Raw genomic sequence first — 72,089 nt, 5'->3', positions numbered from 1 at the left:
TAATGAAAAAGAGGAGATAAACACTTGTTAATAACAGATAAACAAAAATACAATAAATATAGCAATACATGGTCTTTGGAAAAAATAAAAGGAGATTCGTAGAGGGTTAATATTACAAGTTGAGGTGACTGGGATTGACCGGCATTTTTAAGATGCAGATGAGAACATGTTTATGGGGGAGGAATTATCTGAGCAAGGCTTGGTGGGGATAGTTTAACTGCATAAAATGACAAATTATATGCGTGAGGAACAATAGAAACTGATAATTTACATTCTCTAACATTTCTTCTTCAATCAATACATTATTGATTAGAACTGGACAGACATTAACTCAGCTGTGACGACAACAAAAGGCCTAGAAGAAGATACACTCTGACTGCTAAACAGATTAAAACCCAGCAGAAGAAACAGAAGAAATATATGAGAGAAAACAAATGGGAAGATAATTAAATAAAATCTGTGCATTTGTGTGGAGCCTATGATATCAGTGCTGGAGAGAATGGCATGATTATTCCACATGCGGTTAAAATTTTTATATATAAAATATACATAATTATCACATAATTATATATTTTAACTTATTAGATTTTACTTAAATATTTACATTAAAATTATTCCCAAGATTGGATTATGAGATATTTAATTTTAAATTCCTTGGAATCAGGTTCCTACAACATGGTTGTTGCTTCTTTTTCTTAGAATGAAGAATTTATCCTCACTTTTATTTTGCATATGAGTTTCTATAAAGCCTTTGTTTATGGGCTGAGACCCTTTATCTTCTGTGTTTCAAGAATTCTAATTGTTATTCAAAGGTCTCTTTAACATTCTGTATAATGAAGAAAAGTATTACTGTTTAATCATTGCTTGATGGATTACAATCAGCATGTCTAGACAAGTGAGTTCATGTTTTTCTCCCAAGGAAATTAGCAAGCAACAATTATGCAGCTTGTCCACTTTTTTCAAGGGATGATTCAAGAGTTTCAGTAACTCAAGTTCTTGGAAGATGACAAATCAATTGATAATAATCTTCTGTGTTTAAATGATTTCAAGGTATCCTCTGTGTGTACACAGTACTCCCGAGGAGGCTGCTACCTTAGATTTCCTTCAGTCTTTAACATTTTTCTACTGATAGAATATTCAGTGTTCAAGACTCTGAAGAAAAACCTGCTGAATGAACTGCTCCTTTAATATACTGTTGTTTTATTGTTAGCACTTAGTTTTAGTAATATGCTTCAAACAAATGAGATCATAGAGAAGGGTGGTACATGAATTTTATCTACACTGAACTTAGAAATCTCCTTGGATAGTATCTAAAAGACAAATCAGTTACTCCTTCTCATTTGTGAATATTAAATTAAGATGCATATCTTCATGCAAGGACAGTGTAAAAGGTAATTATTTGTTCTACCTAATATCTGAAGTTCTGCAAGAATGCATAATCTGAGAGAGGAAACAGCCATATAAACAACAACAACAAAAAAAATCAGAATCCATGCAGTGGAGCCTTGTCAATGCAACAGATATCTCCAACAGGAAACTTAGGAGGGACTTCATAGAAGAGATAACATTTCAACTTTGAAGAGTAAGTTGTTCATCAGGTGAAGAAGAGGGAGGAGGGTATTCCCAAGGAAGATAAAAGCACATATGAAGCCAAGAAGGGATAACAAATCTGGCATATTCAGAAAGGAACAGGGATCCAGTGCTTTATATGTCGTGATGTCTTAGTTCAGGCTGCCATAAGACAGTACAGTAGATTGGGTAGCTTAGAAACAACAGAAAGGTTTTTTTCACACATTTCTAGAAGCTGGAAATCCAAGAACATGATGCTAGCATGGTTAGGGTTTTGGCGAGTTATCTTCCAGGTTGCACATGGTGTCCTCATTGTATCCTCACATGTCTGAGAGCAGTGAAGGAAAGCAAGCGCTTTTGTGACGCTTGGTGGTTTAGTCACCAAGTCATGTCTGACTCTTGCGACCCCATGGACTGTAGCCTGCTAGGCTCTTCTGCCTATGGGATTCTCCAGGCAAGAATACTGGAGTGGGTTGCCATTTCCTTCTCCAGGGGATCTTCCCGACCTAGGATTTGAACCCAGGTCTCCTGCATTATAGGTAGATTCTTTACCAACCTAGCAATGAGGGACTAGAGCATTTATCCCTTTCATGAGAGCTCCACCCTCATGATCTCATCTAATCCTAATTACCTCCCTAAGGTCCAATACCATCCTGATACCATCACACTGGGGAGTTGGGTTTCAACATATCAATTTTGGGGAAGAATGTAAATATTCACTTGCTTTGTAATATATACATATATTAAATCATTATGTTGTACACCTTAAACTTATACTATGTCATATGTCAATTATATAACAGTAAAACTGCAAGAAAAAAATTCACCTGCTAAAGAGCTTAGAATTAACACTACAACAAGAGGGAAATCAGAAAAGGCTTTTAGAAAATAGGTATATACAGAGAGAGGTATAAACAAAGAAAGAATCAAGATAAAATGTAGATTGAACAGATAATAGTACTTATATGCATTTAGATATTTTAATTTCTTACAAGATGTTATGAACTTTTTACATCACACCTGCAACCTTAATCTTTAATAATAGTCTTTTCAGCTTGGTTCACATGATTCACAAAAGACAAATCTTGAAACAAACTAAAAGACCATTTGATTCAATAGTTTGTCATCCGTATAAGAAAACTGAATAATAAACGTTCCTAAAACTTCATAGGCTACAACAAGCATCATTTATTTAACTCACTATTCTGTGAGTTGACAGGTGTTCTGCACTGACTACTCATCTAGGCTGGGTCACTAATAACTCTAGAGTGAGCTGCCAAGATGAAGTGGGGGCTGGCTGGGCTAAGATCATTCAGCTAGCGCTGTGGCTTATCTTAGATCCACCTGGTGCCCCACCAGGGAAGCCAGGTTGGTGGCTGGGCTCCAGGGGAACAGGAGGAAATGTGCAAGGCCTCTTAAGGCTTAAACAAGTTCAAGGCTTAAAACCAGTTCAACTTTGCTTCTCCCATTCTGTTGATCAAGTGACAAGGCCAATTCAGTCTCAAGGGGTAGAGAAATGGGCTCCACCTCCCATCCCTGGATGGAAGGAGATGCAAAGAACTGCACGCTTCTTTTCTCGACTTAACTTCCAAACAGAAGTTTTACGACCAGCAGTGTTATTTCCACTTCAAAGCAATTTACATGTTAGTCTAGCCATTGCAAAAAAACAGAAATTAACCTTCTCAGTTAAATTGAGGAATATCCCTCCCTTTTCTTTAGCGCTCATCTCAGTAACACATATCGCTTTTAGCACACAATTTTTTAAATAACACATAAATTAGTAAGAATATATTAGTTTTCATGAATCATTATGCACTGCTACTAGTCATTATGCAGCTTTCACAAAGGGTTTTCAGAAAGAAATGCAACATTACTAAGCATTTTCTATGTTTCATCCAAGCCTGGACAATTAACTTGTGTCCGCCGGAAATGTTATTGCAACACAGGGGAAGAACAACCTTTCTACAGCCACCCAAATACAGCCTTCCCAATTCTAAGGGTACTCGTTTGCAAACACAAGTAAGAGCATGAAAATATGAATGTAAATGTATTCTCCTTTTTAAAAAAACAGATTTGGATCACTTTAGCATATTTTTGGAAAACTTTATTCACTTCATCTTCTTGGCATTTCATTAGACTTTACGATCACAAAGTCAACTCTCCTGCAACAAAGCGAAACATGGCTCTTTGAAATAAATGTTGTCATTAACAAGCCATGCCAGGCACGGTGACAGATTTGCAGCTGTAATGAATAACATTTCCCGCAAAGTTCTTCTGTCTGACAGAAAAGCTGTGACATTACTGCAGGCAACAGTGTTGAAAACAAAAAGATTGATTGATGCAAGTGGATAATTGAAACCTCAGTACTGTCACATGTGTGTCAGCCTAACAACCAAACTACTACTCTAAGATAATATTTTTCATAATACAGCCTCTCTATGAATAAAAAAAAACCACATGTTGAAAAACGTAGACTATATCCCATTAAATATGATTTAGAGGATGCCACTGTAGATGAGTCCATTAACAGCAATAGATTACACAGTGCTCAAACTTACTCTAAAACTCACATTGTAGGTGAAAATTCATTTCTGCAATGATATCCAGTCCAAGTAGGCATTTAACTCTCTTTTAATAGCAAAGCGAAGGCTATATTTTGTGATTCATCTATAATTAACTTTGCAGTAAACCAGTATTAAAGTAGTTGGCACTGAAAAAGTAAATAGTATAAAACCTGGCTAAAATTTTCTTTTCAAACAATATTTCTGTCTATTCACTTATACTTTTAAATATTTGTACTTCTAAATCTAAATTGAGAAAATATTGAACATATACATTCTAATAGAGAGAAATTATATAGAGAAATTTACAATATATATTTTTGCCTGTGGTAAGCTTTGCATGGGCTTCTCTGGTGGCTCAATGCAGGAGATACAAGAGACCTGGATTCAATCCCTGGGCTAGAAGATCCCCTAGAGGAGGAAATGGCACCCCACGCCAGTACTCTTGCCTGGGAAATCCCATGGACAGAGGAGCCTCGCCAGCTACAGTCCATGGGATCACAGAAGAGTTGGATGTGACTTAGCAACTAAACAATATTTTCACATTCAACAGTTTAGAGGAGAAAATAGTATTATTGTATAGAGGAAAAGATGTGAATTACCTAGTCACATGGAAAAAGACAGGAACACTCAGGCCCCAGATTTTCCAGCAAATTTGGAAATCAGTGCCATTCTTCTGGGTTTAAGTTTCCATATACATATATGCATATATGTTTCCATATATACAAATATGTTTATATGTGTATGGATTACACACATATATATGTTTATTTATATTTATATATATATATATTACAGTAGTTATTAATATTAGGGTGACAAACTTGTCCCAGTTTGCCTGGGATGTTTCCTAGTTTTAAAACTGAAAGTTCTGCATCCAGGCAAACAGAGATAGTTGGTCAGATTCTAATAATCATGGACATCTTGGGTACCCTAGATTCTTTCAAAACTGTAATGAAAAGAGTAGACCCCTTCACTTAGAATAAAGTCCATACTCACAAATATTCCATGAAATTCCAGGAGGTCATTGACCTGTTTATGAATTTCAGATTAATAATCAATCTACTAGATTATCATTCTAATTCTTTCTAAATGACACTGTGTCTGTGATTAGTGAGAGGATCTTCTGTGCTTGTTGCCAGTGTATAGTTTGTATTGCAGTGAACAAATAAGATGAGGGGAAGGGTTTTTGTCACCCAAGGCTTTATAATTCAATAACATACAGAACAAGGAAAGTGACATTTTTCCAGTGAACATAGTGGGGAAAAGGGACAAAAGAGAAAATGGCCTTCAAAATACTTTTAATCAAATTTGCCTCATAAGCTTTGTTGTACTGTTAATGTCAAACATCTTCCAAACTTTTCACTAGATTTCTCATTTCCTGTTACACTGTCTATCAAAGTCTACATTCCTTAAACCTTTTCTTTGTTCAATTATGTTATTTTTATTTGTTCCTGTTTAATTTTTCTCCAAGATGATGTTTTGTGTCTAGATATTCTTTTCTTTTTCCTAAATATTTTGCTTTTGTAGCACCATACATTTTCATTTTATTTGTATCTCTTTCCTTTTGACCTAACACTACCAGGTGATAGTCTATTTAGAATTCTGAAAGGATCTCACTATTAGCAATGATATCTGAGAGCTCAGATTAAACATACAGTTCTGTAATTTCTTAACAAATTGTGATTCTAAGTTTTTATTTAGACTCTTTCTTGAACATAATGATGTGGATATAAGTGAAATCCAAATTTCTTATCAGGCAGGCAGAGCCCTCAGAGTGCCTTTAGTTTCCCATTGCTCTTATAAGTCTTCCTGGTCAACCATCAACCCAGATTCGATGTATGTTCACTCACCTACTTCCCTGGTGGCTCAGACAGTAAAGCCACTGCCTGCAATGTGGGAGACCTGGGTTCAATCCCTGGGTCTCAAAGATTCCCTGGAGAAGGAAATGGCAACCCACTCCAGTACCCTTGCCTGGAAAATCCCATGGACGGAGGAGCCTGGTAGACTACAGTCCATGGGGTGGCAGAGAGTCAGACATGACTGAGTGACTTCACTTCACTTACCTAAACTACATCACCCACAATGTTCCTCTATATCTTTTTTTTTTTAAACTGAATATCCTTTAAGTTAGTTTGAACTCATCTGTGGATCATTCTTTCAACTGAGCACCTACTATATGCCAGGTACTACTATAGAGAAAATCACCAAAACAGAAATAAAAAGAAATCCTTAAATATAAAGCTTGTCATTCTGGGAGAAGAGATACTAAATAAATAGCAAACATGATAAATAAGTAAATTATGCAACATTTATAGAATATGACAGATATTTTTAAAAAATAGAGCAGAATAAGTCAATAATGTCAGGAAAAAATGGCAGTTTTAATTTTAAATTAAAGAAATTTAATTCAATAAATAGATAATGGAGGGGTCCATGAAGAGTCATCTTTTGAACAAGATTGAAAGGAGCCGAGTCTGTGGATGTACCTGCCCATTGATTTGCAGATTCTGGTGCCTTCCAGAGGTTAGACATTGAGGACACTTGTGCTGGGTATTTTCAGAGAGAAAGATGGTTAGTTGAGCAGCTTTTCCAGCTTGTCTAGGTTGGATGGCATCACTGACTCAATGGACATGAGTTTGAGCAAGCTTCAGGAGATGGTGAAGGACAGGGAAGCCTGGTGTGCTACAGTCCATGGGGTTGCAAAGAGTTGGGCATGACTGAGCAACTGAACAACAAACAGCAACACCTAGATTCTCACAGTTAGGCTGCAACTGTGCAGAAGCACTGACACTTCCCAGCCAGCACTGGGTCCTCACTGATCCCCCTCACTATCTTTCCAACACGAGGCCCCCTTTGCCTGATTCACTCCTGAATCGATGGACTCAGATACAATGCCACACCTACTGAAGAGCTTTGGGGACAGCCCCTCCTTCCCCGTCCTTCCCATTCCTCAGTTCTACCTCCAATACCTCCTTAGCTCCCTTTTCCTGCCTTTATGTAGAAATTAATCACACTTTTAAAAATTAAATTGTTATTTGTATGCTTTACAGAGGTAGGGATGTGTTTGTCATCTTTGCATCCCTAGCTATGATGCTTGATAAATATTTATTGAGCGAATGAAGGATGGAGGCCACCTAATATTTGTTTATGTTTACACATGTGAAAGTGAAATCCAAAAAAAGCGAAAAGATCTACCCCAGGTCAAGCAAGTAGTCAATAGCAGATCTAGAATAGACTACAAGTAAAACAAGATGGCATCAACAGTTAGAAAAAGGTGTATCTATGGTGTAGCTTTTTAATGAGTCTAGAATGGATTGTGCTAACATCAAAAATTATGTGTCCAAATAGTACAACATGTTACTAAAATAAACCAAGCACTAACAGACATCATTCTCATCAACTACTGTGATTTAAAAAACAAAACAAAACAAAAAACACCTACCACAGTGCTAGGGGAATGTGAGATCTTGAGAAAGTTAGATTTGGTTTGCTCTCTAAATTCTATCATTTATCTTTAATTTATTCCTATGAGACTGGTTATTTGCAGGCCACTTACCCAATACTTTTCTTGGAGTACTTGAGAAAATATCAGGTCAATATAAAAATAATCCTCACCTCAGATATCAGCATGCTTTGAAATGATATCTAAATTTTCAGCTGAAATGTGAAGCCTCATATTTTAGGAATAGCCTCACTTCTGTGCATATGTAACAAGTAGCCAGATATTCTACCCATCATTTCTTTGCAATCCCCTCCTGGTGTAGTCAAAGCCCAGAACATTGTCAGCCTCTATCCCTGTGTATCTGGAGTCTGTTTCTCATTTGCTTTCTGTTAACACTTTTTACCTAGAGGTTTTGCTCTGGTCCCTTGGATTTGAATCTCTAGAACAATCTTATTTTGCATTAAGTAAATCTATAACCTCCATTTTTACACAAAGCCACCATGGGGCCTGCTATTCTGAGATGCCTCTTGATTCTCAATTCTCCATGTGGACCAAATTGAATACGCTTCACCCCTGCTTTGTTTCAATCTCTGATCATTGCCCCCCATCCCAAGGGCATTAAGTCAAACAGATTAGCTCCTACTTGTGTTTAATTCAGTCTCCCTATGTTTACCGCATGTCACCCATCCAGAATGAATCACAGCTCCACATCTGTTCTTCCCTATGCTATAAACTTTACCAGCTTGTCTTAATAGAAAGTTTTTTTTTTTCTTCAAGCCCAATATCCCTTCCCAACTAGTGACATAAATTTCTTAGGTGGGCCCCCCCACCAAAAAAAAAAAAAAAAAAAAAAAAAACACCTAAGTCTAATTAATTAAAAGGGGAAAAAAAAGGAATTTATTGGATGGTGGATGATTATTCACAAAACTGAGGGAATGACAGAACAATAGCTTTCAGAATAAACAGGAACAAGGCCGCTCCTGGTATCTGACCTCTCGATCTATGGCATTATCTCTTCAAGGCACCACTATCAGGATTAATCACCTCGGTAGGCAGAATAATGTCCCCTCCCCTAAAGATTATCTCCACTCTAAGCCCTGGAACCTGTGAATGTGTAATTTTACATGACAAAGGGACATTGTAGAAGTGATTGAGGATATGAACCTCCAGATGGAGAGATTATCCCAGATATCCCTCCAGGTCCAGTGTAATCACAAAAGTCTTTAAAAGCAGAGAACATTTTCTGGCTGAGTTAGAAAGAGAGTTGTAATGATGGAAGAAGGGCTAGATGGATGTGATCTTGCTGACTCTGAACACAGAGAAGGGGAGTCAAAAGTCACTGAATGCAGGCAGCCTCCAGAAGCTAGAAAAAGTAAGGAAGCAGATTCTCCCCTGCAGCCAGAAACGAACACAGCTTTGCCAGCACCCTGGTCGTAGCCCAGTGAGACCTGTATTGGACTTCTGATCTACAGAGCTATACACTTGTGTTATTTTAAGCCACTACATTTGTGTAATGCATTACAGCACCAGTAGAAAACTAACAGGATCTGATTTAGGAGATCGTCCTCCAAATTCCAAAATAAAAGAAGAAAACATCTGTTACCTCCAACCCCTGTGGAGGGTGATGGTGGGGGGCTTGCTCATCAGAAATTTTGGAGAACCTTTAATTCATGTTTGGATGGTCTGCTATGACCCATTTACAGCATGTGGTGAAACACTGCCTGCTCATCCCTGCCTCTACCTCTGTTTTTTTTCTTAATAGAAGTACATTTTTTATATTTATTTTTTTTCCTTTGGCTGCCTCAGGTCTTAGTTGTGTCATGAGGAATCATTTTGTTGTGGTGTGTGTGCTTAGTTGATGCATGGTATGTGGGATCTTAATTCACTGACCAGGGATCAACCCACGTCCCCTGCATTGCAAGGCGAATTCTTAACCACTGGACCCCAAGGGAAGTGCCCAAAGTACAATTTTAAGTACAACATTGATTTACCATATTGTGTTAGTGTCAGGTATATGGCAACTCACTCCAGTACACTTGCCTGGAAAATTCCATGGATGGAGGAGTCTGGTAGACTCTAGTCTATGGGCTCACAAAGAGTTAGACACGACTGAGTGACTTCACTTCATACAGTCTGAGGGGCTATTCAGTGGTATATTTCTTATACTGCACCTTATGACAGAAAGTGAAGAACTAAAGAGCCTCCTGATGAAAGTGAAAGAGGAGAGTGAAAAAGTTGGCTTAAAGCTCAGCATTCAGAAAACAAAGATCATGGCATTCAGTCCCATCACTTCATGGCAAATAGATGGAGAAACAGTGGAAACAGTGACAGACTTTATTTTGGGGGGCTCCAAAATCACTGCAGATGGTGATTGCAGCCATGAAATTAAAAGACGCTTACTCCTTGGAAGGAAAGTTATGACCTACCTAGACAACATATTAAAAAGCAGAGACATTACTTTACCAACAAAGGTCTGTCTGGTCAAGGCTATGGTTTTTCCAGTAGTCATGTATGGGTGTGAGAATCAGACTATAAAAAAAGCTGAGCACCAAAGAATTGATGCTTTTGAACTGCGGTGTTGGAGAAGACTCTTGAGAGTTCCTTGGACTGCAAGGAGATCCAACCAGTCCATTCTAAAGGAAATCAGTCCTGATTATTCATTGGAAGGACTGATGTCGAAGCTGAAACTGCAATACTTTGGCCACCTGATGTGAAGAACTGACTCATTGGAAAAGACCCTGATGCTGGGAAAGATTGAAGACAGGAGGAAAAGGGGACAACAGAGGATGAGATGGTTGGATGGCATCACCGATTCAATGGACATGAGTCTGAGTAAGCTCCGGGAGTTGGTGATGGACAGCGGAGCCTGGCATGCTGCAGTCCATGGAGTTGCAGAGAGTCGGACACAACTGAGTGACTGAATTGAACTGACCCCTCCTATAGTGAGAAAGGTAGCAATTTGTCTGCTTTGGAACATACATATCCTATGATGCAAGTTGTTCTCTTGCCGTTTACACCTCTGCCAGCCCAGCATTTGAGGGCTTCCTGAACACCTAATAGATCTTCATAGTACCTTCAACATCATAACCTTTAACCAAGAAAATTACTTATAATAAAAATTAATGTGTGGAATTCCGTAGTGGTCCTGTGGTTTGGACTCTTCACTTCCACTGCAGGGCATATGGGTTTGGTCCCTGGTCAGGGAACTAAGATCCTGCATGCCGCAAAGTGCAGCCAAAAACCAAATAAATGAAAAAATTAACACAAAGAGTTCCTTCTCACAGGAGTCCCTATTATGCTTTTTTAACAATTATCATTGTTATTATCATGAATCCTTTCACCCAAAAGTATATACAGGGCCAGCAAAGAGACTCGTAGTTTAATGAAGGAACTTGTGACCTACAAACATTGCAGTGTTTCCCATAACCAGGGAGCGAGTGTAAAAGGCCCTTCTTGAGATCTAACAATGACGTCGGCAATTTTCTCTTCTTTCCATGTTTGTGACACTTAGCTCAGCTGATGTATAGAAGTCTGGATACCAAATATAAAAATGCTTTACCAGAGATTTTGTGATCACACCATTCAGAAGGAGTCTCCCAAATCCCATTTGGCCTATGGACATTTCTAATGCCACTAAAAAGGGGGTTGGGGGAAGGGGAGAGGAAGAATAGTAAACATGGTGTTTTCTAGAATGATTACTCTAATTTTAAGTAGAAAATAGGATTTCCACTGCACATAGAGTACAACATGGATGGAAATTTGGAGTCCCTTGGCATTCCTTTATGTATTAATGAAAGAGAACAAGCTTACAAGGTAAAATAATCCAGGGTCCAGAATCTTCAGCGATGGAGATATGTTTCATCAAAATATGGGTAAAATAACTTACAGACACTGGTAGAAAGGAAAGAAAACTTTGAGTATGTACTTGGGAAGAAAAACCACAGATTCAGCAGTGGCTTCAAGATCTGTTGCAGAAAAAAGTCCTTTATTTCCTTCCTTGCTCTGTTGTGTGTTTGTGTGTGGGTATGGCTATTACATGTCTATGTATATAACTTTTCTTCTGTTAGTTAATTGTTCCTAATTACTTTGCCAACAAAGGTCCATCTAGTCAAGGCTATGGTTTTTCCAGTGGTCATGTATGGATGTGAGCGTTGGACTGTGAAGAAAGCTGAGCGCCGAAGAACTGATGCTTTTGACCTGTGGTGTTGGAGAAGACTCTTGAGAGTCCCTTGGACTGCAAGGGGATCCAACCAGTCCATTCTGAAAAAGATCAGTCCTGAGTGTTCTTTGGAAGGAATGCTGCTAAAGCTGAAACTCCAGTACTTTGGCCACCTCATGTGAAGAGTTGACTTATTGGAAAAGACTCTGATGCTGGGAGGGATTGGGGGCAGGAGGAAAAGGGGACGACCGAGGATGAGATGGCTGGATGGCATCACTGACTCGATGGATGTGAGTTTGAGTGAACTCCGGGAGTTGGTGATGGACAGGGAGGCCTGGCGTGCTGCGATTCATGGGGTCACAAGGAGTTGGACACGACTGAGCGACTGAACTGAACTGAATATATGTTGGCTGTGGGTAAATTCCCCTAAGTTTCTTCAGTTGCACTACACTGCAACAGGAAAGAGACTAAACCAGAACAAATATTCATCATCCAAATATTTTGAAACTGAAATGAAATAAACACATTAGACTTTAGAGTATGTGTGGTGATGGTGCATTTTTGATGTGGATATAAAGATGTTATGAATATGGGCAGACAAGGCCTGGGTTACAGGGCACAAGTGTTCAGCACTGCCTATCATACTGGCCCCAAACCTTATTTTTTTCCCCTGGGGAGACAGCCCTGTCCTGTTTTAAGATGTCTCCAGACCTTCAGTATACTGCTCTGCTCTCTCCTGGACGAGCAGTTTACATATGGCCCCACTGGGACAAAACAGACATGGAAGACTTGGAGCAGTCATAGCTTAAACAGAATGTCACACAGCTGGAGAGTAGCTGAACTTAATTCATTTTAATGGCAAAACCCTGCAAAGACTGTTCATTGGTCTTTCGTGATATTCTCATGATGCTCACGTTTATCAGTACTTCCTCCCAAGATCCCTGAGCTGCCTGGTTCCTAATCTTTCTCTGGGCTGGATTTTTAGCTTTCCCCTCAGCAATATAGGCTATTGCTTATCTTGCTAATTAACCTCTCTTTTAAAAAACAAGAGCTGTTTTTTTGTTACTTGCTGTTAATGAACTCTGACACATTTGCTCAAACATTCATCTGAGCTATGCATAAAAGAGAGTCTATTTTGTACAATTACTCCAGACCCATCTTTAATGAAGATTCCCCACCCTGGGGTGTACTATGGCAGTTCACTCACTGAGAAATACTTAACCACGTGGGAAGCATCTTCTCCGGCATTTTGTCAGCCTTAATGTTGGGTGGAATTCTCTGTGCCTTTGGAGAGTCAACTCATTTCTACTATCTTTGACTTTGCTCTTAGCGGGTATTTATTCCTCTTTGGAAACTCTTCAAAAATGGAGAATTATTGGGTCTCCACCTCCATATGCTGTCAGACCCCTCTCCCTCCTCCAGGTTACTCTTCACTCTCAACTCATTCCGTTGAATGAGAGGCAGCTCAAACATTCATGGCTGCTACTGTCAGGAGGCAGCAGTGGTGACTGCTGCCACAGACGACTCCACATCACCACCTCAGCGCCGCTTATCTAATCTATGAATGGTTGTTGGGATCCATTATTTTAACAGCTTCAGTTTTGGGAAGCAATCCCACATTATTAACTATGAAGGATGTTCACTACTTCACTACTAGATAGAAGCACTTTCCATGGTCCACTAGCTTATGTATACCATAAGTGGTTTCTGGGCTGCCTCTTCTTGTCTGCCACTGGAGTTAACATACCTTTGCTGGTACACAGTGCTAAGCATTCAAAGTTAGTGAGTAATTCAGATGTCACTCTTCGTTTTAACTATATAACTATTCTAGCCTCCATCCCTGACCAATAAGTATCTTTAGAACCATCCTCAATATCAATAAACAAGGAAGGGACTTGATAACATTATTGATAACAGTGCTGTAAGGCTGACACAGGAAGCTTACATACTAGCCCATTTCTAATAGCATCTTGATTCTGGAGTCCAAAAAAGGCTCCAGATAGAGCCTTAGAGAACCTAAGTACTGAAAGGTTATATAAGCACCTGTTTATATGTCAAGTTAAAGGTGATAAGCACATTACAAAATAAAGTTCAACTTAATTTTATTTTCCCACTATTATTATTTTGAATCTTTTTTATACTATAATGTTATAAAATTTTTTCACAAATTGACATGGTGTTTCCACTTTGCGGTTGGCACATGTTATTAGGAAATCATTAGACTCCCTGCCCCAATATTGAACAGTTTTGTCAAATCTGTCTCTTGATGGTAATTTTTGCCAAATAAGAAAATTTCCTGAATCAGCTTACACTCTAATTTTATTTTTTGTCTAGAATAGATATGATTAGGAAATTTATAAATTTGCATCACAGCAAGATGCCCACAGCTGAGAAGTTTTCCCCAAACACTCACAGTGATACTTTCTGCCTGGACAGAACATTCTCTGATGTAAAAATTCTCACATGTAAAGAGTAGCTCATGACCAGCAATGCTTATATTCTGAATGTCTATTTTTAGAGAAATAAATGGAATTTAGGTAAGTCATTTCTAAGGAGACTGCTTTGGGGGGGGGGGGCAATCATGTAACTGCATGCATTAGGTACAGCTAATATATTTTTTAATATATTTAATATACTTTTCTTGAATTCCATTACCTTCTTGGGTTCAAGGAAAAACATATCTCTACTTTGCTCTGGCCTCTATTCCTTCTTCTAAAGCCCCAGGCCTAATGCAGCACCTCAGGCATTTTTCCTAAGGAAAGGAAACCTAATTCCTAGCAATACCACACACTGTAGACTATCAATTTGTGAATATCCATCCATTTACAGAGCAGTGTTCTCCTGGAGTTGCAACCCTACCATTCTCAGGGTTCCTTCCCTCCCTCCATCTCACAGTGCAACCCATCTCACAGTGCTCTGCATCGCCTCTCTCCACTTTGGACCCTCATCTGGAGACAGCAACAAAGGGAGTAAGAAAATAGGAGTCATTAATGCTATATCACTAAGGCAACAGTTCGGGGACAGCCCAAAGTGTCTCAGTTCAGTTCAGTTCAGTTGCTCAGTCGTGTCCGACTCTTTGCAGCCCCATGAATCGCAGCACGCCAGGCCTCCCTGTCCATCACCAACTCCCAGAGTTCACTCAGACTCGCGTCCATCGAGTCAGTGATGCCATCCAGCCATCTCATCCTCTGTCGTCCCCTTCTTCTCCTGCCCCCAATCCCTCCCAGCATCAGAGTCTTTTCCAATGAGTCAACTCTTCTCACGAGGTGGCCAAAGTACTGGAGTTTCAGCTTTAGCATCATTCCTTCCAAAGAAATCCCAGGGCTGATCTCCTTTAGAATGCCTCGCCACACTCTTTGGTCCCCACAATCAGTGCTTCTGCTCTTTCAGTTAGTGTATACCTCTCTACTAGATACAGTGTCCATGCACACGGAGCGGCCTCTGAGATAGGCATGTACAGCTCTGATATTTAGCCCACCTGTAATCAGTATGAAAAACACAACTCACTAAGGAAGATGCTTGCTCTAAGACATAGTATCCAATTGAGCCAAGGACATTTGTGAGGGAGTTATCAATTCTCCCTTAGAAGGATTCTTTCCTTAGAAAGGAAAAATATCCCCAAAAGTCTTTTAGCATGTATGATATACCATTTTAGTGGTAAATATTATGTTTATAAATAAGATATCAAGCTGCATTATCAGACAGACTGTAACGCATGGCTAGACTCAGAAGGCTCCAATACAGTGCCACATCAGGCTATCCACATGGAGGTCAATATGTATATACAAGCCTTGTCTGGATCCTAGGTTTCCCTGAATGATAACTTTCCTTCAGTCTTTCAGCCAGTGGCACACCTCTTCCCAAATCATAAGCTGATCCTGATCATTCCTTATCTGGCAAAGGATCTGAGTGCCAGGATACAAGCCTAGAGTCAAAAGAGTAAGAAGTTTGGGTATACAAGTCTGTATTTGACTCTCCACTCAAAATAATTGATGAAACTTCCAAAATGTTTTTCATTAAACTTAGAAAGAACCAGTTAAGGGAGATAGTGCATTAAATAGGGGACCCCTCCAAAAGATGTGTTCATGTCCTAATCTATGAAGCCTTTTATTACCTTATATAGCTAAAGAGTGGATATCACCTTCTCAAAAGTGTTACTTGATCACTCCTCTATCCTGAACTATTTGGGAGGGCCATAAATGTCATCACATGTATCATTATGAGACAAAGGCAGATACAGAAAGGAGCAGAAAGCAGTGTGGCAAAGATTAGAGTGATGGGACCATAAGCGCAGGAATGCTAGTCAGCCAGCAGAAGCTGGAAGCTAAAGGGAACCAATTCTCTCCTAGAGCCTCAGAGAAAAAGCAGGACTACTGACACCTTGATTTAAGTCTCCTGGGTTCCATAATTGTGAAGGACTAACTATGTGTTGTTTTAAGCCCCTAGGTTTTTGATTATTTCTTATAGCAGCCACAGGAAATGAATATAGAGGATAAAAAGTCTTCCATGGACTTGTGTGTATACCTTGTATCCAGAGATATTTTGTTACATATCCTTCAAAAGCATTAGAAAAGACATTTGACCAGTGACAGTTTCAACATAATCCCTCAAGGTAATTAAATCTCTCATGCTTTGCAAAGGCCTGCCAACACACAATTGCCACTATACAATTAACTTATCCAAATAAACCAGAACTTCCAAATAGCTTATGATCTATGAAGAGGGGTTGTGGGGATGTCAATGGTAGGCAAGTGTACCTCCAGCGCTGGGAAAATTCATTTTAAGGAGTTTGTTATTTCCTTTTCCTTCTCTGTTAATAGAAACATACTGAATAAAATACTGGGCATCAAATCACTGGCTTTCTTCCTAGTAGACATGTGGCTGCATATGCAGTCCCTTCAGTTGTGTCTGACTCTTTATAACCCGATGGACTACAGCACACCAGGTTCCCCTGTCTATGGCATTTTCCTGACAAGAATATTGAGTGGGTTGCCACACTCTCTTCTAGGGGGTCTTCCCCACCCGGGATCAAACTCACATCTCCTGAGTAGGCAGATTTTTTACCATCTGAGCTACCTGGGAAGCCCTTAATACCATTAACTAAAGACAACTCACTAACTCACTGAACCTTCTAGATTCTCTCCCATAAGGTCACAGGGACTCCATCTATCTCTGAACGGTGCTGCCCCCTTTCAATCAGCCCACATGCTAGGCAGGAATAAAGAATATCATCGCCACCCTCAGCTACTTCTCTAACTCTCTTTCATTATTTAAGTGTCAAGAAACATCCAAAGTCGAAATTGTTGATATTTCACAGCCCAGCCCTCCATTCTCCTACCACAATCTGTATGCTAAATACATTAGGAAATTCTTCCTGATCTCCTGACTTATATATTTGACTGTACACAATAGTACACAGGGAATTATATATGTATCTTGGTCAGAGTGGTAACTTAAGTGCAATTGCCAATAATAAACAATGTAACAGATGAGATGGGTTGGAATCTAGCCCGATTAGTACATATATCCTCAAACATGCAGGACCTCTGCGAAGATCTATACCAGTGTCCCCATTCACCTAAGTTATAAAGCTCAAAGCCACAAGTCAAAGTGGATTATTAGGATCATGACATCAAGATGTGGGATGCTAACTGCTTTAATTTTACTAAAGGCCAAGAACGGTTGAAGAGCTGGCCCAATATGACTGGAATGTTATGAAAATCTTGATGAGGGCTTTTAGGAGACGATAAGCTTTAACAGCAAATAAAAGACACCTAGGTATTAGAAGTCTATGGTCATCATTATTGAAAAAAATTCAAGCTAAGGAAGAAAACAGAAACAAAATTAAAATGACAACTGAGGAAGGCTAGAAACCCAATTTCTATGGTCCATGTGCCACAAATTTAGAGTGGTGATCTCAAACTTTAATATTTATACAAATCACCTGCAGACTGTGCAGTTTTTAATTCAATATATATGGAGTTGGGCCTGAGAGCCTGCATTTTCCACAAGTTCTTAGGAGATGCAGACTGCTGATCTAAGGACCACACTATGAGAAGCAAAGCTTTATGGCTTTATAGTGAAGATCTGAAATAGGGTGCTACCCTCCTTCAGTTAATTATAGCAGCACATATGCTGCTCTTCAGCCTTGATTAGTTCAGTGCACTCAGCTACATGTTTATCTACAAGCCTGGAAGAGCAATATTGAAAGCTAATGCCCTGGGCCACCTGTCATTGCAGATTCCCAATTATGTTGTATTCCTTCCATTAAAAACTATTATGTTACAAGATCTCCCTGACCAATCTCTCCAGTTGATCAAATCACAGTAGCTTCTGCCTGAAGGTAGATGGCTGAGAAGGTATGAAAGTGCCTGAGGAATTTACACTGGTCACAAGACATCAGCTTGAGTTAACAGCATAGAAAAGAAAAGAAATCTTATTTCTCTTCTACACAGCAACCGTTACAGAATCTTGACCAATGCACTTATTTTTCTCTGCAGAATTGTTTCCATCAAAGTGTTAGAAACTGTATCTTGCACAAACATATGGGGGAGGAACCAGAATTCATATTGATTCAATTTGGACAGAAAACACTTGTAAGGGTTCATAAAATGCTTGGCTATTCAGGAAAACTTCTGAAATTCCTGTATTTCTATGGGAAAGGTCCAAGAATCTTTAATTGAAGAACTATATTGAACAGAATTATCTTAATTGTGTTTCAAAATTCAAAGAGTTTCTAATTTTAAGTCAAAAAACTACTGCAACAATCACAGTTTTCTGCCACTGCTAGAGGCTTGGTGTTATGTAGGGTGAGCTTTGGAGAAGGCGATGGCACCCCACGCCAGTACTCTTGCCTGGAAAATCCCATGGACAGAGGAGCCTGGTAGGCTGCGGTCCACGGGGTCGTGAAGAGTCGGACGCGACTGAGTGACTTCCCTTTCACTTTTCACTTTCATGCATTGGAGAAGGAAATGGCAACCCACTCCAGTGTTCTTGCCTGGAGAATCCCAGGGACAGGGGAGCCTGGTGGGCTGCCATCTATGGGGTCGCACAGAGTCGGACACGACTGAAGCGACTTAGCAGCAGCAGTAGCAGGGTGAGCTTGATTTGTCAGTGATGCCTAATCTGAGTATTAGTGAAGAAAGACACTATAGGAAGGCAAAAAGCCCCAAACCTGACACCAATCCTTCCCATTGTGTCTGAATATGTGGATGGCTGTGGGACAGTAAACGATAGAGACTGTTCAGAAGCCCCTGAAGCACAAAAGCTTGTTCTTGGAATAAATAGTACAAAAACTCACCAAGTTCCCCAAAACTTTTTAAGTTTTCCATATATAAAAGTGATGTGATTATTTTCTATTATGTTTGAATCACTTTATACTATAAATTATGACTTTTCATATATTCTAAACCAGTTTTGAAGTGAGACATCTAAGAGGATAAAACTAAAGTTCAGATGCTACATAATTTGTTGAAGAAAGAGGTTAGTAATCAACAAAGCCAGATGGTAAAGCCAGATTTTTTGAGTCCAATATTTTTTTCATGTTCAGCAAACTAACCTTTGATGTATCTTCCTATATTCAACAAGTAGAATCAAGCCTGCTGATTTTACAATGAGGCAAAATGCCTTACTCTTTGCATCCAGACTTAACTTAGACAATCCAAGTATACTGTAGATATTAATATTAATATACCCATGCGGCCCTTCACTCATTTATGTTGCCAAACTCTCCTTTTGTATGACCTATGGTAATGGGTCAAGGTTGAGGTGTTACACTGAAATAATTGAGATCTGAGCCATACAAGCTTCTGGGTACATGCAAAATATTCTTACCAACTGTAAAAACTTTAGAAGTATTTTCTGCCTAATTGGTATTACTGAATATATTAGAAGACCATACCTTCTGAAAACTCATAAGAGCCATGAAATGAAGAAAACAACTGTTCTCTGGCTAGCATAATCAGGAGAGCAGTCAACTTTTTTCCCCCACGGAGGAATAAAGCACAGTCATGGTCTCATAAAATGATGCTTCCTTATTATTTAAATTATTATGTCCCTCAGGAGTGTATGACAAAGAGTAACAGTGTGACAGTCTGCTGTCTATTATATCCATTGGAGTTCTGCAGTGGTTTGTGAGGGTTGTATGTGGATACATGGTGGAAAAGAATAAGGGAAAAAGTTAAATGTGAATAATTTTAGTTTTAAAAGCTATCTTTTTGAAACTGTCTACTTTTTCCTCGACTTTTTATCTATTTCTCAACACAGCATTTTCCTTTTTTTTCCTAAGTTCATCTTCTTTGCTTCAGAGTTAATAGCAATGCCCATTTAACAGCAAATCTCCAAGAATTCATTCTATGGGTCATCATTGTGTGCTTTGGAGAATTCAACCTTCCTGAACTGTGAGTCAATTTTGATTCCTCAATATCTATGCAAAACAGTTGCTAAATGCTAATAATATAGAAAATGAAACATATTCAATCATCATTTGGAATTTTTTATGAGAGAAATCACGAGTGAAAATTTAAATCCACACAATTGTTATGAGCTCATATATCTGCTCTGCTTATAATTACCACAATCATTTTCCAGCTAATAGAATAATCATTAGGAACAGATAATTTAATAATGTGCACTGATTAATTGTTTCCAGATACACTTTCTTGATCTTAGAGTGAACATAGTCCCTTCTAGGTGGAAGGATAGGTGTCCATAGTGGTTTGTTAGGAAACAGAAATACGTTTTCAGAATGTGTCCGGATGAACCAATGTAGAGATGAAAGGAACTCAGAACTTGCTGATCTGCATCAAGAAGTGTCAGACAATGGAGAGGATTATGACATATTGAGTTACTGTCACTGTTTATTAAGAGGAGGATGCATAACTTAGCATTTCCTACTAAAATTTCATTGTAAGGAAACCAAGAGTTACTGAATAAGGGCCATGAAGCTCATCTCCTGGATTATTTCCTTTCTGGCACAATCCAGACTGATTACCATCACTCATTTGTGACTCACTGGGGGAAAGTCTTGCCTTTTTCTATTATTGTCATTGCATCAACTTTAATTAAATGTATTCAATTATTGTGTAATAGGAGATGTTTTATTAATAACTGTGCATATTATCATGGAAAATTCTCCTTTTCAGTAATGCTATCACATCAAATTTCTGGGGGGGGGGGGGGGAAGCCATGACTCAGAGTCCAGGTTGATAATAAGGAAAAAAGCTAGAGTCTTCAGTGCTCCATGTCTCATTGTCAAATAGGGCCCCCACCATAATTACCACACCATTACTGATCACCAGAAACTGACATTATAAAAAATATGACTTAACAAAGCTCCAGTCCCTACAGTGGCATTGCCCTCTTATAATTCATGTCCTTTGAAAATACAGATTTCAGCTTACTAATGAAGCCTATTTGCTTCTCTGTTCTTTGTTCAAATGAAATTATATTAACCAATTTTACTTTTTTTTAATTACAAATCAGTATACCAGATAATGAATGTCTAATATAATTTCAATATTCTAACAAATAAAATTGTTTTATTATTTGAATAACTATAATAAAACAAACATATTTGATATAATTATTTCTTTCACCTATAGGGTTTTCTGTTCAAAGAAAAGTGTAAGGAATATTCAAAGCTTATTATAAAACTACCAATTAGCATTCCAATTATGCAATTTTCAAAAGGAAAAAAAATAGTCACAAATACTGTTATTCTACATAAACAATTTTGTATATATTTCTAATATTTAAACACTATTATGAGCCCTATTTCTGACATCCTAACCTTACAATATTAAATAGAAAATTTCTGAAAAAACACTAAGCACATAACTTTCCTCCTCTACTTCTATCCAAAAGTGGAGTTATATTTTTAAATAATATTTAAAGGGGAATCAGCCATTTATATTGTTACAATAATGAGAAATGGGCTTAAAGAATGGAATGTGGAGTTTTACATTAGTATTTTCCTTCTAATGACCAAACAACTGTTGAAAGCACTAATCCACTCATGCTGTCAGATCAACTATCTGCAATTATATTTTATTCAAGTGTAAGCCCAGCATTAAACAAAGGGCTACTGAAATGGGAAAACAAAATTTTAAAATCATAAATAAATAGCGCATTAATGATCCTTTGGGCATTTGGCTCCCAATTATTTTAAAAAGTAGGGGTACTGGAAATAACTTTGATTTTTAAATCAGTCAGACATTCCACATGTTAGCAATATAAACTTTAACATGTTATTTAATCTCTCTCCTGTTATACAAGTTATAGAACTATTGAAAATAACACACAAGAGATATCTGGTTCAAGATAACTAACTAGGCTCAAACACTTGCCTCCTGAACCCCAAATTCTGGGAAAATAATACAACACAAAGAAAAATGAATTTCTAGAAATGCTGAAAGTCTGAGTTGGCATCATCAATTGATTGGAACAGTTGACTTTCCAGAAAATATAAGACAGATGACAACAAGACAAAGAAACCAAAGAGAGCCAAGAGAGCAGAACCACACAGGAAAGCAAAACCATAAAGAAAAATAAGGATGCCACTGAAAAGTGAAAGCTGAGAGTAGAATCCAAAAGGCCTCATGCAAGATTAGAGCTGTAAGAAAAAATGGGCAGGGGGCTGTTCATCAGGTAATTGGTTGAAGAACAGAGCAGTTGACTTTTGACCCTACTCGGAGGATATAATCATGAGAATAGGGTCCAAATTAGGAAATCTAACATTACAGTACAGTGTAGGCACAGCGGCGGCTGCAATGGGGCACTAGCGAAGCCAAGAGGAGCTACCCCATGCCCGAGGTAAGGAGCAGAGGCTGCACTTTGCTGGAGCAGCCGTGAAGAGATACCCCACATCCAAGGTAAGAAAAACCCCAGGAAGACAGTAGGCGCTGAGAGAGGGCACCAGAGGGCAGATAGACGGAAACCACAATCACAGACAACCAGCCAATATGATCACATGGACAACAGCCTTGTCTAACTCAGTGAAACTAAGGCATGCTGTGTGGGGCCACCCAAGATGGGCAGGTCATGGTAGAGAGGTCTGACAGAATGTGGTCCACTGGAGAAGGGAATGGCAAGCCACTTGAGGATTCTTGCCTTGAGAACCCTATGAACAGTATGAAAACGCAAAAATATAGGACACCGAAAGATGAACTCCCCAGGTCAGTAGGTGCCCAATATGTTTCTGGAGATCAGTGGAGAAATATCTCCAGAAAGAATGAAGGGATGGAGTCAAAGCAAAAACAACAACCAGTTGTAATGGGACTGGTGATGGAAGCAAGGTCCAATGCTGTAAAAAGCAATATTGCATAGGAACCTGGAATGTTAGGTCCATGAATCAAGGCAAAGTGGAAGTGGTCAAACAGGAGATGGCAAGAGTGAATGTTGACATTCTAGGAAACAGTGAACTAAGATGGACTGGAATGGGTGAATTTAACTCAGATGACTATTATATCTACTACTGCAGACAGGAATCCCTCAGAAGAAAAGCAGTAGCCATTAGGGTCAACAAGAGTCCAAAAAGCAGTACTTGGATGCAATCTCAAAAGCGACAGAATGATCTCTGTTCATTTCCAAGGCAAACCATTCAATATCATGGTAATCCAAGTCTATGCCCCAACCAGTAATGCTGAAGAAGCTGAGGTTGAACAGTTCTATAAAGACCTATAAGACCTTTTAGAACTAACACCCAAAAAAGATGTCCTTTTCATTACAGGGGACTGGAATGCAAAAGTATAAAGTCAAGAAACACCTGGAGTAATAGGTAAATTTGGCCTTGGAATGAGGAATGAAGCAGGGCAAAAGTTAACAGAGTTCTCCCAAGAGACTGCATTGGTCGTAGCAAACACCCTCTTCCAACAACATAAGAGAAGACTCTACACATGGACATCACCAGATGGTCAACACCAAAATCAGATTGATTATATTCTTTGCAGACAAAGATTGAAAAGCTCTATACAGTAGGCAAAAACAAGACCAGGAGCTGACTGTGGCTCAGATCATGAACACCTTATTGCCAAATTCAGACTGAAATTGAAGAAAGCAGAGAAAACCACTAGACCATTCAGGTATAACCTAAATCAAATCCCTTATGACTATACAGTGGAAGTGAGAAATAGATTTAAGGGACTAGATCTCATGGACAGAGTGCCTGATGAACTATGGATGGACGTTCGTGACATTGCACAGGAGACAGGAATCAAGACCATCCCCAAGAAAAAGAAATGCAAAAAAGCAAAATGGCTGTCTAAGGAGGCCTTACAAATAGCTAGGAAAAGAAGAGAAGTGAAAAGCAAAAAAAGAAAAGGAAAGATCTACCCACTTGAATGCAGAGTTCCAAAGAATACCAAGGAGATAAGAAAGCCTTCCTCAGTGATCAATGCAAAGAAATAGAGGGAAACAATATAATGGGAAAGTCTAGAGATCTCTTCAGGAAAGTTAGAGATACCAAAGGAATATTCCATGAAAAGATGGGCTCAATAAAGGGCAGAAATGGTAGGGACCTAACAGAAGCAGAAGATATTAAGAAGAGATAGCAAGAATACACAGAAGAACTGTACACAAAAGATCTTCATGACCCAGATAATCATGATGGTGTGATCAGTCACTTAGAGCGAGACATCCTCGATGTGAACTCACGGGGGACTTAAGAAGCATCACTACAAACAAAGCTAGAGGACGTGAAAGAATTCAGTTGAGCTATTTCAAATCCTCAAACATGATGCTGTGAAAGTACTGCACTCAATATGCCAGCCAATTTGGAAAACTCAGCAGTGGCCACAGGACTGGAAAAATCAGTTTTCATTCAAATCCCAAAGAAAGGCAATACCAAAGAATGTTCAAACTGCTGCACAGTTGCACTCATCTCAAACACTAGTAACATGATGCTTAAAATTCTCCAAGCCAGGCTTTAGCAATACGTGACTGTGAACTTCCAGATGTTCAAGCCGGTTTTAGAAAAGGCAGAGGAACCAGAGATCAAATTGCCAACATCTGCTGGATCATGGAAAAAGCAAGAGAGGTCCAGAAAAACATCTATTTCTGCTTTCTTGACTATGCCAAAGCCTTTGACTGGGTGGATCACAATAAACTGTGGAAAATTCTGAAAGAGATGGGAATACCAGACCACCTGACCTGCCTCTTGAGAAATCTGTATGCAGGTCAGGAATCAACAGTTAGAACTGGACATGGAACAACAGACTGGTTCCAAATAGGAAAAGGAGTACGTCAAGGCTGTATATTGTCACTCTGCTTATTTAACTTGTATGCAGAGTACATCATGTGAAACGCTGGGCTGAAGGAAGCACAAGCTGGAATCAAGATTGCCAGGAGAAATATCAATCACCTCAGATATGCAGATGACACCACCCTTATGGCAGAAAGTGAAGAAGAACTAAAGAGCTTTGTGATAAAAGTGGAAGAGGAGATTGAAAAAGTTGGCTTAAAGCTCAACATTCAGAAAACTAAGGTCATGGCATACAGTACCAACACTTCATTGCAAATAGATGGGGAAACAGTGGAACCAGTGGCTGACTTTATTTTTCTGGGCTCCAAAATCACTGCAGATGGTGATTGCAGCCATGAAATTAAAAGACACTTACTTCTGGGAAGGAAAGTTATGACCAACCTAGATAACATATTCAAAAGCAGAGACATTACTTTGCCAACAAAGGTCCATCTAGTCAAGGATATGGTTTTCCCAGTGGTCATGTATAGATACGCGAATTAGACTATAAGGAAAGCTGAGTGGCAAAGAATTGATGCTTTTGAACTGTGATGTTAGAGAAGACTCTTAAGAGTCCCTTGGACTGCAAGGAGATCCAGCCAGTCCATCCTAAGGGAGATCAGTCCGGGGTGTTTATTGGAAGGACTGATGTTGAAGCTGAAACTACAATAGTTTGGCCACCTGATGCAAAGAGCTGAGTCATTTAAAAAATCCCTGTTGCTGGGAAAGATTGAGGGCAGGAGAAGGCGATGACAGAGGATGAGATGGTTGGATGGCATCACTGACTCAGTGGACATGGGTTTGTGTGGACTCCGGGAGTTGGTGATGGACAAGGAGGCCTGTCGTGCTGCAGTTCATGGTGTCGCAAAGAGTCAGACACGATGAGCCATTGAACTGAACTTAACACGACAGTGTAGGCTTCCCAGGTGGTTCAGTGGTAAAAGAAGTTCAGTTCAGTTGCCCAGTGGTGTTCGACTCTTTGCGACCCCATGGACTGCAGCACACCAGGTGTCCCTGTCCATCACCAACTCCGGGAGCTTATTTAGACTCATGTCCATCGAGTCAGTGATGCCATCCAACCATCTCATCCTCTGTTGTCCCCTTTTCCTCCTGCCTTCAATCTTCCCCAGCATCAGGGTTTTTTCAATGAGTCAGTTCTTCACATCAGGTGGCCAAAGTATTGGCGTTTCAGAGGTAACTCCAGTAGCAAAGAATCCAGCTGCCAATACAGGAGACACAGAAGACCTGGGTTTGATCCCTGGGTGAGGAAGATCTGGAGAAGGGAATAGCAACCCACTCCAGTATTCTGGCCTGAAAAAACCCATGGAGAAAGGAGCCTAGTAAGCTACAGTCCATGAGGTCGCAAAGAGTCTGAAGTGACTGAGTGACTGAACATGCACACACTATAATGTAGGCAGTAGAGCAGAGGAAAAAAAAGAGAAAGTGCTCCCAGGTAGCCTATTACTCTCACCAAAGACAAGTTCTTACTCAAAAGTCAAGGAATTTTCATGCTCTAATCATGAACCCCCTTCATCTCCCAATACACACACTCATGCAGTGCTGAGGGCACTGTAATCCATAGAAATAAGCAAGAATCAGTAGACATTTCAAGAGAAATAAAAACATGAGACAGGCAAATAAACCTGTTGGAAAAAGAAACTACCAACAAATACTAATACAAGAAAGAAAAAAAGACGAGAAAACGAAGTTTTAGAGATATTCAAGAGAATGCTGCAAACATATTTTTATTATTTTTTTATTTTTATTTTTACTTTATTTTACTTTACAATACTGTATTGGTTTTGCCATACATTGACATGTATCCACCACGGGTGTACATGCGTTCCCAAACATGAACCCCCCTCCCACCTCCCTCCCCATAACATTTCTCTGGGTCATCCCCATGCACCAGCCCCAAGCATGCTGTATCCTGCATCAGACCTAGACTGGCGATTCGATTCTTACATGATAGTATACATGTTTCAATGCCATTCTCCCAAATCATCCCACCCTCTCGCTCTCCCTCTGAGTCCAAAAGTCCACTATACACATCTGTGTCTTTTTTGCTGTCTTGCATACAGGGTCATCATTGCCATCTTTCTAAATTCCATATATATGTTAGTATACTGTATTGGTGTTTTTCTTTCTGGCTTACTTCACTCTGTATAATCGGCTCCAGTTTCATCCATCTCATCAGAACTGATTCAAATGTATTCTTTTTAACGGCTGAGTAATACTCCATTGTGTATATGTACCACAGCTTTCTTATCCATTCATCTGCATACTTTTAAAATTAATGAAAGAACAACCTGCAGTGAAAAAAGGAATAGTCGAGTACTTGAAAATTCAAAATACAATTATTGACCTGAGAATGAAGTAGACCTATACTTCCTGGAAGAGGGCATGGCAACCCACTCCTGTATTCTTGTCTGGAGAATCCCATTGACAGAGGAGCCTGGCAGGCTACTATAGTCCATAGGATTGCACAGAGTTGGATACGACTGAAAAGACTTAGCACAGACATATACTAAGTATCAGACTTTACATAGTAAGTCAAGGAATTCTTTTAGAAGGCACTACAATTGGACAAAAAAAAGAGAAAAGTTTAAGATTGGAAGTAATCTAAGTGTCCATCAACTGATAAAAGGCTAAAGAAGATGTGGAGTGTGTGTGTGTGTGTGTGTGTGTGTGTGTGTACAATGGAATATTACTCAACAATTAAAAAGAATGAAATAATACCATTTGTAGCAACATGGATGGACCTGGAGATTATTACACTAAATGAAGTAAGTTAGAAGGAGAAAGATAAATATCATACAATATCATTATATGCAGAATATTAAAAAAGAAACAAATGAACTTATTTACAAAACAGAAACAGATTCATAGAGAATGAATTTATGTGGTGGGAAAGGGATAGATTGGGAGTTTGGGACTGACAAGTATATATAGCAACACTTAAAATGGATAACAATACGAAATTAATGCAAAAACAAATAAAAAATAAAAAACACTCAAAAATGAATAGCTTTGATTAGACTAAAAGAGAAAATACATAATTTAAAAATAAACTTCATACTTGGTAAGGGTATATATTGTTTCATAAGACTTTTATAACATTTGTACGCATTCAGTTCAATTCAGTCAGTCAGTCATGTCCAACTCCTTGCCACCCCATGAATGGTAGCATGCCAGGCCTCCCTGTCCATCACCAACTCCCAGGGTTCACTCAAACTCATGTCCTTCGAGTCAGTGGTGCCATCCAGCCATCTCATCCTCTGTCGTCCCCTTCTCCTCCTGCCCCCAATCCCTCCCAGCATCAGAGTCTTTTCCAATGAGTCAACTCTTTGCATGAGGTGGCCAAAGTACTGGAGCTTCAGCTTTAGCATCATTCCTTCCAAAGAAATCCCAGGGCTGATCTCCTTCAGAATGGACTGGTTGGATCTCCTTGCAGTCCAAGGGACTCTCAAGAGTCTTCTCCAGCACCACAGTTCAAAAGCATCAATTCTTCAGTGCTCAGCCTCCTTTATGGTCCAACTCTCACATCCATACATGACCACAGGAAAAACCATAGCCTTGACTAGATGGACCTTTGTTGGCAAAGCAATGTTTCTGCTTTTGAATATACTACCTAGGTAGGTCATAACTTTCCTTCCAAGGAGTAAGCGTCTTTTAATTTCCTGGCTGCAGTCACCATCTGCAGTGACTTTGGAGCCCTCAAAAATAGTCTGTCACTGTTTCCACTGTTTCCCCATCTATTTCCCATGAAGTGATGGGACCAGATGCCATGATCTTAGTTTTCTGAATGTTGAGCTTTAAGCCAACTTTTTCACTCTCCTCTTTCACTTTCATCAAGAGACTTTTTAGTTCCTCTTCACTTTCTGCCATAAGGGTGGTATCATCTGCATATCTGAGGTTATTGATATTTCTCCCAGCAGTCTTGATTCCAGCTTGTGCTTCTTCCAGCCCACCATTTCTCATGATGTACTCTGCATATAAGTAAGCTGTAATGTACATTATATTTCTTATTTTGGGTCACAGCCACTAAAGTTTGAAATAAATGGTCCCATGTTAAAAAGTTTTTAAAAAATGATATGGGAATAAAGGCAAAATTGCAATCTCATTGTAATAGAAGTTTCAGAAGAAAACCAATACAATTACAAGCAGGCTAGGGTAACAGTATTAAATAGAATTTAAGATGAACTTGACAAATATTTATTTAGAATAAAAGATGTAATTCTCTCTAGACATGTGAGTTCATATGTCCACCATAGGGCAAGTACCAAGATCTCTATAGTAGCTGTATTCCTAATAGCCAAAACCTGGAAGAAACCTAGACAGCTATCACCAAGAGAAGAGATAAATAAATCCTGATATATTTACACAATGGAATACTCAGTAGTGTTTTTAAAATCAATTAATGCTAAATGCAACATTGTGGATAAATCTCTCTGACTTAGTGATGAGTCATAAAAAGCCAGATAAGAAGTATATACAATCCATTTATTTGTGAATCAAGAACAGACAAAACTGATCAGCGATGAAAAGGAGTCAGCATATGGTATACTGTTGAAAGGTGAGAACATCAACTAAGAAATAACATGAGGGAGACCTCTGTAAAAGGGGTCCTTCGGTGTTCACGTGTGCCCGTGTGTGTGCTCAGTCAGTCGTGTCCGACTCTTTGCGACCTCATGGACTGTAACCCGCAAGACTCCTCTGTCCATAGGATTTTCCAGGCAAGAATACTGGAATGAATTGCCATTTCCTTCTCCAGGGATCTTCCAGACCTAGGAATTGAACCCACACCTCCTGTGTCTCCTGCATTGGCAGGTGGATTCTTTACCACTGTGCCACCTGGAGAGGTATGTGAATATCTATAAAACTATGTTATACAGTGAAGATCTGTGAACCTTACAATATTTATGTTAACCTCAATAAAAAACCATTATAGAGTTCAAGTCATAAAGAAAATAGAATAGTCATAAACCTGAAAAGTACCTTCACTAATCACTCTCCATATTTCTGTTTGATTTACAAGAGTAACATGTACAGTCAAAAACTTTCAAGACAAATAATGCAAATCATGTGCCTAATATAGTGTCTTCTTAATGACTAGCTCTAGGCAAGTAAATTTATTAATGGAAATATTTACACAGTAAATAAATACACAGCACTTTTTATGGCTCATAGTAGATTTTAAAATAGACTCAAAATTAGCTTATGGCCATTATTTTTTCAGCATTTCACTAAAACTCTGCAAGCTTTGCATGTTTTACTTCTGATCTGAAAATGAGATAACTGGACTTCATAGAGTCGGTGATCTGCTCTAAAATGATGCTGTCAGGACTGTGACCCAAATCTGCAGATTTCAAGTCAATTAAAATTTCCAATAACCATGCAGTAAAAGTCTACTGAAACACATGAATGAAATACTTGGTTTTTTTCTTGTTATGGATCATGGAGTAAAAAAAAAAAATTCTGTCAAGATTAAATATGAAAAGTAATGAGGATTTATTTAATGTATCACTTTTGAGCTACCATCATTTGGACACCACTTCACTCACCCCCAGTTCACACCCTCAGTGAACATGTGAAGAAGACACAAAGTTTCAGAAATCAGAATGGCTGCTTGTCCTTTAGCAAAGCAGATATTTAAGTAAGCATATCTCCTCTAACAGAAAATGTGGAAACTGAAGAAGCAGTGAAGAAATATATTTCCACAGATACTAGCTGATAGCCTGTGTATTCTGGGCTCTGAAACTTAGAAATGATTTCCAGGTCACAAGTAATATGAGATAGTTAGGCATTTATAATAATCAAGATTTTCAGAGAACACAAATAACAAAATAAGAAAATGGTAATATTTCCAGAATCTCAACATTTGTAGATTTCCTGGACTGTTTAAAGCTAACAAGAAAAAAGGAAAGGTCAGGTACAATTTCTTTAATAATTTTGAAATCTAACAGGTCATTAGGTGAACCTTACTGAATACAAAATCTAATAAATAAAGAGTTAATAACCTGACTCACATTGCTTATTGGTATTTCCTTCTTTGCTCATTCCTTATGAATATAAAACTATTCCTTTTTCCTATAAATTAATGTCACAAGCTTAAATGCAAATGCTATATATTCTTATAGATAGATTCATCTCCAAATTGATGTTAGCACTAAAATGTATAATGCAGAGCAGTCTATGTCACAGAAAAGTCCCTGTTGTTGAATTTCCATATTCCTGAATTTTAAAATGATTATAACAATTTATTGTCCTTGGAATTTATGTTCATTATATGGGCAGATTGAAATTGCCATTTTCTTTTAGGATGATGTTGTAATTTCAGAGCTATTTAAGTAATGCACCAAAAAAGCATAGTGAGTAGATAAATGGAAATTGCTTGAAGTAATTCAATAAATAATAATCAAAGCAGAACAATCAAAAAGGAAAGTCATGTGAAAAGGCCAAATTTAGACTATTTTAAGGCAAATGAACTAATTTTCTCTTGAAATGTTAACATGCCCACTCTCTTTCTTGGTTCCTGAAGGTAAGGTCACAGGTGGAAATAAAGCCCACCGTCCTAAATGGGCACCCCTCTGCTCTCTGCTCCAGCTTCTCTAATTTCCTGATGTTCCAGAGTGAATTCAAACCTGATCACTTGGAATGAGGTGCAGAAATTCTGAATCCGTTCCTTAGGAATTATGCAGCTCAAAGCGTCATGAAAATTTTGTTTAAATGTAAAATATGCAAAAAAGATTGCATGAAGTTTGACTGGAGTAACAGACAGAGACTTTTGGTAAGAGCAGATGCTCTACTGCTCTGAATGTTCCACAAAAGCAGCAACTTCTACTCAGGTAAGCAATGCAATCACACTGCTTGTCTGTCAATCTCTCTCCAGATTTCTTCCTAGTCAGCTTCTACCTACAGACCACTCCTCAAGAGCCATTCTTAGTGTCTGCAGGGAAAGAGTTTTATGAAAAAGAGGCTTTTCTGCCCTCCAGGTAGGATAAAAGCATACCTCTCCTGGCTGTGTCTGGTGTTCATAGCAAAGAAGAAAGAGGTTATTCTTAATTAAGAAAACAGACAGAGGAATAACTGTACATTCAGAACTCTTTGGGGTGCAGGGAGAAGTCAGGGTGTGGCCAGTGACTGCGAGAAAAGAGGATGCCTAGTAAATGATGAAACCTCAGAGATCCTACAGGAGAACTACAATATTTAAGAAAGTTTCTCAAGTTATTCCTGTATTGGGTGCTAGGTAAGCTCCATCTTTCATTTGACCTTCACTTATATTACTCAACCCACTCCAGTACTCTTGCCTGGAAAATCCCATGGACAGAGGAGCATGGTAGGCTACAGTCCATGGCGTCACAAAGAGTCGGACATGAGTGAGCAACTTCCCTTCTTTTTTATATTACTCAACACTGTTTACTAAATCTTTGACAAAAGATAGAATTGTTTTATCATCGTTGTTCATTCACTAAGTCGTTTCTGACTCTTTGTGACCCCATGGACTACAGCACACCAGGCACCTCTGTCCTCCACTATCTCCCAGAGTTTGCTCAAACTCACATCCACTGAATCAATTTTGCCATCCAATTATCTAATCCAATGCCTCCCCCTTCTCCTTTTGCATTCAACCTTTCTCAGCATCAGCTTTTTCCAGTGAATTGGTTCTTCACATCGGGTGGTCAAGTATTAGAACGTCAGTTTCAGCATCCAGTCCTTCCAGTGAGTATTCAGGGTTGATTTCCTTTAGGGTTGACTGGCTTGATCTCCTTACAGACCGAAGGACTCTCAAGAGTCTTCTCCAGCTCCACAATTTGAAAGCATCAATTCTTTAGTGCTCAGTCTTCTTTATGGTCCAACTCTCTAGGGAAACTCTAAAGAGGAGGGCTGGGAGTCTATTGTATCAATAAACTGCAAAACATTCCATTATTCTAAACCCCTCCTCAAAACTTGCAGTTCTGACCCTACGTATTTCCCAAGCTCATCTGGACCAGGTCAGGAATTTAGTAATTGCCGCTGTTTTGAAAGTTGTATTGCTAAAAAGTACCACGGTCAGCAAAACTTGTTTGGCAAGATAAGGATTTAACACAAAATATGGGGTTAAGACAAAAACAATAAAATGGCAATAAATACAACTTCAAAGCAGTAAGCAAGCTCTCTAGAAACACCTGTCTTCAAACCCAAACTAGATTTATCCATTAAAACTTGCTTTGGAAGGTAGGTATTTTTTGAATCCTTTCCATCAGAAAATGCTGCAGCTTCTGCTGAGACAATTTTTTTTTTAATAAGTTTTATGTCATGGGGACAAGGTAGTGGCTTTAGATTTCTATATAAAAAGAGCTTCTATGCAGCTATCCAAAATGGAAACCTGACTCAAAGCAGGACTTATCAGAGTAAGCACATTGCTACTAATGTTCATTTGAGAATTCCTGGATATGAGGAGAGAAAGTGTTGTCAAACTCCCCCCAAAACAACTTCCTTGACATCACTATGATATAGACCAGATTGATTTTATAGTTTTCCAACAGATCTTGCAATTTAATGTTAGTTACATGCCATTTAGGGCTTTCTTGATGGCTCAGACAGGCTATGGTTTTTCCAGTAGTCATGTATGGATGTGAGAGTTGGACTGTAAAGAAAGCTGAGTGCCAAAGAATTGATGCTTTTGAACTGTGGTGTTGGAGAAGACTCTTGAGAGTCCCTTGGACTGCAAGGAGATCCAACCAGTCCATCCTAAAGGAGATCAGTCCTGGGTGTTCATTGGAAGGACTGATGTTAAAGCTGAAACTACAATACTTTGGCCACCTGATGTGAAGAGCTGACTCACTTGAAAAGACCCTGATGCTGGGAAACATTGAGGGCAGGAGGAGAAGGGGACAACAGAGGATGAGATGGTTAGATGGCATCACCAACTCAATGGACATGAGTTTGGGTGGACTCCGGGAGTGGTGATGGACAGGGAGGCCTGGGGTGCTGCAGTTCATGGGGTCGCAGAGTCGGACACAACTGAGTGACTGAGCTGAACTGAACTGATTGCTCAGATGGTAAAGAATCTGCTGCAATGCAGGAGACCTGGGTTCAATCCCTGGGTTGTGAAGATCCTCTGGAGAAGGAAATGGCAACCCACTCCAGTATTCTTGCCTGGGTTCTATGGACAGAGGAGCCTGGCAGCCTAATAGTCTACGGAGTCACAAAGAGTTGGATATGACTGAGCAACTAACACACACACACACACACACACACACACACACACACAGATGCCATTTGCCTCTGTTGTAGTTGTTTTCAAAAAAAAATCCCATCAAATGTCTACTTAAACATTTAGAGTTTTCATTAATTATAATAACTAGTACTGTTTTTTCAAGACATACATAAAACAGATAGATTTATTTGTACTGCACTATCCAAGAAACCTAGAAGTCTTATAGTCTGTTTAAACTCTGAAAGGTACAAACTTAAATATATCTTAGATAATATCAGTTTCCTTTTTTTGAGTTTCTATCCATCCAAGTTAGAAAAGCTACCAGTCAGAAGGGCATATAACTTCCAGCCAGGAAAAAGCAGGAATGCATTGAACATTGTACCCTTGCCTGAGGAGCTCTTCACCCTTCAGGTCACAGCTTAAATTTCATTTCCTCCAGGAGGTCTCCCCTCATTGCCCAGGTTTAGTTTAAGTATCCTTTCTGAGTGTTCATATGCAGCCTGTACTACCCTCCATTGTAGCACTTCTTACCCTATGTTATAATTGCTTATTTATGTGCCTGCTTCTGTTCCTAGATACAAGGTCTTTGGGGGCAGTAACCAAAGTTGTATATATATATATAATGTATACACACACACTAACCCCTAGAACAGTGCCTGGTACACAGTGAGATGTTCAGTAAGTAATGCTGTGAAAGAATGAAGGGATGATAAACACTTCTCTTCAGTACCAAGGACAGTGCCTGGCAAATGCAAACTATTAAGTAAGTACTTTTCAAAAGAAAAAAAAAATGAGTAAATGAATCAATGAATGATACAGCTCATTAGTCTCTCAGAGGCCAGACTTCAGAACTATGATAGCTTACTCCCACTCCTCTATCAGCCTTAGGTTTTTCTATCTTCACTGGCTGTGATGCAAAGGGCTGAACACATCTTAAGCTCAATTGCCCTAAAAAATACCATTAATTTGTTCTCATTCATATTAGTATTGAGAGCTTTTCAAATGTGATAACCTTTCATCTGTGCCTTTAAAGCAGACATACCCTCCTTACACAACTTGCCAATAACAAAGACCAAGCAAGTCTCAGATCCTACAAATTCATATAGCAATCTCCTTGCTCCATAAGGCTTTAGATATATCTGACTCCTGACATTCAGCTGTCCCTCATTTTCAATCCAGGGTTTCTGAATAAACCATAAACATTTAATTTCATAATTTAAATTTCATTGAGTTTGACTCTATTAAAAGAAAGTCCTTTCATCTCTATTTAAAGTTTAAATTTCTTGTATGACTTAAAGCTTTCCAGATATAATCCCAGACTAATTTTCTACCTGTGGATTTAAAATTTGCTTTTGGTTTCCTTGAATTTGACCCTCAACATGTAACAAGAACTTTAGCTCACACTCTTTTTCTTTTGACTTCAGCCGCCTAAAGTCAAATGCTTTGCCTTAATTTTCAGCCATTAAGACTTAGTGTCAGGTGTATACTCCTCAGACACAAATCCCAACCAAGATGACCTTGGTCTTTATGTGGATGGAAACTGAGACTCAGGTACTCTGTTCTACTACGAAAGAGTTAATATATTAGCAGCAGAAATACAAGCATAGTATGTTATAGAAGCACTAAGTCATTTGTGTTCAATTTTCCTTGTTTGTAGAATAACAGAAACCAATGAAAGAAAATTCTATTTATTTTATTCAGTGATGTCTATTATCAGTGTTATCTTGGATTATAAATTTTGAGCAAAACTGGCTTAATTGTATAGAAATAGCTTGTAACAGTATGTAGTAACACAGTTGAAAAATTTGGGGTAAATGTGTACTGAGTGTTGAGCACAGAGATTTAGCTCTAAAATGACTGTAAGTGAATTTTTTTCAAAGGCATAAACCCATAAAAGGATAAAGAGAAAGGGAGAGGTCCAGAAACTGAAAAGAAGATGGATGAGTGGAAACTGACATTATAACCCTGAGATCTTTTTTTTTTTAATTCCACATTGGGAATGCTGAGGATAAAAATTAACATTGGAGAACCCACAAAGTCTCAGGAATTGGTTGCTTTGAGTATATCGGAAAGTTGAGGTGAAGATGGAGATAAAAGCAAAGTCTTGTCAAAAGTGTAAGAAACAAGGCTTACACACAAACCAGTACCCCTCTCTCACCCTGACAGAAGACAAGAGTTTTGTTTTCTTGAAAGGTGACGGAGCTCTTAGGGTTGTAGAACAGCAACTGGGGTGTGGGGGAGGGGAGCTCAATCGCGGCACATTGGTAAAGAATCCCCCTGCCGTGCAGGACACACAACAGAGGCAAGTTCAGTCCCTGGGTCTGGAAAATCTCCTGCAGAAGGAAATGACAACCAACTCCAGTATTCTTGCCTGGAAAATTTCATGGACAGATAAGCCTGGTGGGCTCCAGTCCAGGGGGTTATAAAGAGTCAGACACGACTGAGCATACAGAAACACCCACACACAGTGTAAACACACTGATGTTCAGATCTTCAGCCTTCTTCCACCTTTAACCTCCCAGAATGCCAGCAATCAGACACAAACCCTCCCAAGAAACTGGAGGAAATTTCTCTTGGAAATCTCACCAGCCCAAGAGAAAACACCTAAAGAAACAGACATTCAGAGTTACCAAGTTACCCAAGGCAAGGCCAGCCTGATAACAATAAGTGCTTATATCACGTTTCAGGAAGCCCATCCAAAAGCACAGAGCTCCAAGCAGCTTGTCAGTGTTCTGTCTTTTTTTTTTTTTTTCAGGTTTAGTTTTTTATTTTTTAAATTTTAAAATCTTTAATTCTTACATGCATTCCCAAACATGAACCCCCCTCCCACCTCCCTCCCCACAACATCCCTCTGGGTCATCCCCATGCACCAGCCCCAAGCATGCTGTATCCTGCGTCAGACATAGACTGGCAATTCAATTCTTACATGATAGTATACATGTTAGAATTCCCATTCTCCCAAATCATCCCACCCTCTCCCTCTCCCTCTGAGTCCAAAAGTCCATTATACACATCTGTGTCTTTTTTCCTGTCTTGCATACAGGGTTGTCATTGCCATCTTCCTAAATTCCATATATATGTGTTTGTATACTGTATTGGTGTTTTTCTTTCTGGCTTACTTCACTCTGTATAATTGGCTCCAGTTTCATCCATCTCATCAGAACTGATTCAAATGAATTCTTTTTAACTGCTGAGTAATACTCCATTGTGTATATGTACCACAGCTTTCTTATCCATTCATCTGCTGATGGACATCTAGGTTGTTTCCATGCCCTGGCTATTATAAACAGTGCTGCGATGAACATTGGGGTACATTGTCTTTTAATATGAGGCAGGTATCACAGCATACCTGAGAATCTAGTGTGAAAAGCGGTAACTGAGAGGGAAAAAAAGAACAGAAGAGATATGGAGAGAAAAGAAACTATGGAGAGGAGAAAACAAGTACTATCAATATTAGCCAGAAAGAAAGAAGAAAAGGCATTTTTGTGGAGAAGGAAGAGGATGCTATTTTTTAAAAGGGGAGAGGGTATTTAGAGAACGAAAGAGCTCTTGGCATTCAATATGTGACAGCAAAAATGAAAAAAAAAACTCAAAAGAAAGACAGAAATAGAGAAAAATAATAAAAAGAGTTCTGAAAGGAAAAAAAACAGAAAATTAAAAGGAATGAATATTTCAAATAACTATTTAAGAAATTTCCCAGAAATGAGGCTCTGAGTTGCCTTATGGAAAAGGGCTGAGAAGAATCCAGCACCGTCGACTAAAATGGACTCACACTGGTGCACACCATCACATTTCATAACTTCAGGAAAAAGATAATATAGTCTTCCAGAGAAAACAAAATAGGTTCTATATAAAGGATCCAGAATCAGGGAGGACCTAATGCACAGCATGGTGGTTGTAATTAATAACACTGTATTATATACTTGAAAGTTGCTGAGAGAGTAGATCTTACATATTCTCACCAAAAAAAAAAAAAAGAGGAATGATTATGTGACATGATACAGGTGTTAGCAAACCATATGGCGGTAATCATTTTGCAATATATTCATGTATTAAATCAACACTGTGCATACCGTGAACTTACACAATGCTATATGTCAATTCAATCTCAATAAAGCTGGGGCAGGAGATAGAATAGGAATATCATCAGACTCTTCAAAAACAATCTGAAAAAAAATTGTCTCTAATATACAAGATCCAGCCAAATCTTAATTAAAAGCAAGAGTGAAATAAAGACATTTTCAAACACTTGAGTCCAAAAAAAAAAAAAACCTACCTGCCATGTATCCATTCTCAGGAAGCTATGAAGAATGTGATCTACCAAAATGAGGGAGTAAACTCATTTTGGAAGTTTACTTCCAAAGGGAAGAGAAAGATATGTAATCTAGGATATGGGGACTAAAACAAAGAGAAAGGCAAAATACTGAGATTAGATGACTCTGTGAAGCAGACTGAGATAGCATCAGTCAGTCAAGAGAAGACTACAGGTTTCAGGTGAAATATCTTCAAGGAAATGAAATTGATAGGGTATTCTAATGTTTTTGAACACGTTGAGAGTAGATTTTAACAACTGAGGCAAAGAAATTGGCAGATAAAAGAAAACCATGACAAATATAAGAACCAAGCCATGGAGTAAGGGACAGAATACAGCCAGGAAAGGAAAATTTATCACAGTGTACTGCACGGCTTCATTGTGAATCTTGTTACAGGGTGAAAATATTTGGATTGTGTATTGATCTAAGTAAAATCACCATGTTTGTAATGCAACCTATTCACATGTGTGATGGAAATGAGCAAAGGAAGAGGGGTAAATTTTCATCTTCTGCAGCTGAAAGTGGGTAGACAGAAACCAAGACTTTTTTTTACATGGGATGTATGGATGTGACAGTTGGACTGTGAAGAAGACTGAGCACCGAAGAATTGATGCTTTTGAACTGTGGTGTTGGAGAAGACTCTTGAGAGTCCCTTGGACTGCAAGGAGATCCAACCAGTCCATTCTGAAGATCAGCCCTGGGATTTCTTTGGAAGGAATGATGCTAAAGCTGAAACTCCAGTACTTTGGCCACCTCATGCGAAGAGTTGACTCATTGGAAAAGACTCTGATGCAGGGAGGGATTGGGGGCAGGAGGAGAAGGGGATGACAGAGGATGAGATGGCTGGATGGCATCACGGACTCGATGGACGTGAGTCTGAGTGAACTCTGGGAGATGGTGATGGACAGGGAGGCCTGGCATGCTGTGATTCATGGGGTCGCAGAGTCGGACACGACTGAGCGACTGAACTGAACTGAGGGTACAAACTGCTCAAGCTAATATGGGAAGCACTTCTTCTAAGTTTCCACATCCCACCTGGGATCTCCTTGGAAAAAATTTTTAATGACTGGTCAACCTGCAGCTGTGATTAAAGGATAAGCGAAATGGCCTAAAAATATGAGATCTTTATTGACATAGGTTGGAAAAATGGACTGAAGTTCCCTTATGTCCAGGACTTTCCTCCTATAATTAATAGCCTGGGGCTGATCAAACCAAGACCCCCACTTCTCCAGGGGGACAATCCCTGCTGGGACCAATCTGCCCTTGTTATCAGAGCCAATTTGAGCACTATTTGGGCTAAATTTTATCTATAAAACTATGACCATGGGAAAATACAATTTTTGACAGTGTGGTCACAATATTCTTTAGACTCCAGAGAAAGCCTGAAGAAAATTCTCTTTAAGAATTCTTGCCCTGAGGAAATAACTTCTCCTATGTCTTAGGAGGCGCTTCCCAGGTGTCACTAGTGGTAGAGAACCTGCCTGCCGATGCAGGAGATATATAAGAGAACTGGTTCAGTCCCTGAGTTGGGATGAACCCCTGGAAGAGGGCATGGCAACCCACTCCAGTATTCTTGCCTGGAGAATCCCCATGAGCAGGGGAGCCTGGCGGGCTACAGTTCATGGGGTCGCAAAGAGTCGGACACGACTGAGCAACTAAGCACAGCACACAGGGAGCCAGCAACACAAGCACGTCATTTAAATGGCCTCCCTGGTGGCTCAGATGGTAAAGAATCTGCCTGCAATATAAGAGACCTGGGCTGAATCCCTGGGTCGGGAAGATCCCCTAGAGAAAAGACTCCAGTATTTTTGCCTAGAAAATTTCATGGACAGAGGAGCCTAATGGGCCACCATCCATGGGGTTTGCAAAGATAAGCACATCAGTTAAATATATATAGGTAAATACCAAAAGGCTTGCATCACTATAGTGTAAAGTGGGAGGGCAAACCATAAGAAGTCCCTTACATTTCACTTTCTTTGTGAAATATAAGAAAGGACCATCTTCCTGGTAGATAGAACTTCTCTATATGCTATAGTTATGTGTCTACAGGCTCATGTAGAGCTATTAGTCCTCCCTTGAGAAGTTACAGTCACCACATTATCCTCGCTCTTACTTCAGGAGTTATCATGCCATCCTCATGTCATTATGCCATTCCCTCTTTTAACTATACTTTATATTCACTGTTGTCTTTTCCAGTAGAATTTGGTCTTTCCATTTTCATATTCATATCTGCAATTTCTACTGTATCCTCTGCTTTTGATCACAACCACACAGATCTTCTGTATATATGCTACTGCAACACCATCACCTTCTGGGTAAATAAAGGTCAACTAGGTGCTCTGCTTTTGGAGAAGGCAATGGCACCCTACTCCAGTACTCTTGCCTGGAAAATCCCATGGATGGAGGAGCCTGGTAGGCTGCAGTCCATGGGGTCGCTAAGAGTCAGGCATGACTGAGCGACTTCCCTTTCACTTTTCACTTTCATGCCTTGGAGAAGGAAATGGCAACCCACTCCAGTGTTCTCGCCTGGAGAATCCCAGGGATAAGGGAGCCTGGTGAGCTGCCGTCTATGGGTTCACACAGAGTCAGACACGACTGAAGTGACTTAGCAGCAGCAGCAGTTGTTCTGTTTTTAGGCTGATGTCGTTGCTCTGACTGATTACTACTGATACCAATATTGATGGCCTGATTAGATTCCAATTGCAGCTCCCTTTAGTCTGCAACGTAATTGAATTAGAATCTGGAGCCTTCAGCCACACAAGCTCCCTCTGCTCTTAAAAAATGCAGATGGTCTTTAAGGAAATATGCTCTGTTCCCAGCTAATTAGATACACAGTAGACATTCCTCGTATGTTTGATACTAAGATCCAACGTAGCTGAGTTCTTTGTATAGGAAGCTAGCAACCAGTTAACAAAATAATTTTAAATTCTCAGAGAAAAAAGCACTGAGTAGCCAGATCATAATAACAGTATAGAATTTATTTAGTCATCTAATCATTCAACAAACATTGGTGAGAATCTGCTTTCCTCTTGGGATGCTGGTCAGGAGTGATAGAGAACAATAGAGACATGGTTTCCACCCACATGAAACTCATAATTGAACACAGAAGTCAGTCAGCAGAACCACTGACTATGATGTGCCTTTTGATAACTCTGCTAGAAAGATTTAGACCTTCAGAATATTACAGCACATTTTCCACAACATGAAAGGCACTCTAAACTTCAAAGAAAACTTTCAGGGTGTAAGGTGGGAACAAAGAGGGATATATTTATTATTCAAACTTTCCAGAGTGCTCACTTCTGCAGCTAATGGTGATGGGACACAAGCACCATCTGAACCACCAATCCTTGCTTCTTTGTGGTAAGAAATCACTGTGCAGGTATAGTAGTCACCTGAGAAGCCATGAAAGAAAGAAAATTACCCAAATTTAGGATCACTGCCCTCTGCCTTCTGTCATGCTGCCAGCTGCACAAGCAGTAGTTCCTAATGGCCAAGGAGTACATGGACCCCAGACCCCACATGTGCTCATTTATATCTTTATCATGTTAATTTCCCCACTCCAACCTTGAAGTAGCCTCTCCTGTTCTACAACTGTGTCAGCCAAGGTAAGCTGTTTTATACATTTCCCTGACCGCTAGAAATAAAACCTGCTTTTTCCAGAGAGTTCCATGATAAATCTCTATTAAGATTTCCTACAAGTAGCAGTTAATGACACGTTTGACCAAGCACATGTCTCACTGACAAATGGCATCATATGGTCATGTGTGGTGGATACATGGATATACTGCCGGGGAATTCTCGTAAGGAACGAAGGGTCTAGTCACTCAGCTGTTGAGAATGTTGAAAGGAGACCATCTCCAAAAACTAGCCCTCTTTTAGGGCTGCCTTAGCTGAAGAAAACTGCCTTGCTCAAAGTTATAGTTCCTCCCGGGGTCAGTGCACATCCACACACCAGTGTGGAACACGAAGACCACGTTCCCTCATCCCTACCCAAGACAGCTCTAAAGGGCCATCCCAGCCCTAGAGCTCCTCAAAGAGTCAGCTAACACAACTGATTGAAGTTCAACTCCTTCCTAACCAAGCCTGTTTTTTTTCACTCTCTCCCCAAACTCAATAGCAATTCCTAAAAATGTCCTGCTCATTAACCTCCATTTCAAAATCTCTTTCACAGGTAACACAATTTGTGATCACAGATTAACTAGTTCAGAGACACTATGCCTCCCTGCTCTAGAACTCTGACTAAATATAGACCCTGGAAATTACTTTTCGGTTGTCTATCACTGGAGTTGGTACTGTTGGTATTGATGGGATTTGAAAATATGAATAAATGAGATCCCTAAGCCTTAAATCAAGCTTCTACCACTAAGGAGGATTCCAACTTGGCCAGCTTCAATTTTCCTTCAAACCTCTTTCTCTGTCTTCTATTACAGTGATCCTTGCTTGAATAAAGAATAAGGAAGGAAGACAGGAGAGAACAAGAAGCAAACACTGATAAAAGCTGGGGCATTTGGAGGGAGATAGCAGGAGTGAAAGGCTGAACGCAGAAGTGGCACACATGGACAATAGATGCGAAAGAAGGAAAAGAAAGTTGTAAGAGTTATCTTAGGGCATTGGGTTCTCTTCATAATAATTAAGTGCAAATAGAAGCGTTGAGTTATTCTAAAACTTCACTTATTTGCATATGTTCTTATGATGAATGATTCATTTCATATGCACTTGTGGATCATGTCTTAGGAACAATATATGTGTCAGTGAAGTTGGAATGGGTTTCAGCCCACCTTCTTCTACTGTATCCACTGCATCTGCCTTTTCCACCACAGCCAACCAGCTCCATGTACTAGATAGATATATGCAAGTAGAACAAAGCATTTTCAATATTGACCACAAAAGAGCATAAGAAGGGCTGGCCCTGACCATTCTTACTTTATACATTTAAAGCAAGACATCAATCAACAACTTAAATAGTAAATAAGTTTTCAAATTTGAAGAAGTAAAATGTAATAAAAGTCATGTTACTTAAAACAATCATTACTTAGTACTCTAAAGGAGGAATTACTTTGCTATAAGATAAATAGAACCTGGAAATTATGCCCACTAAGTAATCTAAGCTTCTTTCTAAATATCAGCAATTATTTATGTATTTGTTCTGAAAATGTGCCTTGCACTACACAGATAGTCATGGAAATTTTTTCTGTATAGGTAATAAGGCTAAAGCTGAAACTCCAGTACTTTGGCCACCTCATGCGAAGAACTGACTCATTGGAAAAGACTCTGATGCTGGGAAGGACTGAGGGCAGGAGGAAAAGGGGATGACAGAGGATGAGATGGCTGGATGGCATCACTGACTCAATGGACGTGAATCTCAGTGAACTCCAGGAGTTGGTGATGGACAGGGAGCCCTGGTGTGCTGCAATTGATGGGGTCGCAAAGAGTCGGACACGACTGAGCAACTGAACTGAACTGAACTGAATAAGGCTAATGTTATTTCTATTAAATTAGATAAACCATCTTCTGAAAAAAATCCAAATACAAGAATATCTCCTTCCCTGTAATAAAATCTGTACAGTTTGAACTCTTGTTCCAAGATAGGAAAGTGGACAGTGACCCATAGGAACTTTAAATATGGATTTGATTAAATCATGTATTCAAAAACAGGGCTTATATGCCCTAAGAAGAGCGATTTCATCACAGTCAGCAGTATCATTCTAAATTCCATCAGGAAATAGAAATCACATTGTAGGTTAAACAGTAGAAGTTTAATATAAAGAATGACTAACTATGACTAAAAAAAAGAGTAACTATAAGATATAAAGCCACTTCATATGTTGCCTAGGGCTAAGGGAGAATACTCAGGGAAGAAAAAACTTGGAAAGGGTAGATTAGGTGTGATCCCAACATACCAAATAAGAGAACAGTCCACTGATTCGGCCAGGCCAGAGTTGGCCTGTAACTGGCAAGCAATAGCCCACCCTCCAGAGCGCAGATGGGGGAACAGGTGATTCAATCAATTTCTTGCAGCTAACAGGACTTCGGTCCACATTACCTCACTGGCTACAAGTCGAGGACTGGACTACTCTCTGTTCACAGAGGCCACCCATACTCTTCACATGTCCCCTCACTTCCTCTTCAAACCTAGCAATGAGGTGTCAGCCCTATTCATCCTTTGAATCTCTCTGACTTCCCTTCTGCAATCACTCCCAGCTATTGAAGGGCTCTTGGGATTCGATAAGTCCCTCCTAGATAATCCCTCAAGATTAAGATCCACTAATTATACACCTGCAAGTTAACTTTTTTTTGAAATAACATAATCACAGGACTACTAGCAAGTAGCCAAAGCCACATCAAATTCTACCAACCACAAAGCTTCATTCTAGTCAACTGAGGATGCCTTTTAGGTCACATTATTGATTAAGCAACTCTTACAACTAGAAAGCTGGGACTATAGACTATTAGTATATTGGTAACTAAGTTTATGTTCATTTGCCTGCTTGAACTCCTAGAGGGCTAAATTATGAGGCTTTTTGAATCAGAGTGTTTATCAGCCATAATTTCCCTGTGATATTATATTAGTATATAATGGTTGGTGAACACCAATTTTTTATCATTATTTTCTCATTCTGCACTCCAGATGCCAAGAATTATGGGTGGATCAGTCAAGAACTCTATGGAACCTTTCAAGCTGGCATAAGGCAAACTGCCTGTTAGCTCCCAGGCTGTGGCATCATTCAGTGGGTTGCTTAGTACCTGCCAAAACACACCCAACTCCATCTATTTCTTTGTAAACCAAGACTCATGGTTTAAAAGGTGGGAGCCAGCTAAGAGCTACAGAGAATCCATTTAAAAATATCTTGAATTCAACACACAAGCCTTCATTCTATCAATATTTAACATATATGTACCAAGGGTCTACTCTGACAAGCACTAACTTGGCCTCTGGGTACTGCAGTGAACAAGATAGATAGTGATGTGATCTCAAGAAGTTTATATTCTCATGGAGAAAACAATGAGCAAATAAATATTAGACAATAATGTAAATAAACCGTCGGAACATGCTAAGTATTATGGAGAGAATTTAAGCAGGATGGTGTGAGAAGGAGTTAGTTACTGGGTGTGTACTTTAGTTTGGGTGGTCAGTGAAGTTTGGGTGGTCAGATAAGGCTTCTCAGAACCAAAGACACTTAATATAACATCTGAATGGCAAGCAAAGGTCATTGAAAGGGCATTCAGGCATAAGGAACAGCTAGTATCAAGGCCCTAAGTCAGGCAGAGACATGGAAAGGAACAGAAAGAAGACCAGCGTGGCAAAACCACAGTGGCCAAGATGAGGGGCATGGGGTGGGGAGAGGGAGGTTATTAATATGTAATGAGGTAAACAATAGGCAGGGAGCAGATTTACACAGAGTGTTCTGAGCCAAGCAAGGCAATGCATTTGGACTTTATTCTAAGACTAATAAGGGCTTTTTTAGCGCCATCTGCTCCCGGCACCGCCTCCTGCTCCCCCCGCTGCCGCCCTGAGTCACTGCCTGCGCAGCTCGGGCGCTCGGCTCCCCGCGCTCACCGCAATACTTGGCATTTGTACAACATGGCAGACATCGACAACAAAGAACAGTCTGAACTTGATCAAGATTTGGATGATGTTGAAGAAGTAGAAGAAGAAGAAACTGGTGAAGAAACAAAAATCAAAGCGCATCAGCTGACTGTTCGGATGACGCAAAATCCTCAGATTCTTGCAGCCCTTCAAGAAAGACTTGATGGTCTGGTAGAAACACCGACAGGATACATTGAAAGCTTGCCTAGGGTAGTTAAAAGACGAGTGAATGCTCTCAAAAACCTTCAAGTTAAATGTGCACAGATAGAAGCCAAATTCTATGAGGAAGTTCATGATCTTGAAAGAAAGTATGCTGTTCTTTATCAGCCTCTGTTTGATAAGCGATTTGAGATCATTAATGCCATTTATGAACCTACAGAAGAAGAATGTGAATGGAAACCAGATGAGGAAGATGAAATTTCAGAGGAGCTAAAAGAAAAGGCCAAGATTGAAGATGAGAGAAAGGATGAAGAAAAAGAAGATCCCAAGGGAATTCCTGAGTTTTGGCTGTTTTTAAGAATGTTGACGTGCTCAGTGATATGGTTCAGGAACATGATGAGCCTATTCTGAAGCACTTGAAAGATATTAAAGTGAAGTTCTCAGATGCTGGTCAACCTATGAGTTTTGTCTTAGAATTTCACTTTGAACCCAATGAATATTTCACAAATGAAGTGTTGACAAAGACATAAAGGATGAGGTCAGAACCAGATGATTCTGATCCCTTTTCTTTTGATGGACCAGAAATTATGGGTTGTACAGGGTGCCAGATAGATTGGAAAAAAGGGAAGAATGTCACTTTGAAAACAATTAAGAAGAAGCAGAAACACAAGGGACGTGGGACAGTTTGTACTGTGACCGAAACAGTTTCCAATGACTCTTTCTTTATTTTTTTTGGCCCCTCCTGAAGTTCCTGAGAGTGTAGATCTGGATGATGATTCTGAAGCTATCCTCACTGCAGACTTTGAAATTGGTCACTTTTTACGTGAGCGTATAATCCCAGGATCGGTGTTATACTTTACTGGAGCAGCTATTGAAGATGATGATGATGATTATGAAGAAGGTGAAGAAGCGGATGAGGAAGGGGAAGAAGAAGGAGATGAGGAAAATGATCCAGACTAGGACCCAAAGAAGGATCAAAACCCAGCAGAGTGCAAGCAGCAGTGAAGCAGGATCTATGAGGCCCTGAGGATAACCTGCACTGATCTGCCTTCTGCTCCCATGGAAAGGATGAATTTACATCATTTGACAAGCCCATTTCAAGTTTTTTGTTTGTTTGTTTGCTCATTTTTGTTTTTGCATCCTAAAATAAAAATGTCATATTAAAAAACAAAAAATAAATAAATAAATAAATAAAAATAAAAAACAAAAAAAAATAAGACTAATGAGAGCATTTGGGATGTTTTAACAGGGAAGTGACATGAGTCTATTACTCATTTTAAAAGGTTACTCTTGGTACTTTAGTAAATGATAATGAACAAAAATAGAGGTAGAGAAAGTATTTAAGAGGCTATTCTCAGCAAGAGATGATGGTGGCCTAGACCAAGGAAGTAGTGTTGAAAATGAAGTTAAAGGACGCAAGGGATATGCTTTGAGAGAAAGACAACAGAACCTACTGAGGATTTCAGGTTGGGCTGGAAGGAAAAGAGGAGAATTGAGAATCATTCCTAGGTTTATGCCTTGAGCAACTAACTGGGTACATTGTGGTGGCATTTAATGAGGTGGAAAAGACAATGGAGAAGCAGATCTCTGGAGAAAAACAGAAGTTCCCACTGTCTGTGTTAAAGAGAAGTCAGATATATAGTAAGATATTTTTACTTTTTTGAGGCATGGTAAAAGCATTGACTGGAAATAGAGTTTCTGAAGGTGACATTGACAGCGGCAGGATTCACAAGCCCACCCAAAGAGAGAGCACAGACAGACAAAAGAGGAAGAGAAATGGTGTAGAACAGAGGACCCAGAAAATACAGCATTCCAGAACCTTAAAAAAAAAAGTTCCAAGAAGAGGAAAATAGTTGACTACATGAATCATACTGGTTCCTCAACTGGGGTTCAGAATAAACATTCTCAGTTTCTGCTCTACTACACAGAAAAACAGAGAGAAAAGAGTAATTCCAAGCATATCATGCTGCAACTGTTTCTCTAAAAATTCAACTAAAATGTTAGCAACTGAGGCAAAATAATATACAAATATTTCTACCTTGTTTCCCTAGTTCATTGTTTCTCTAAATTTAATGCTCCCGAGAGGGGAGTCTTTGGTCTAAAATTTTGGGGGGAAGGTATGTAATGTATATACTTACATATATGAACTGACTCATATGCACACAAACATACATTATAGACACATGTGTATCATAGATACATTTATATGTAGCAATTTTTAAAATTACCCTTTTCATGTTTGGACTTTTACCTAGCATTCCAGAGAAGTTGCAGTCATAGGAATAAACTGTCCTCTGCATCAGTAGATTCACTAATAAAAATCCCTTTATCTGTTCAGGGAGGCAGGGTTTGCCTGGTTAACTCCAGTGCTCTTTGGTTGACTGACTTAGTTCTCGTATTCCTCTGGCACGTCCTAGTTATATTTCTACAGCAAGATTAATTAAAGGCTCTGGGACTCAATTACTTAATCATTTAATTTTGATCAGAAAAACTTTCCACCTCATAGAGGTTTCTCAAGATTAAACAAAATTATTTGTTGTTCAGTCACTAAGTCGTATCTGACTCTTTTGAAACCCCATGGACTATAGTTCATGAAACTCCTCTGTCCATAGGATTCTTCAAGAAAGAACACTGGAGTGGGTTGCCATTTCCTTCTCCAGGGGAATCTTTCCAACCCAGGGATCGAATCCATGTCTCTTATGTCTCCTGAATTGGCAGGCGGGTTCTTTACCACTAGCACCACTAGCATCTGGAAACCCCCAGTAACACGTGACAGACAGCAAAACCCACAGTGCTCTCCAAGACTGCCGGTGCCTCCCTCTGTGATCACGGCTCAACCAGCCCTCCCCAGGGATTCCTACTGTCTCTGCACTGCAAGCTGCAGTGGAACGGCCAGAATACTTTCTAAAAACTGTTCTATTTCAGTATCACATTTCTAATACAGGCCATAAAAAATCTTTTTAAATGTTCAGTTCAGTTCAGTCGCTCAGTCGTGTCCGACTCTTTGCGACCCCGTGAATCACAGCACGCCAGGCCTCCCTGTCTGTCACCAACTCCCAGAGTTCACCCAGACTCATGTCCATCGAGTCAGTGATGCCATCCAGCCATCTCATCCTCTGTCGTCCCCTTCTTCTCCTTCCCCCAATCCCTCCCTGCATCAGAGTCTTTTCCAGTGAGTTAACTCTTCACATGAGGTGGCCAAAGTACTGGAGTTTCAGCTTTAGCACCATTCCTTCCAAAGAAACCCCAGGGCTGATCTCCTTCAGAATGGACTGGTTGGATCTCCTTGCAGTCCAAGGGACTCTCAAGAGTCTTCTCCAACACCACAGTTCAAACGCATCAATTCTTTGGAGCTCAGCCTTCTTCACAGTCCAACTCTCACATCCATACATGACCACTGGAAAAACCATAGCCTTGACTAGACAGACCTTAGCCGGCAAAGTAATGTCTCTGCTTTTGAATATGCTATCTAGGTTGCTCATAACTTTTCTTCCAAGGAGTAAGCATCTTTTAATTTCATGGCTGCAGTCACCATCTGCAGTGATTTTGGAGCCCCCAAAAGTAAAGTCTGACACTGTTTCCACTGTTTCCCCAGGCCATAAAAAATCTTTTTAAATGTATGTATCCACATTCTTTTTGTAAAGAAGGCCGATATCTTTTTAGTTAATTTCCATTAAGTGTATCTAGATTTTCATGATCACTGCTGGCCTGTAGGATGAATGTTCTCCTTAGTTTTCTGGCTGGGTAAGAGGTTGTCTGAGAGAGCTCCCTGAGGCCTGATTTCCATGTTTACCCACATACCTCAGCATAGCTCCAAGCTCAGAGCTGTTGTTGAAGGTCCCCAGGTTCCTCTAGCCCAAGGCTCTGCCTGTGGCCATGAAGCTCGCTCACTCCCACTCATTCCTTTGGCCATTAGTAATGTCTTCTGTCCATTTTAACTTTTCATGAGTTCATGTCTTCTGCCTCACTAAACAGATTTTAAGGCCCCTGAAGTCAGAGTGCTTTGAAGTGATCAATAACTCTGATTTTATTTGCAAATAAAATCAAAGATCTAGTTTTAAAGGTATTTCCTATATTTAACCTAAAAATAGAGCTATAATTAATGTCTATACCTAATTGTTCTCTCATTATAAAACACTAGTCTTTACTTGTATATCTTAACAAGTAGGTACACAGTATATGTAATCAGAGAGGAAATGTAACATCTTTTAAAAGAATACATGGATATATAGATGGCTAGAAACTCAATCAATAACTTTGCAGTGAAATAATAACAATGAAAATAGGTACTCAAATAAATGCTCATTATCTGAGCATCCACCATATATCAGGGATATATGTTTACACATTAATTTTAAACCTGATAAAAATTTATTAAATTTGGTTTTATTAGCCTCATTTGACAGATGAGGAAACTGAGTCTTGAGTAACACTCATACTCTCACAGTCAATATTATACCCAAGGTCCACATCCAAGTCAGGCTAGGTATAAAATCCAACTGAGAACCACTATACTGTTCTTTCACCAAGTTGGCTAATGCTGCACAAGCTAGACTATCAGTCTTGAGGAATGAGTCACCTAATTCCAAGCCCTTGCTGCAACACCAGCTAGTCAGGGTCATGCTTATCTGTCTTTCTCAGTAGCCACAATGCCCAAGTCCACAACACCCTGGCTGCTAGTTCCAGAAAATTCTATCATTATTTCCAAACTCCTAAGAAGATCAACAGTAACACATATCAAAGAGGGAGCTGGAGCTGCCTTTAGTCCTACCAGGATAAGATGTACCTGTAAAATAAGCAAACTTTTTTTCTCTTTCAAAAAGTCTTTCATTTAAAGAGAACAGTACTAATATCCTTGAGGAAAAACAATGGATTTTTGTTTGAGAAGTTATTTTGAGTTATGTAATTATTTTAAATACTTCCAGACTAGATCTACCAAAAATATCCTATAACCAAACTTTCTTTAGAAGGATTGCAAGATTTTCAGTTTGAGACTAACCTGTCAACGTTTTCCAAACTGAAATCATAATAAATAATTCTTAGTATACAAATTCTTATTTTATAGTCACAGTGCATGTGGCTGATATTTGGAAAAAGGCCTAGAAACCCTACAATTATAATCAAGTTTATAAATTCTCTTCTCACTTAATTATAAATCCTGATTACATTTTCTCTGCCAGATTCCTGCCTAATGTTCCCATTTGATAATGAGCTCCATAAAAGCTATCCAGTGCACATGATTTCATGCAATGTTTCCCCAGGTACCAATGTACTCTGACTTGAAAAGTTTACTCTGAGTCCATGCATTTGGAAGTGAAATTCCCAAATTCTGTCCGTCTCTGATGTGCCACGATGAAGGCCACTAACCAGGTCACAGAAGTAGAAAAGAAGTTCTTCTAAATAGTAATGAGGATGACTATCCTCCTTTCCTAAAGGTGAAGATTCCTTTCAGAGATTAAAAGGCTTAAGTATGGGCTTCCCTGGTAGCTCAGTGGTAAAGAATCCACCTGGCAACACAGGAGACATGCAAGCCCCAGTCCAGGAAGACCCCACATGCCTTGGGGCAACTAAGCCCGTGTGTCACAACTATTGAGTCTGTGCTCCAGAGCCCAGTAGCCACAGCTAGTGAAGCCTGCCTGCCCCAGAGCCTGTGCTCTGCGATAAGAGAGGCCACCGTCATGAGAAGCACCACGACGAGACAGTAGACCGACTTGTTGCAACTAGAGAAAAGCTCGCACAGCAACGAAGACCCAGAATGGCCAAAAATAAATGCACGTTAAAAAAAAAAAAAAAGGTTTAGGTAAACCTGCAGTGAGTATGGCAAAATCTAGACACAGATGATAGAGATACTGATGTAAACATACAGTGATGCAATTTAACCTCCTTCCAGACCAATTCCCCCAAAAGTAGTAAAGGAAAGTGCCTAGGAAACTGTTTACTACTGAAGATGATTCAATGTTGTATCTAACAGGGATTTCTCCCTTTTTGTGGAGAGGTGTTCTCAAACACTGTTCGGGGACCTTCTTCTATTAATTAAGAATGCCAAACAGCATCATTTGAATTTTTCTTAACAAACCCAGTCACTGTTATAAGGAGATACACACAATGTACAAAGTATAATACTGAAATATTCAAGTTAAACTAAAATGTGTATAGATACATCTTATTCTGTAATTTATAAGAAAAATCTTATTTTCAGATATATTTCTCAGGTAAATAATTAACATTCCTGAGTTTTTATTTCAGCAAGGTAAATTTCATAGTCTATCAAGGAAGCTCCAGAAAAAAAAAGACAGGGAGGAGGATCACCAGATTATAAATATATGGATTTTTCATATTGTGTAAATAAGAAGAAATTCCACTATTAGCTTTCTCCAAACCAAGATCACTTGTTGGAGAGCAGATGATGGAAGGAGTGAGATGCCACTCCTTGGGATTAAAACACTTGCTTCACTCTTCCCTTTTATTAATTCTACATTTAAAATATCAGGGTTCTTCTCTCTTTTCCTTCTGTGTGTACATGCTTAGTCACTTCGCTCATATCCAACTCTTTGCGACCGCATGGACTGTAGCCCTCCAGGCTCCTCTGTCCATGGGATTCTCCTGGCAAGAATACTGGAGAGGGCTGTCCCCTCTCCTCCAGGGGATCTTCCTGACCCAAGGATCGAACCTGTGTCCCTTGCATTGGAGGTGGATTCTTCACTGCTGGGCCACCAGAAAAGACTTTTTCTTCTCCTTGTGTAATTTCATTATTATAAAATTCATATTTACATAGTGTCATGTATTTCTTTTTACAAATTTTGTCTCAGTCTAGCAATGAGTTTAATCATTCCACTGAATTTGAAAAACCTTGCCAGTTATTTTCACACATTAACAAGGAACTTCAGAGAAGAAGATGAGCCATTAACAGATGAAAACTGGAAATCAGTCACTCTAGTCACAAGGTCAGTCGGCTGATTTTAATAATTAACAGAGAGGAATTAAGTACATCTTGGAAACATTTTTTCAAAACAACAAGTCAGCAATCTTACTGTTTCTTTGTCAGGTAAATTGACCTTTTGGTCTCATGACACAGCAATTAGTGCCCTACAGCCCCTAACTCCACAAATGGAGAAGAGACGGGTTTCTAAATGAAAAAGAAAAAAAAATCCGAAATAGTGATCATTTACTATTTTTTATGAAACTTTTGTTCTAAAGTGTTTTTGTATTCCAACTATGTTGTGTTTTGTTATAAATGAAGGAAAGAATATATATAATAACGGCAGTCAAGATTTCCAAGAAAAATTATATTCAATCAAAAGATGGTCTCAGAAAAAAATTTAATGAAATTGCTCAGTGATGCTCTCAAAATAGCAGTCATATCATCAAAAACACAGTATACAATCAGTCCAGTTCATTCACTCAGTTGTATCTGACTCTTTGCGACCCCATGAACTGCAGCACACCAGGCTTCCCTGTCCATCACCAACTCCTAGAGTCAACACAAACTCATGGCATCAAGTCAGTGATGCCATCCAGCCATCTCATCCTCTGTCGTCCCCTTCTCCTCCTGCCCCCGATCCCTCCCAGCAAAAGAGACTTTTCCAATGAGTCAACTCTTCGCATGAGGTGGCCAAAGTAATGGAGTTTCAGCTTTAGCATCATTCCTTCCAAAGAACACTCATGACTGATCTCCTTTAGAATGGACTGGCTGGATCTCCTTGCAGTCCAACGGACTCTCAAGAGTCTTCTCCAACACCACAGTTCAAAAGCATCAATTCTTCAGCAATCAGCTTTCTTCACAGTCCAACTCTCACATCAGTACATGAATACTGGAAAACCATAGCCTTGACTAGACGGACCTTTGTTGGTAAAGTAATGTCTCTGCTTTTTAATATGCTATCTAGGTTGGTCATAACTTTTCTTCCAAGGAGTAAGCATCTTTTAATTTCATGGCTGCAATCACCATCTGCAGGGATTTTGGAGGACCCCAAAATAAAGTCTGACACTGTTTCCACTGTTTCCCCATCCATTTCCCATGAAGTGATGGGACCAGATGCCATGATCTTCGTTTTCTGAATGTTGAGCTTTAAGCCAAATTTTTCACCCTCCTCTTTCACTTTCATCAAGAGGCTTTTTAGTTCCTCTTCATTTTCTACCATAAGGGTGATGTCATCTGCATATCTGAGGTTATTAATATTTCTCCCAGTAATCTTGATTCCAGCTTGTGTTTCTTCCAGCCCAGCGTTACCCATGATGTACTCTGCATAGAAGTTAAATAAGCAGGGTGACAATATACAGCCTTGACGTACTCCTATTCCTATTTGGAACCAGTCTGTTGTTCCATGTCCAGTTCTAACTGTTGCTTCCTGGCCTACATATAGGTTTCACAAGAGGCAGGTCAGATGGTCTGGTATTCCCATCTCTTTAAGAATTTTCCAGTTTATTGTGATCCACACAGTCAAAGGCTTTGGCATAGTCAATAAAGCAGAAACTGGTGTTTTTCTGGAACTCTCTTGCTTTTTTGATTATCCAACGGATGTTGACAATTTGGTCTCTGGTTCTTCTGCCTTTTCTAAAACCAGCTTAAACATCTAGAAGTTCACGGTTCACGTATTGCTGAAGCCTGGCTTGGAGAATTTTGAGCATTACTTTACGAGCGTGTGAGATGAGTGCAATTGTGCACTAGCTTCAGCATTCTTTGGCATTGCCTTTCTTTGGGATTGGAATGAAAACTGAGCTTTTACAGTCCTGTGGCCACTGCTGAGTTTTCTAAATTTGCTGGCATATTGAGTGCAGCACTTTCACAGCATCATCTTTCAGAATTTGAAATAGCTCAACTGGAATTCCATCACCTCCACTAGCTTTGTTCATAGTGATGCTTTCTAAGGCCCACTTGACTTCACATTCTAGAATGCCTGGCTCTAGGTGAGTGATCACACCATCGTGATTATCTTGGTCATGAAGATCTTTTTTATACAGTTCTTCTGTGTATTCTTGCCACCTCTTCTTAATATCTTCTGCTTCTGTTAGGTCCATACCATTTCTGTCCTTTCTCGAGCCCATCTTAGCATGAAATGTTCCCTTGGTATCTCTAATTTTCTTGAAGAGATCTCTAGTCCTTCCCATTCTGTTGTTTCCCTCTATTTCTTTGCATTGATCACTGAGGAAGGTTTTCTTATCTCTCCTTGCTATTCTTTGGAACTCTGTATTCAGATGCTTATATCTTTCCTTTTCTCCTTTGCTTTTTGCTTCTCTTCTTTTCACAGGTATTTGTAAGGCCTCCTCAGACAGCGATTTTGCCTTTTTGCATTTCTTTTCCATAGGGATGGTCTTGATCCCTGTCTCCTGTACAACGTCACGAACATCTGTCCATAGTTCATCAGGCACTCTGTCTATCACATCTAGTCCCTTAAATCTATTTTTCACTTCCACTGTATAATCATAAGGGATTTGATCTGGGTCACACCTGAATGGTCTAGTGGTTTTCCCTACTTTCTTCATTTTAAGTCTGAATTTGGCAATAAGGAGTTCATGATCTGAGCCACAGTTAGCTCCTGGTCTTGTTTTTGCCTACTGTATAGAGCTTCTCCATCTTTAGCTGCAAATAATGTAATCAACCTGATATCGGTGTCAACCATCTGGTGATGTCCATGTGTAGAGTCTTCTCTTGTGTTGTTGGAAGAGGGTGTTTGCTATGACCAGTGTGTTCTCTTGGCAAAACTCTGTTAGTCTTTGCCCTGCTTCATTCCGTATTCCAAGGCCAAATTTGGCTGTTACTCCAGGTGTTTCTTGACTTCCTACTTTTGCATTCCAGTCCCCTATAATGAAAAGGACATCTTTTTGGGGTGTTAGTTCTAAAAGGTCTTGTAGGTCTTCATAGAACCATTCAACTTCAGCTTCTTCAGCATTACTGGTTGGGGCATAGACTTGGATTACCATGATATTCAATGGTTTGCCTTGGAAACAGAGACCATTCTGTCGTTTTTGAGATTGCATCCAAGTACTACATTTCTGACTCTTTTGTTAACCATGATGGCTACCCATTTCTTCTGAGGGATTCCTGCTTGCAGTAGTATATATAATGGTCATCTGCGTTAAATTCAGCCATTCCAGTCCATTTTAGTTCACTAATTCCTAGAATGTTGACGTTCACTCTTGCTATCTCCTGCTCGACCACTTCAAATTTGCCTTGATTCATGGACCTAACAATCCAGGTTCCTATGCAATATTGCTCTTTACAGCATTGCACCTTGCTTCTATCACCAGTCACATCCACAACTGGGTGTTGTTTTTGCTTTGGCTCCATCCCTTCATTCTTTCTGGAGTTATTTCTCTACTGATCTCCAGTAGCATATTGGGCACCTAGTGACCTGGGGAGTTCCTCTTTCCGTATCCTATCATTTTGCCATTTCATGCTGTTCATGGGGTTCTAAAGGCAAGAATACTAAAGTGGTTTTCATTCCCTTCGGCAGTGGAGTCTAACAATATTTGTTGATAAATGTATTGACTTCAAGAAGGTTCATGTCATCTTTAAATTTCATGTGTGTGAAATACCAATAAATATGTGAGGTTTTGTTCTATGAGCATCTATATCTATATTTTTTAAGTAGATGTAGGAGTTGATACATTGTAACTAGAGAATAATGCAAAAAGTAATTTATAGAGTGTCCGTGTTTATATATACCATATACTTAAGAAAAAACTAAAAACTATCTCATCCCATCTCTCTCATTTGTTGTAGGTAAATAAATAGCAATAATGAATTATAGATTTTTATACCACTTTTATTCCAAAGATATAACAAAGGGACCTGTGCCTTGAATGTGGTAAAAATCACAAAATGAAAGTACAAGTGAGGAAACTTCTAGAAAATAGGATTGCCAGATAAAATGGAAGAGGCCCTGTTAAATTTGAATTTCAGATAAACAACAAATTGTTTTTCAATATAAGTAAGTCCAAAATATTGTATGGGACTGTCATACTAAAAAAATGCATTTGTCTAAAATTTAAATTTAACTGGGAGTATAGTTTTGTTGCTGTTGTTTTGAAATTGGACAGTGCTACTAATATAATAATGGGTACTACATTATTGTATTCAGAGGGACACAAGTCATTGCCACATTTTTTATTTGCACAGGACCCTGCATTGCATCATGCTATATGTCTAAACAGAGAGTTTTTATCTGCACTGTCATTTGAAAATCAAGCTCATTCCTCTTTGAGCATAGTTTGAAGTCAACTCCTACCACCACATTTCCTGTTATATGATTAGATCCAGTTCCTTAAGATTTCTCTTTTTTAATAAAATTAATTAAATTCAATCAATTTTTACTGCAGTATAGTTGATTTACCTTAATGTTTCTTTTCTTCAGTCTTTTTACTTGTGAAAATTAGGATATTGATATATACCTCATAAGTGCAGTGAAATAATCAAAATATTGTCCATGACTTGTGCAATGCAATACCTGACAAATAGCAATAGATTTTGTAAAGTGAAGAATCTGCCTGCAATGCAGGAGACCTGGGTTCAACCTCTGGGCCAAGAAGATCCCCTGGAGAAGAGAATGGCAACTCACTCCAGTATTCTTGCCTGGAGAATTCCATGGACAGGGGAGCCTGGTGAGTTACAGTCCATGGGGCTGCAAAGAGTCATACATGACTGAGCGACTAATATACACACACAGGGATTAATAGAGAGGACTCTGGAACTGAATATCCTGCATCCAAAGTTTGCCACTTCCTAGTCACGTGGCCTTAAGCAATTTACTACCTACTGGTGCTTCAAGTTCTTCATTTAAGCCTAAGGATAATGATGATGTTTTTCATAGTATTTTTGTAGAGTTTAAAGAACTGCTGCACATAAAGTCTTGACTCTGGGCCTCATGACAATTTTATAATGATGGATTCAAACAATTAATATTTTAAAGATGTAAATAAGCACATGCTAATAAATGTACAATTCACAACCTAGCATTACCAAATTCAAGTATGTTGTATCCACATTTGACATTATTGCATCAAGTTTTGCCTTTTACATTGAATTTTGTGTTAAAAATCACTTCCTAAATTTTAATCTCTGTCAATATTAGGATAAAAATACATATCTAAACAATAGGTATGTTTACGAGAACACCTGAAATATAAATTTAGCAAGACTATATATTCTCTCAGTTGGCTTGAAGTTAACAACCCAGTATCTATTTATAAACTGTCAGAGCTTTCTGAAAAATTGTTCCAACTTCTTCCACAAATTTAATATCAAACCTGGAGCATATGGACTGATTGAAAGATGTTTCTACCGAAAGAAATAAAATGCTAAACTGATGAAATTACTGGAACGCTGTGAACCCAGTGTTCACATTTTTACCTGTATCTAGTGGTACTGAGAAGGCGATGGCACCCCACTCCAGTACTCTTGCCTGGAAAACCCTATGGATGGAGGAGCCTGGTAGGCTGAAGTCCATGGGGTCGCAAAGACTCGGACACGACTGAGTGACTTCACTTTCATGCATTGGAGAAGGAAATGGTAACCCACTCCAGTGTTCTTGCCTGGAGAATCCCAGGGATGGGGGAGCCTGGTGGGCTGCCATCTATGGGGTCGCACAGAGTCAGACCAAACTGAAGCGACTTAGCAGCAGCAGCAGTGGTACTGAACATGATCCCATTAAACAGCTCTGACCAACCTAGATAGCATATTAAAAAGCAGAGACATTACTTTGGCAACAAAGGTCCATCTAGTCAAGGCTATGGTTTTTCCAGTAGTCATCTATGGATGTGAGAGTTGGACTGTGAAGAAAGCTGAGTGCCGAAGAATTGATGCTTTTGAACTGTGGTATTGGAGAAGACTCTTGAGAGTCCCTTGGACTGCAAGGAGATCCAACCAGTCCATTCTGAAAGAGATCATTCCTGGGTGTTCTTTGGAAGGAATGATGCTAAAGCTGAAACTCCAGTACTTTGGCCACCTCATGCGAAGAATTGACTCATTAGAAAAGACTCTGATGCTGGGAGGGATTGGGGGCAGGAGGAGAAGGGGATGACAGAGGATGAGATGGCTGGATGGCATCACCAACTCAATGGGCGTGAGTTTGAGTGAACTCCGAAAGTTGGTGATGGACGGGGAGGCCTGTTGTGCTGCAATTCATGGGGCCACAAAGACTCGGACACAACTGAGAGACTGAACTGAACTGAAGATAAAAATAAAAGCTTTAAAATAAAACTGAATTAAAAGTTAGAAATTATGGCAGTTTGTTTTCTACACTCTTTTCTTCTCTAAAATATTTGTTTAAAAAAAATTAAATACTCCAAAAGATGATTACAGAGCAATAAAATTAGTATGAAGTCTGAATTAGCAACACCTATGCAGTTGGTTCATCAGTATCCACTAATTCATGATGCGTAACAAATTGACCCTCAAACTAACATGGCATAATACAACAAAATGTTTATTTCTGATTCATCTATAGTTCAGCATAGGTCAGTGAAGGCTTCTGTTCCATATACTTATTCAGCAATCTCAGCAGGTTAATATTTGAAGGTTCCACTTTGGTGTTCACAGTGGCAGAAAAGTAGAAAACCTATGCCTGTACAAAAATGCCTTGACCCAGAAGTGACAAGGTCACTTCCACCTCAACCTGTTGACTAGAAAGTCACATGGTTGGACGTTACTGGAATAAGTCAAGACTGTGAGAGGGAACAGGATACCTAGTGAAAATATATGTCTCTGCTAAGCAGCTAGTATTATCCAGTAGCCAACTACAATCCCCACCATCACAGCTCTTCCAAAAGATGTGAAGGTCCTAGTAACAAAAGCCTGCCCTTGTTTCACAATAAACAGTCGCTGTTCTTTTCCCCCCAGACAGTAGAGATAAAAGAGTAACAAGCTTATGGTTCAAGGAATTTAATTATTTTTCTCTAACCAGCTATAGTTGAACTTGTCAGCCATGTTGATATTGAGTAATTGCCTATATATCTTGTCTTTCCTCACAATTTGATTTCTTTTCATAATGAAGGCTCAAGGAATTTGTTGTTTCCTTTAGTACAGATGTTCTTCATTTGATCTTATAAATGTGTTGCTGAAAAGTTGTGCGTAAATCAGATTTTTATAAATCGAATCACATTCCCATTAACTTTATCTTTGCTTCTGCTTCACAGTAGCTCCATACAATTTATCTTTAAATTAGTCTTAGTTTTACAGAGAAGAGTGACAGGTCAGAGGGTATTTCCCAGTAGACTGGGATAAGACTAAACCTTCCATCACAGGCTATGGACTGTTTCTTCACATTGACAGGTTATCAGAGTCTACTTAGGGAAGAAGTGCTCAGTTTTTGAAAACAAAAGAGAAAAGGAAAAACTAGCAGAGAAATAGGTATGAAACAAAAGGATTTAATTCCATTTTAAGAGTATATCAATCAATAAATATTACTTAATCTGAATGCAAGTGACTTTTATGTAATGCAACATGCTAGTACAGAGTTTTGAAATCTTTTTCATCAGAGTCCAGTCAAACATACTAGCAATCCCATTTCAAGGACTCATTTGATGAAAATTTGCACTGAAACAAGGAAAAGCAAGGAAGTGTAAAACAGGAGACACAGGCAAAGCATTTAGTAATCTGTCCAGAAGTATATTCCTGTGCTAATTTTGTTAGCTAAATACTAAGGAAAAAAAATCCTGAACAATACTTTTAATTGAAAGTTGCACAGTACAACTTTCTTGTATTTTGTCTTTTTCCCTCAACTAATTTACTACAGTTTCTGGTGACTTGGAGAACAGTCAGTTCAGCATGAAAGAGCTTTCTTTAGCTGTTACTTTTTTTTTTTTCCCCTGCTAGCCCAACTTTTATTCCAATGGTCATTCACTGAGCCATAGCGGTCACAGAGTCTCAGAATCTTAGAGGAGAAACTCAAAAGACCACCAATTCTCTTTTGTGCTTTCTGAGCCATATTTCACCAAAGTAAAAGGAAATAAAAGAGAAAAATTAAAAGACCAGAAGATAAGTAGTACAGAGTACAAATGCCTTTGTAGGAACAGCTAAGAAGATAATTTCCATTTGACTTAGAAAGATTAGTAAGGATGTTTAACTTTTCCAATCACATTGTTGTTCCATGTATTTTCCACATCTATAATGATTACATAATGTCATATATAGCCTTCTCTCCAGTTACATATGCATTGAATATACTATTGTTTTGTTATAGGATAGTTGTCATTTGATACATGCTAAATATCACAAAGATACTTGAGAATAGCATTGTTTCATCAGAATCGGTACCTAGTTTCAGAAATCAGAATAAACATTAAAGGAGAGATTGAGAAAAAGAGGTCCACTGACAAATTAGTGGGGAAAGCCAGAAATTAAATTACAAAGGATGAAGTTGCTTAGTGAAAATCAGAGATTAGAAGACAATTTGGGAAGCTATATGGAGGAAACAGGGGCTTCTCAGGTGGCACTAATGGTAAGAACCTACCAGCCAATGCAGGAGACACAGAGACACGGGTTCAGTCCCTGGGTTGGGAAGATCCCTTGGAGGAGGACTTGGCAACCAACTCTAGTTTCTTGCCTGGAGAAACCCATGGATAGAGGAGCCTGGCGGACTACAGTCCGTGAGGTCACAAAGAGTAGGACATGACTGAAGCCACTTAGCATGCACACACACACGAAGAAAGTAACTTGTCAAACAATGAAATATTCAGGCTTTCTATTCCAGACTAAGAAGTTTCCTGAGACTCAGGACCATGCCTTGAAAATCCCTGGATTTATAATTTGTTACTTAAGATATATAAAACAATATACAGTATGCAGGAACAGAAACACAAAAAATAAATGCATATTAAAGACACAGGAGAAGTTGCCTATAGGAAAAAGGGGAAAGAGAGTGAGCACTGGAGACAAAAGTTAACCCATCCACTCAGTTAGTTAATTAGGAAGAGACCTCCCTCTGTGTCCTACAGTGGTGGGAGGACTCAGAAATCCAGGGGGATTCCCATGGCTGAAGTGAGCAATCTGTAGAATTAATTGCTGCTATGCTGCTGCTGCTGCTGCTAAGTCGCTTCAGTTGTGTCCGACGCTGTGCGACCCCATAGATGGCAGCCCATTAGGTTCCACTGTTCCTGGGATTCTCCAGGCAAGAAAACTGGAGCGGGTTGCCATTTCCTTCTCCAACGTATGAAAGTGAAAAGTGAAAGCGAGGTCGCTCAGTCGTGTCCAACTCTGTGCGACCCCATGGACTGCAGCCTACCAGGCTCCTCCGTTGATGGGATTTTCCAGGCAAGAGTACTAGAGTGGGGTGCCATTGCCTTCTCCGAACTGCTGCTATAGTGGTTACAAATTCTGAATAGGGTAGGTTGCCAGGGACTTTGTTGGGTAGTAGAGTGACAAGGGGTCCTAGAGCCCATGAGGATAAAAGGTTCTGAGACAGCATCAAGGAGTCATCTGATACATTACTCTATTTTACTAAGTGGTGCCAAATTGCTTTCCAGAATAACTAGACCATTCCATACTCCCACCAGCAGTCTATACAGATTCCTGTATCCTCATATCCTTGTTAGGAAATGGTATACTCCAGATTTCTGACTTTAGCCTACATAATAGATAAAAAGCACATTACATCATATGTTAATTTTTCTGATTTTTAATGAATTGAAGTATCTCTTCAAATGTATGTTAGAATTATCTCTTCTCCTGCAAATTGCCTGTTTGTAATTTTTGCCAATTTTCCTATTATCTTTTATTTATTACTACTTTTCTTTATTCCCTTTATATTCTAGATCAGTGCTTCTATAACTAACGTGAAGGATCTACTTTATTTTCAATGTAATACAACATGCCACACATCAACAGTTTTACAAATCAGTTCAGTTACTCAGTCGTGTCTGACTCTTTGTGACCCCATGAACCACAGCACACCAGGCATCCCTGTCCATCACCAGCTCCTGGAGTTTACCCAAACTCATGTCCATTGAGTCAGTGATGCCATCCAACCATCTCATCCTCTGTCGTCCCCTTCTCCTCCTGCCCTCAATCTTTCCCAGCATCAGGGTTTTTTCAAATGAGTCAGTTCTTCGTACAAGGTGTCCAAAGTATTGTAGTTTCAGCTTCAACATCAGCCCTTCCAATGAACACCCAGGACTGACCTCCTTTAGGATGGACTGGTTGGATCTCCTTGCAGTCCACTGGACTCTCCAACACCACAGTTCAAAGGCATCAATTCTTCACTGCTCAGCTTTCTTTAGAGTCCAACACTCACATCCATACATGGCTACTGGAAAAACCATAGCCTTGACTAGACGGACCTTTGTTGACAGAGTAATGTCTCTGCTTTTTAATATGTTGTCTAGGTTGGTCATAACTTTCCTTCCAAGGAATAAGCGTTTAATTTCATGACTGCAATCACCATCTTCAGTGATTTTGGAGCCCCAAAAAATAAAGTCAGCCACTGTTTCCCCATCTATTTTCCATCATGATGGGACTGGATGTCATGACCTTATGTTATAAATAAAATATAAATAATTAGAAAATAGCATTTAAGGATATATAAAATATAAATATATTTTTATTATTAATGTTAACAGAACAATGTTATATTCAATAAATATAATCAGAACAAAAATAATAGAGGGAAAAGAAAATTGACATACTGACTGAAGGTAATTATATAGGTAAACAATGTAGAAAATCACTATAAATTCAGAAAACTTTGTACCTCACAGACATAACTATTCAAAAGCTGTATTCAAAAAAAAAGTGATTTCCCCTATTAAATGGCTATATGAAGAATTTGAATGAACATTTTGCACATCAATCTTTAGTTTCAAATTTGACAAACGGACTTGATTCTTGAATGTTTACTTCTCTAACCTAAGTTGGACTAGCATCAGCGCTATTGTAGAGAGCAATTTCTCTCTAATGATTTCTATGATTTGTCTTAATAACTCTCATAGTAGAGAAACCAGCCTTATAAAGGCATGTTGATGAAAATGTAAAGAAGAGATTTTAGAACCAATTTTGAATTCTGAAAATCTAGGATATTTATTTTAAGCTTTTATTCAAATTGATGTAAGTGATGTATTTACCTTTCATCTACAGGTAGTTCCAATGATCTAGCATATAAAGACATGGTTCAATTTGAGTTATCGTTCAATGAAAGAACTGGATTCCAGATTTATGTTTATATGTGGCTCTTCTGATGAAAAATGAAATTCAAACTGTTCAATAAAATTTGTATGGTTCAGTTATAATTTTTTCATAAATGGGTAATATCAAGATCACTATCTATACCACTGAAAGTTGCTATTTATCATGGCATATGTCATAACAATCTATAGAAACTGTGCTCTTCAAAGCCTCTAAATTTCCAATTATTATGTTTCTGTCCTATCTGACACACAAAAAATGTTGCCTTATTTGCTTGTTCACATTAAAAATATCAAATGTGTAAGATAAGTTCAGACGTCCAATTCACATTCTTAAAAAACTGAGATCAAACTATTCTCCCACTTTACTTTTTTTTTTTTGCTTTTACTTTTTTTTTTTTAGTTTTTTATTTTTTAAATTTTAAAATCTTTAAGTCTTACATGCGTTCCCAAACATGAACCCCCCTCCCACCTCCCTCCCCATAACATCTCTCTGGGTAGACGTTTGTTGTAGTTATACATTCCTGAAATATTTTTCCCCTGAAAACTATCGTACCTCAGCAAGCCATCTCCAACTTTCATCTGATGTAGCAATAGAGAATATCAAATTTCATGCAATAATCTTTATAAATCCACAATCTTTATTATGTCACTAAACATACTGTTTAGTGCAGTTATAGCTTCTACACAGCAAGACATTTCTGGAATGTTGACTTCCGTTCCTGTGAAGCTCCTTAATGTGAGTGACTACTTCAGGATATTTTCTTGTCATTCCAGCTGGGCCATCAGGATATTCCTCACACTTAAATTCCACCACACTTAAATTTCTAAATGTAGTTGTATATTTGCAATCTGGCTTCATTTTCTATATTTCAGAGAAAGTAGTGTTTATCAACAATATACTAGAAAAAAAGAATTCTTTTTTATCACTATAATATTTACATCACATATATAGTAAACTAATTACCATGTTAGTAATATCTGTGTGATAATCAAGTTTCAATAAGCATATGTGCCCACTTTATTTGTTCTCTGACTTGGCTTTCTGTTCCATTAGCCAGTTCCTGAGTATATCAAGCTAATGTGTCATGAGCACTTGACCTACTTCCTTTGCTGCAGATTCACCAATATGTGTAAGAAAACATCCTTTACTAATGTCTCAGTGACTGACTGTAGTATCTTAGTCTTCTAAACACAAAGGGCTACTTTATAAAAAACCCATAAATCACTTATGTGACATACAGCACATCTGATTCTGTTGGTTTTCTTTAATTCAAAGTTCTTCTCTTAAGAATTTCTTCTGGTTTTCAACTTATGTATGCTTTATATGTAAATGCCACTTCAGTTCCAGAGATTTTATTTGTTCATTAGCCAGTACAACTGTGCAAATAACACTCAGTGATTTAGCACTTCACCACTAAATTTAGTTATAAACCTCAACTCAGTGTGAAAGATCACACTTCCACATAAAATAAGTACAAATCCATGTGGGTCTTCATTTCTTTCAAATTACTTCCAACCTCAATATCTGTTCTAATATTTCTACCATATCCAGAAAAGATGTATCTTTTCTTAACCAAAAAACAAACAAAAAACCAATCAGGGGGAAATTTGTACTATACATGTTTTAGGCTTAAAAATAAATAGCACAAATATTACTTTCCTAAGTTAGCTAATAATGTTAAACTATAAATTTAAAATCAACTAATTTACTTGCTACTTTAAGAATGTATATACACACAAAAAAGAATGCGCAAGAAAAATGATATTCTTGCCCATCTGCAAACATCAGCAACTCCCTGGATTGACTTAGCATAAAAATTGGGAGAAATAAAAAAGGACCTGGACTCCCTGCCTCTAGAGGAGCTAGTGATTCCATTAGATTCAGGAGAGGTACAGAGAGCACGTGAAGTGGACAGAAGGGTTGACTTGGAGAGACTGCAGACCCTCTACCTGGTGAATGTCTGATGAACATGCTAGCAGCTTCTAGCACATGGTAGTTGATTCAAGACCTGTATAAAACCTAGTAAAGTAGCTTCTATACATCCTGTGTGCTTAGAAGCAATAATTATCGCCCTTGTCACTATCACTCAGGAAGAACAACCAATAGTAAATTGTGTGCTGATTGTCCAGCAACAATAAGCTTTATCTATGCCTTAGTCACATCTGAAAAACCAAAGGCCAGTAAATACTTGTAAACCTCAGTGACAGAGAATGTGATTAAATACCTAAAGCTATGATGATGGTATGAAAAGGGAAGTCCCCAGTGTGTGCACACAGAGGGGTGAGGAGGGATGGGGAGTGTAAGTGGGGAAGAATATACTCCATTTCACTATATAATGATGCCCAGAAAACCCACTCCTAACAAGGAAAATAGCCTATACCTATTTCTATGGGATTTTTTACTTTTTCTTATTTTACCCCCATCACTTTCTATACTATAAACTCCTGCCAGAGGAAATCTGAGCCTTGCTTATTTTTCTGTCTGTAGCACTTGACACATTACCTGGCACATAATACATCTTCAGTGAATATTTGTTGAACAAATGGATAGGTGTATGGATGGATGAATGGATAAATAATATAAATAACAAGGCAATGAATAAAGAAATTATTTTACCCTAAAATCCAGAAAAAATTGAGACACATTTTGCTTACCATCTTGGACCAGACCCATCCATCAAAATGAAACAAAATTTCATCAACAGTAAAATGGAGAAAATCATTACGTACCTCACCAATATACTGTGCATTAACACACGTGGAAGTATTTTGAGCAACATATAAATACATTAGCACTAGGAATTTTTATTATTTCATTTTATTGTCAAAGTCTGTGAGATATTTGTTCTCAACTTTAATATACATGAGTTAATGAAGAGCATATTAAAAATACAAATTCTTACTACCAGAGATTCTCACTCAGAGTTTGGGGTAGGGCCTAGGAACTCAAATGCTTTACAAGCTTCCAAAGAAATCATGATGTCCACAGAGTTAATTTGGAGAAACACCACTATAGGGAAGTAGTATGAAAACAGCATTTTCATCACATTCTAACCAAGACATGTAGTACCGGAGTGCAAAAAAGGGGTGCAGTAAAGCCGTGTCTACACACAGAGCTCATCCAGTTATTTGCAACAAAATAAAATTGTAATCAAATATGCCAGTATTTTTTAAGTTTTACTGGAGTAGAGTTGACTTACAATGTTGTATTAGGTTTCTGCTGTACAGTAAAGAGAATTAGTTATACATATACAATGCAGGAGACCTGAGTTCAATCCTTGGGTCAGGAAGATCCGCCAGAGAAGGAAATGGCAATCCACTCCAGTACTATTGCCTGGAAAATCCCATGGACAGAGGAGCCTCGTAGGGTATAGTCCATGGGGTCGCAAAGAGTCGGACACGACTGAGCGACTTCACTTACTTACTTACTATACGTATATACACTCGTTTTTTAGATTCTTTTCCCTTAAAAGTCATCATAGAGTATTGAATAGAGTTCACTGTGCTACACAGTAGGTTCTCATTAGTTATCTGTTATATTTACAGTAGCGTGTATATGTCAATCCTAATCTCCCAATGTATCCCTCCACTTTTATCTTCCTTGGTAATGTTAAATTTGTTTTCCACATCTGTGACTCTACTTCTCTTTTGTAAATAAACTCATTGGTATCATTTTTTTTAAGATTCAACGTATGAGCAATATCATATCATATTTGTCTTTCTCTGATTAGCTTACTTCATACAGTATGACAATCTCTAGGTCTATCCATGTTGCTGCAAATGGCATTATTTTGTTCTTTTTTATCATTCAGTTCAGTCACTTAGTCGTGTCTGACTCTTTGTGACTCCCAATGACTACAGCATGCCAGGCTTCCCTGTCCATCACCAAATCCAGGACTTACTCAGACTCAGGTCCATCGAGTCAGTGATGCCATCCAACCATCTCATCCTCTGTCATCCCCTTCTTCTCCTGCATTCAATCTTGCCTAGAGTCAATTAGAGTCGTTTCCAATGAGTCAGTTTTTCACATCAGATGGCCAAAGTATTGGAGCTTCAGCTTCAGCATCAGTCCTTCCAATGAATATTCAGGACTGATTTCCTTTAGGATGGACTGGTTGGATCTCCTTGCAGTCCAAGGGACTCTCAAGAGTCTTCTCTAACCACCACAATTCAAAAGCATCAATTCTTCAGTGCTCAGCTTTCTTCATAGCACAACTCTTGCATCCATACATGAATACTGGAAAAACCAAAGCTTTGACTAGATGGACCTTTGTCAGCAAAGTAACGTCTCTGCTTTTTATTTATTTTTTTTTGTTTTTTGTTTTTTGTTTTTTGTTTTTTGTTTTTTGTTTTTTAGTTTTTTATTTTTTAAATTTTAAAATCTTTAATTCTTACATGCATTCCCAAACATGAACCCCCCTCCCACCTCCCTCCCCATAACATCTTTCTGGGTCATCCCCATGCACCAGCCCCAAGCATGCTGCATCCTGCGTCAGACATAGACTGGGGATTCAATTCACATGATAGTATACATGTTAGAATGTCATTCTCCCAAATCATCCCACCCTCTCCCTCTCCCTCTGAGTCCAAAAGTCCATTATACACATCTGTGTCTCTTTCCCTGTCTTGCATACAGGGTCGTCATTGCCATCTTCCTAAATTCCATATATATGTGTTAGTATACTGTATTGGTGTTTTTCTTTCTGGCTTACTTCACTCTGTATAATCGGCTCCAGTTTCATCCATCTCATCAGAACTGATTCAAATGAATTCTTTTTAACGGCTGAGTAATACTCCATTGTGTATACGTACCACAGCTTTCTTATCCATTCATCTGCTGATGGACATCTAGGTTGTTTCCATGTCCTGGCTATTATAAACAGTGCTGCGATGAACATTGGGGTACATGTGTCTCTTTCAATTCTGGTTTCCTCGGTGTGTATGCCCAGCAGTGGGATTGCTGGGTCATAAGGTAGTTCTATTTGCAATTTTTTAAGGAATCTCCATACTGTTCTCCATAGTGGCTGTACTAGTTTGCATTCCCACCAACAGTGTAGGAGGGTTCCCTTTTCTCCACACCCTCTCCAGCATTTATTGCTTGCAGATTTTTGGATCGCAGCCATTCTGACTGGTGTGAAGTGGTACCTCATTGTGGTTTTGATTTGCATTTCTCTAATAATGAGTGATGTTAAGCATCTTTTCATGTGTTTGTTAGCCATCCATATGTCTTCTTTGGAGAAATGTCTATTTAGTTCTTTGGCCCATTTTTTGATTGGGTCATTTATTTTTCTGGAGTTGAGCTGCATAAGTTGCTTGTATATTTTTGAGATTAGTTGTTTGTCAGTTGCTTCATTTGCTATTATTTTCTCCCATTCAGAAGGCTGTCTTTTCACCTTGCTTATATTTTCCTTTGTTGTGCAGAAGCTTTTAATTTTAATTAGATCCCATTTGTTTATTTTTGCTTTTATTTCCAGAATTCTGGGAGGTGGATCATAGAGGATCCTGCTGTGATTTATGTCGGAGAGTGTTTTGCCTATGTTCTCCTCTAGGAGTTTTATAGTTTCTGATCTTACATTTAGATCTTTTTAATACACTGTCTAGGTTGGTCATAACTTTTCTTCCAAGGAGCAAGCATCTTTTAATTTCATGGCTGCAGTCACCATCCACAGTGATTTTGGAGCCCCAGAAAATAAAGTCTCTCATTCTTTCCATTGTTTCCCTATCTATTTGCCATGAAGTGATGGGACCAGATGCCATGATCTTAGTTTTCCGAATGTTGAGTTTTAAGCCAGCTTTTCACTCTCCCCTTTCACTTTCATCAAGAGGCTCTTTAGTTCATCTTTGCCTTCTGCCATAATTGTGGTGTCATCTGCATATTTGAAATTATTTATATTTTTCCCGGCAATCTTGATTCCAGCTTGTGCTTCATCCAGCCTGGTATTTCACATGATGTACTCTGCATAGAAGTTTAAAAAGCAGGGGGACAATATACAGCCTTAAAATACTCCTTTCCCAGTTTGGAAACAGTCTGTTGTTCCATGTCTGGTTCTAACTGTTGCTTCTTGACCTGCATACAGATTTCTCAGGACGCAGGGAAGGTGATCTGGTATTCCCATCCCTTGAACAATTTTCCACAGTTTGTTGTGATCTAATTATGACCAAGCTAGACAGCATATTAAAAAGAAGAGACATTACTTTGTCTACAAAGGTTCGTATAGTCAAGGCTATGGTTTTTCCAGTGGTCATGTATGGATGTGAGAATTGGACTATAAAGAAAGCTGAGTGCCAAAGAATTGATGCTTTTGAACTGTGGTGTTGGAGAAGACTCTTGTGAGTCCCGTGGACTGCAAAGAGATCCAACCAGTCCATCCTAAAGGAGATCAGTCCTGGATGTTCATTGGAAGGACTGATTTTGAAACTGAAACTCCAGTACTTTGGCCACCTGATGCAGAGAGGTTACTCATTGGATAAGACCCTGATGCTGGGAAAGATTGAGGGCAGGAGGAGAAGGGAATGACAGAGGATGAGATGGTTGGATGGCATCAACCGACTCAACGGACATGGATTTGGTGGACTCCAGGATTTGGTAATGGACAGGGAGCCCTGGTGTGCTGTGGTTCATGGTGTCGCAAAGAGTCGAACACGACTGAGAGACTGAACTAAATGGAATATAGCCAAAGGTTTTGGCATAATCAATAAAGCAGAAGTAGATGATTTTCTGGTTTTCTCTTGCTTTTTTGATGATCCAATGGATGTTAGCAATTTGACCTCTGGTTCCTCTGCCTTTTCTAAATCCAGCTTGAACATCTGGAAGTTCATGGTTCACATATTATTGAAGCCTGGCTTGGAGAATTTTGAGCATTACTTTGCTAGTGCATGAGATAAGTGCAATTGTGCAGTAGTTTGAGCATTCTTTGGCATTGCCTTTCTTTGGAACTGGAATGAAAATGGACCTTCTCCAGTCCTTTTCCAGTCCTTTTCCAGGCCACTGTTGAGTTTTCTAAATTTTCAGTCATATTGAGTGCAGCACTTTCACAGCATCATCTTTTAGGATTTGAAATAGCTCAACTGGAATTCTATTACCTCCTCTAGCTTTGTTCATAGTGATGTTTCCTAAGGCCCACTTGACTTCACATTCCAGGATGTCTGGGTCGAGGTGAGTTATCTGGGTCATGAAGATGTTTTCTGTATAGTTCTTCTGTGTATTCTTGCCACCTCTTCTTAATATCTTCGGCTTCTGTCAGGTCCACTCAATTCCTTTTTAACGGCTGAGTAATATTCCATTGTATACATGTACCACACCTTCTTTATCCACTCATCCAGCCATGTCTTGCCCATTGTGACCAGTGCTGCAGTGAACACTTGGGTGCATGTATTTTTTTGAATTATGGTTTTATAGATATCTTCAATACTATACAGGCCCTTTCAATACTATAACCATATAAATATCTAAATGAATTAGGTAAAGATGTAAAGAAATCTGAATTTTTCTAACACGTACACCAGATCTATTACAACATATCTGCAGAAGTCACCTAAATTCGACAAGAAAATCACTTAGTATATAGAAAAGGTTCCCACAAATGTGTTTTAAACACAACGGTGTTGTTTAAATGCTCACATTCTTACAGTTTCTAATGTACACTGCCTTAGTTTGAATTTGTCGAAAAATATGCCTTTATACAAGTGGCATATATTAGGAAACATAATACTGTATATCCTAAGGTGTGCAAAACATC

At 39.0% G+C, this 72,089-nt stretch overlaps 1 pseudogene; it reads left to right on the top strand.

The window, feature by feature from the left end:
* Positions 1-46,053: 46,053 nt before the first annotated feature.
* LOC138445077 (nucleosome assembly protein 1-like 1) lies at positions 46,054-47,339 on the top strand (annotated as a pseudogene).
* The last annotated feature ends 24,750 nt before the right edge of the window (positions 47,340-72,089 follow it).

This window comes from Ovis canadensis, chromosome 8, assembly GCF_042477335.2.
Source record: "Ovis canadensis isolate MfBH-ARS-UI-01 breed Bighorn chromosome 8, ARS-UI_OviCan_v2, whole genome shotgun sequence".
NCBI classification, from domain to species: domain Eukaryota; kingdom Metazoa; phylum Chordata; class Mammalia; order Artiodactyla; family Bovidae; genus Ovis; species Ovis canadensis.
This window is presented reverse-complemented; position numbering and strand designations above follow the sequence as displayed.